General features: G+C 35.2%; 4 protein-coding genes and 1 non-coding gene across 7 annotated transcripts; 2 read left to right on the forward strand and 3 right to left on the reverse strand.

The window, feature by feature from the left end:
* Positions 1-15,232: 15,232 nt before the first annotated feature.
* On the reverse strand, positions 15,233-15,782 carry LOC145955900 (uncharacterized). Its single transcript, XM_083071302.1, has 2 exons — positions 15,749-15,782; positions 15,233-15,675 (listed from the first exon to the last, which is right to left on the reverse strand). The coding sequence occupies exons 1-2, from the start codon at positions 15,780-15,782 to the stop codon at positions 15,233-15,235; spliced, it is 477 nt and encodes a 158-aa protein (XP_082927428.1).
* A 10,147-nt stretch (positions 15,783-25,929) lies between these two features.
* On the forward strand, positions 25,930-26,002 carry TRNAF-GAA (transfer RNA phenylalanine (anticodon GAA)). The gene has a single exon. It is a non-coding gene; the product is annotated as a tRNA-Phe (tRNA).
* A 1,020-nt stretch (positions 26,003-27,022) lies between these two features.
* Positions 27,023-30,183, reverse strand: LOC109803558 (glucan endo-1,3-beta-glucosidase 1). Of its 2 annotated transcripts, XM_020365182.3 has the most exons (3): positions 28,551-30,174; positions 27,555-27,582; positions 27,023-27,444 (listed from the first exon to the last, which is right to left on the reverse strand). In XM_020365182.3, the coding sequence occupies exons 1-3, from the start codon at positions 29,896-29,898 to the stop codon at positions 27,273-27,275; spliced, it is 1,548 nt and encodes a 515-aa protein (XP_020220771.2). In that variant the 5' UTR covers positions 29,899-30,174; the 3' UTR covers positions 27,023-27,272. The 2 variants fall into 2 exon arrangements, with proteins under 2 accessions (XP_020220771.2, XP_029128395.2); XM_029272562.2 differs by lacking the exon at positions 27,555-27,582 and having other exon boundaries at positions 27,232-27,444; positions 28,551-30,183.
* Positions 30,184-34,606: 4,423 nt separating this feature from the next.
* Positions 34,607-37,555, reverse strand: LOC109803660 (5'-adenylylsulfate reductase 2, chloroplastic). Its single transcript, XM_020365335.3, has 5 exons — positions 37,400-37,555; positions 37,158-37,313; positions 36,915-37,038; positions 35,298-36,093; positions 34,607-35,199 (listed from the first exon to the last, which is right to left on the reverse strand). Exons 1-5 carry the CDS (start codon positions 37,482-37,484, stop codon positions 34,969-34,971), a joined length of 1,392 nt encoding a protein of 463 aa, XP_020220924.1. The 5' UTR covers positions 37,485-37,555; the 3' UTR covers positions 34,607-34,968.
* An 18,881-nt stretch (positions 37,556-56,436) lies between these two features.
* On the forward strand, positions 56,437-60,736 carry LOC109804177 (lactoylglutathione lyase GLX1). 2 transcript variants are annotated; one of them, XM_020365963.3, is made up of 9 exons: positions 56,437-56,595; positions 57,095-57,226; positions 57,306-57,430; positions 57,594-57,658; positions 57,750-57,962; positions 59,007-59,054; positions 59,162-59,269; positions 59,371-59,523; positions 60,441-60,736. In XM_020365963.3, the coding sequence occupies exons 1-9, from the start codon at positions 56,468-56,470 to the stop codon at positions 60,480-60,482; spliced, it is 1,014 nt and encodes a 337-aa protein (XP_020221552.1). In that variant the 5' UTR covers positions 56,437-56,467; the 3' UTR covers positions 60,483-60,736. The 2 variants fall into 2 exon arrangements, with proteins under 2 accessions (XP_020221552.1, XP_020221553.1); XM_020365964.3 differs by having other exon boundaries at positions 56,461-56,595; positions 57,076-57,226.
* Positions 60,737-65,880: the final 5,144 nt, after the last annotated feature.

Consider the following 65,880-nt stretch of genomic DNA (forward strand, 5'->3'; position numbering starts at 1 on the left):
TTCAAAATGTGAATTTTATAAATTCAACCGTTAGATTGAAAGTTTTTTACTCTTAGATCATATATACAAAATTTTATATGAATTCAAGATGATTTGATACTTCATTTTTGTAAAATAAAATTGACGTAACATATACATTTCAAAATATAAAAATATGAGCACTTTGATTACCTTCAAGTTGTTGTTCAATTTTAACAAAACTTGATATAAACATATAAAGTGATATGAACTTTCAATTTAACGGTTGGATCAATTAAAAAATTCACATTTGATATAAAGTTATTGAACAATGTAACACTTAATAAAAGTTATAACAGTGTTATTATAACCCTTCTCATTTTAAAATATAAAAATTATTATTTTAAATTTTAAATTTATAATAGATAATTTAAATTGTATCATAATATTAATTTTAAATAGAAATAAGTAGATTGTTAATTATAAAAGTAAATATATATAAATAAAGATTAATTAAATATAATATAATTATTATTATTGGTAATATAATTATTAAATATATTATTACATTTTTATAACGGTTCGAATACACCGAAATGAGAGGGATTCAAAGATAGTATAAGTATGAGATTGTATATTTGAGGATGACTTAAATGAAATAATTTGTACTACCTATACTGACAATATGCATATGCCTTTCTGTAGCTTATCTCATAAGAACTCCACAGTTAAGCGTGCTTGACTTGAAGTAATATAGGGATGGGTGACCTTCTGGGAAGTTTTCCAAAAATTGTGTAATTAAGGACAAAACATGTTGAAAAGTGAAGTATTGTGAAATAGAATCCTTGAGAGGTCAAATATAAGTATTTCGTAGCGACCGAAATTGCAACGTCTATAAAATTTAATAAAATAAAAAATAAATCTTTAGCGACTGATTTATTCGGACACTAATTTGGTCCCCATACACATCAGCGACCAAAATCATTGCAACCATTTTGCGACCGAAATTTTCGGTCGCTAAACAACGACCAAAATTTGCGGTCGATAAACCAAAATTTTCGGTCGCTAAATAGCGATCGAAAATTTTTTGGTCGCTATATAGCTTTGCGACTAGGATTTTTGCGACTACTTAAATTTGGTCGCTGTTCTGGGGGGGAACACTCTTCTCGTTGTTCTTCCTTCTTGATCTTCTAAGTCTTTAGTCCCGACCGAACACTGTCTCCAAAGGGTGGGGAGGGTACCTGCAAAGGCACTCCAACGATCAAGTAAGTATTCGGTATGGAGCAATAAATGCCTTTATGTTGAATAGTAACGTACCTCATTTATGTCACATCACCTGTGTATTTATAGAGACACAATTGGGCCTGGTGGGCCTTCAGTCTTGGGAGATGGGTAACACTTGAATTAACCTTAATCTCTTCTTAATCAGGCATGGTAATTACTGTATAATAAGTGTCTAATTTTGTCACGTGTTGTTCGAGCTGGTCCTTGTTGAAGTCCTCGGCTAGGTACAAGGCCGAAAGGGTGTTTAGCCCACCCTAAGGCCGAGGAGGTGTTCGGTTTAAGTCAATGCCGAGGGTTTTGCCCCATGCTCTTCGTGAGCTGGTCTTTGTTGAAGTCCTCGGCCAGGTACAAGGCCGAGAGGGTGTTCGGCCTACCCTAAGGCCGAGGAGGTGTTCGGCCTATCCTAAGGCCGAGGGGGTGTAGTAGTGTGTTACATCGGTTCGGGTGCCCCTTTCGGCCTACTATTTGACCGAAGGGGTACCTACCTGTGGTCAGCGTCTTCATCGGTTCAGGCACCCCTATCGGCTTATTGTTTGGCAGAAAAGGTGCCTCCTAGTACACTACCCCCCCAAGCCCAAGGAATGAAAGACGAAGGGGTTTTGGGTGCTGAAACGTTTTGGTGGTTTTAGGGTTCAGGGTGTAGGAGTGACGTGGTTTTCGGGAGGTGTGACTTGATAATGACCGTTGCATGCTATAGCCGGCTTTGGGATGTGTGCCCTGGGGCTGTGTCCTTTCGTTGCAGAAGCATTTATGAGGGGCTTTTGGGTTGCCGTGGCCATTTCCTATAAATAAGGTATGTAGATGATAACTTGACTCGTGCCTTGTTGATAGCAAACACTGCCCCGACACCCGTATCTCTCTGAGCCGAATAGTTGCTAAGGTAGGCTACTTTAAGCTTTTCGTTGAGTATTTGTTGATGCGATGGCAGCCGAAGGTGTGACATTGTGATCAGGGTCTTCGGCCAGTGCTAGGGTTTCGGCACAAGATGCCGAGGCCGAGATGCTGGCCTTCAATACCGAGGTGGAAGTAGTCGAGGGTCTTAGGGAATCATCATCCGACGGTAATGGAGAGTCTGGTGGTGTTTCGTCCGGTTCGGATTTACCCGATGCTGAGATGAGCCCTGGGGATTACAGGCAAAAGTACCCCCCTGTGAAATTCCGGGGTACGAGTGGGTTGATGGGGAGGTGGCGGCATATTTCTCTCGTTTTTATGAGAGGGCTGCCGTGATACGGCTCCTTAGTCTGTGCACGTTGGGCCGATGGGATGGTTGGGAGCCGTATCCTATCATGTTACGTCGGTGCTGGGCCGAAGGCCCTGGGGGGCTAGACCTGGTTTTTCTTGCAAAGCAGGAGGGTCAGGGAGACTTCTTCTACATGTACGAGTGTTTCTTTCGAGAACTCGGCATGTCGCCCCCGTTTGACGATTTTTAGATGGGGGTTCTGCGTGTGTTGAACGTGGCGCCGACGCAGTTGCACCCAATCGCGTGGGCTTATATGCAAGCATTTAGGGTACTTTGTAAATACCATTATATAGAGCCGACCGTAGGATTATTTTTACATTTTTTCTGTACTCGTCCGTCTAATAAGACTGTGAAGTGGCTCTCGGTGATTCGGAACGTCGACCGACCGCTATTGACGCCCTTCACGTCGTCCTTCAAGGGTTTTAAATCAGGGTTTGTGAAAGTAATCATAGACCCTGTTGCCGGACGGAATTATTTTTATGATGCCGAGCAGAAACCCCTTTTTCCTTTTTATTGGACCCGGCAGCCTCAGAAATACGATGACTTTCCCGAGGACATGATGACCGACGCCGAGTTGTCGGCTTTAGACATTCTCAAAGGATTGCCAAAATGCATCCCTTCTCGGTTTCTGGTGCTGCTGCCGAAGTCGTCTCGGCCTCGATTTGATTTAGAGGGTATGTTTTGTTACTTCGTATTGATTGTGCTTGTTGAGTTGATGTGTGACTTGTTTGATTTTTGCAGGTTGGATGGCGCAACAAGGATTGGGACTGTCGTACCGGCAATTGATGAGGAGCAAAGCCCCGGCCGGGACCTCTGCCGAAGATCATCGTAGCGTGAAGGGTTGAGGGTCCTTCCACAGATTTGGCCGTACCTTCGGCCATCGTCGCTAAGGACTTCTTATCGGAGGAGATCAGGCCGGCCCGAATGATGTCTTCTAATCTGCTATCGGCCCAAGGGAATATTATGCTTGATGCGGCCACTCCTTCGGCTCGGTGGGCGATGGCATGCGAGTTGCACATGAGGGCCACCGCCATATTTCGGAAGATGGCCTTAGAACCGATAGGAGACTTGCATAATCTCCAAAAGAGCCTGAAAGATACTAAATCGGCTCTGCAACAATCCCTCTCGGTGCAAGAGGCTTTAACTGGTGAGAAAGCGGCGTTGGAGGCCGAGGTGGCCCACTGGAAGGAGGCCTATGAAGGGATGGAAGGTCGAGTTCAGGCAGCGGAAGATGCCGAGCGGATGCGGGTTGAAGAGGTGAAGGAACTCCAGGCTGAAGTGGAACGGCCGAAGGCCGAAGGCGATGCGGCCATGGCGACCTTCCGGGCTGAATGCGAAGGCAAAATTATGAAGGAGCACGAGGAAGGGTTTTGGCACGCCGTTCGGCAAGCCAATCATTTCGGCACTTTCCCCCTGGACTTCTCTTTCGAGCTGAGTAAGGACTTCTTTCAGGGGGATTTTATGGATTTCGCTGCTGCGCCGGATGACATGGAGCCGGATGACGTGGCGCCGCCTCGATCAGCCCCCGCGGAGGATCCGGGGACGACCGTGAATGAAGATGAAGAGACCGAGGAGACCACCCACGCGGATTGAAGGGTGTTGGTGTTTCATTTTTTATTATACATCTGTTTTGTTAATGATGTATATAGGTATAGCGGTCTTTGCTTTTTGATTCTTTTTGGGCCGTTTGAGCCACATTTGGTTGTACCCTTCGGCCGATAGTGCCGTTTTGACAGTTCTAATGAATTTGTTTTTCACTTCCATTCGTATAATTGTGAAGGAGCACGAGGAAGGGTTTTGGCACGCCGTTCGGCAAGCCAATCATTTCGGCACTTTCCCCCCGGACTTCTCTTTCGAGCTGAGTAAGGACTTCTTTAAGGGGGATTTTATGGATTTCGCTGCTGCGCCGGATGACATGGAGCCGGATGACGTGGCGCCGCCTCGATCAGCCCCCGCGGAGGATCCGGGGACGACCGTGAATGAAGATGAAGAGACCGAGGAGACCACCCACGCGGATTGAAGGGTGTTGGTGTTTCATTTTTTATTATACATCTGTTTTGTTAATGATGTATATAGGTATAGCGGTCTTTGCTTTTTGATTCTTTTTGGGCCGTTTGAGCCACATTTGGTTGTACCCTTCGGCCGATAGTGCCGTTTTGACAGTTCTAATGAATTTGTTTTTCACTTCCATTCGTATGAATTTGTGACCGATTCGACTTTAAAGACTGATTCTGACAGAGTCCTAAGTTTTTTCCAAGTTTTTCTTTGGCCGATAGGGTTGGTACTTCGTTATTGGTGGGCATAAATAACTGTTTAATGTTGGTGTGGTAATGGTTGTTTGGTCGGGAGGGAATTTCGGTTTCGACCTTGGCCGAACGAGGGTGCTCGGGAGGGAAAGTGTTCGTCCTTGGCCGAGTAGTTAAACTCGGGAGGGAATTATCAACCTTGGCCGAGCGAGTGTGCTCGGGAAGGATTCATTTATTCATCCTTGACCAAGCGAGGGTGCTCGGGAGGGAAAATATTCGTCCTTGGCCGAGTAGTTAAACTCGGGAGGGAATTGTTATCAACCTTGGCCGAGCGAGTGTCCAGAGCACCGAGGTATGCACAAGCCTGGAGAGGCAATACTCAGCTACCCAGATGTCCAGAGCACCGAGGTATGCACAAGCCTGGAGAGGCAATACTCAGCTACCCAGATGTCCAGAGCACCGAGGTATGCAATGAGCCTGGAGAGGCGACGACTAATACTCACCCTGGAGAGGGCAAACTCAACCTGGAGAGGCTACTCAACAATTTTCCACCGGAAGACGCTACAAGTCAGAAGGTTGGCACATCACCCGGACAATTGGGTCAACTCCTTTACTTGTCAGCCGGTACACCAAAAGGCCGTCCGACTAAGTAAAGGGGGGGCAGCTGTAGACCCCTAAAATTGTCCGGGTCGGAAATAAGACTCGAAGACTCTCGAAGACCGAAGGAAAGTCAGCCGGAAGGACTCCTGGAAGACCCTGGAAGACCCTAGGATGACAATCTGTAGGTTTAGAGGTCTTAGAGTAGCAAAAAATAAGAAAGTGGAGGGAATGAAGCCCAATACGGCCTCCCAAAAGTTCAGTACGGCCGTATTGAACATTTTGAACTACAATACGGCCGCACTGAACTCAATACGGCCGTATTGAAGTTCAAAACTTCAATACGGGCCGTATTGATTCCAGGGACCGTATTGCGCCTGTTCCCTATAAATAAGACGTCATTTGGACGTCATTTGACACTTTTGGACTGAGTTTTGACTCCCTCCTTGAGCATTCTAGGGTTTTTGAGCAGTGTTCTGCCCTAGAAATCTCTCTGGGAGTCGATCCGACGAAGTTCTGGAATTCCGAGCATTTAGCTTGGAGATTCGAACTTAGTCGAAGGGAAATCCTCCGGATTTCCATAGTTAAAATTTTTTAGGAAGGAGTGAGCGGGCTTGTAGAGCGAGGGAACGCCAAAAAGCTTCCCAGTTTTACTTGATATATAAAAAGCACGCTTCAAGAGGTCTTTTCTAAAAATCCCTTCTTTTACTGCTTTCTGATTGTACATATTTAAACTGACATCATGTAGATAGTTAATTTATTATTGCTTAGAATAAATAGGGGTAATTTAGTAATTTCGCACTATAATTGTTAAATAATCTGTCATAGGGAACCCGAAAGGGGCGCTGTGGGGTGCTAACACCTTCCCCACGCGTAACCGACTCCCTTACCCGACTCTGGTTGTAATGGCCGAAGTCGATTTTTGAATCGATTGCCTTAAACTTCTTTTTCCAATGTTTTGAGTAAAACATTGGTGGCGACTCCATGAACCCTTTTACTACGAAAACCACTAATCCATGGAGGGTCCCGCTTGGGATTAACATGGATTGGTGAGACATTTAATAAATAAATTGGATAAGATCGACAAGGTCTCAGTTTGAGAACAAGTCGTTCTAATAATCCAATACATTTTCAAAACTAAAATAAAAGCGAGCTCGACCGTCTTCGCGATCGCCGAGGCCCGTTTGGGCCGGTGGCGACAGATGGCGACTCCACTGGGGAAGCCTCGAGAGTCAGTCCCATTTAGTGACAGATTATTTTTAACAAATAAAAGTTAAAATTACTTCATTACCCCTTGCTTGTATGATAACATGTTTATCTATTTGGCTTTAATAACTGTTGTATGTTTAAATTCTCGCAATTGTTTGAAATATAAATTGCACACAAACATTTGCACACAACAGTTCCCTCTATACCCGGGGGCATGAGTGGTAAGCCATAGGGAGTGGATGTTAGTACGGCCGGTTGTCGAATGGGTCTATAGGTGCCCGTAGACCGTTGTCGGAAAGCATCACTCAAGGTGATAACCATGAACTCGAGTCCGACAGTGCGTTGGAGCTTTCCATCGGCTTACGACGAGAGGAATTGGGTCCCTATAATGGGGGCACCTTGGGGGCCTCAGACCGGTGAGAACAGTTAGATCCACCTTGAATATGCACTTTTCTGCAGGATACCCCTACCTCGTGATTCGCTCGTGACTGTTCGTGGATGAGTGAATTGTTTGTGCATTGTTTATGTGAAATTGTTTGAGCATACATTGCATTTCTTTAAACATACAATATTCCTATTCTTTTAAAATAAAAATAAATAGGAATAAGAATCTTCCATTGCATGGTGTTAACATCTACCTTCATCACATTCATGTAGGTAGTTTCCCTTTTCACCCAAAAAAAAATACAAAAAACAAAATACCCAAAAAAAGGAAAAAAGGGTTATTTATCCAAACCAAGCAATATCATGCATCATCTTAGGGACATCCTAAAAACATGATAATGCTTAGTTGAATAAACACAATGCATGCATATTCATCGTCATCATCTCATATCATGCATATAGATCATGGAGGGATCTAGGAGTCATTCATTTCGTACATCCCTCCTAGTAATTCATTAATAAACATTAATAAAAAGAAAGAAATAATCGATGCGTATGTTCAAGATGGATCGCACGCCATTTGTTATTAAGTGTAAGCCAACAACCGCGCCAAGCGAGCGCACATCAACTCCGTTGTTGGTAATCAAGACAGAAAAAGGGGAAGGTCCCACGCCGTTAAGGATTGTCGCTCCAAGACCTTTCCCTTACGAATCGAATAAGGCTGTGCCATGGATATACGACATCCATACTTCTGCCGACAGTGATATCTCCAATATCGCTGGACTTGGGGGCATGACTAGGAGTGGCAGGATCTACACTCCCGAAGATCTTCATGATAAAGCTCCCAAGAATAAAGAAAAAGGAAAAGATAAAACCGAGGAAAAAGAATCCGAGGAGGAGACTGATGAGCTGTTAAAATTCATCAGACAGAGCGAGTACTCCATTGTGGATCAACTTCACAAGACACCAGTGAAGATCACTTTGTTGTCGTTGATCCTAAGCTCCGAACCGCATCGGCAAGCTCTGTTGAAAGTCTTGAACGAGGCGTATGTATCACACACCATATCCCAAGACAAATTTGAGGGGATTGTTAGTCACATCACGGCTAATGATCACCTCACCTTCACAGATGAAGAGATCCCCACCGAGGGACCGCACCATAACAAGCCCTTGCACATCTCTGTAAAGTGCAAGGAGTATCACATCGCGAAGGTCTTGGTGGATAATGGATCTTCCTTGAACGTGATGCCAAAAAGAACGTTCGATCAGATGGCAATCAAGGGAGTCCAAATGCGCCCAAGCAACATGATCGTTCGAGCTTTCGACGGCTCTAAAAGAGAAGTGGTGGGAGAAGTCAGTCTTCCAATCCAAATCGGACCCACTATCTTTAACGTCGAATTTCAAATAATGGACATTACTCCTGCATACAGCTGTCTCCTCGGCCGACCTTGGATTCATGATGCGAAAGCTGTACCCTCTACGCTCCACCAGAAAGTCAAGTTCATAGTGGGTGACAAACTGGTGACTGTTCAAGCTGAAGATGACATACTCATCAGCAAGCCATCCAACATACCTTATGTGGATGCAGCAGAGGAAGCTTTGGAAACCGCCTTCCAAGCATTGGAAATTGCCAATGTTGAGACGTTTCCCCGAGAAATGAAGAAGGTAGCCCACATGCTCACGAAGCACGGATACTTGCCTGGACAAGGACTTGGCAAGGATTCCCAAGGAATTCCCGAGCTACCCATCATTAAGGAGAACTCGGGGAAACAAGGGTTAGGATACAACCCCGTTAAAGATCAAAGAACGAAGAGGAATCAAGATCCTCCTCGACGTTCTTTAAGCCAGATCTTTAGGAAGGCTGGTTCACAAATATCAAGGCCGGCTGTCGTCATCAAGTGTTTTTCTTCTTCCGATAGGGATGTATAAACTCGATGACTGTTAGAGATTACTCCTCGGGGACAGCCCGACCCCCGAGCCTCGATAGGGCACATGTTTCCACTATGATTATAATAAAATCATTCTTCATTATTTCTTATTGCTTCTTTTCTTGCTTACAATAAAATTCTAAACCGCAATATTTAACCCTGTTTGAATAAACATAAATGAGGTTAAAATCGTCTTAATAAAAATAAACCCGCATCTTTTTTATGTGGAAGTGTGTGACAACTTGGAGCACCTTTCCTTGGCCTCAATAAGTGCCATCATGGATAAAAAGAAATCCATTCAGGACAAAAATCCTAAAAAACAAAAAGCTCGGCAGGAAACCCAAAAAGGGGACTGCGCAAAAATAAGAGCAAAAGACCCGCTAGGAATCCCACAAAAGGGTGACCTAGGCAAAAATTAGGGTTACAAAATAATGAACAAAAACAAAAGCCCGCTAAAACTCCACAAATGAGTGTTTTAGGCAAAAGTTAGGGCAATCGAAAAACAGAATAAATCCATGATGGTACCACCAACTGAATTCAACAAAGGGGCTCAAGAAAAGCTATCCAAGTTGTCAAATCACAAATGTTAATAACCAAGACGTGCTTAACTTCATAAGTGTTTAATCAAACAAGCCTAAACACTTAAGCCTACCACTGGCCAAGCCATTCTTACAAAATCCATTTTTCAAAAAATAAATAATCCCCTCTAAAACACAAACTTTCGAAGAAAAAAAAATATATCCTTTCCTTCTTTTCTCTCTTGTCCCAAACGATTTTTGAATAATCTAGTGAAAACATGGAGATATAGTAGTCAATAGGAGGGTTGACACATCTTCTAAAGGAAAGGAAAATCATTTGGTTGATGACACCAAATCTCAATATAACATGCATCATTCCTCGGTTACAGAAATCGGCAGCGCACAGTCCGTCTGGAGGAATGGCAAAATCCAAGCAAAAAACGCATCGGTTAATTCTTTTGAAAAATGAATCAAATAGAATTACGTGCATCATACTGCATACATGCATACAGATGATAGGTGTAATGGAAGATCACTTATTCTCTGTTTATTGAAAAAAAACAAAAAATATAAACTTCAGAAAAACAATGCGCCCGTACCATGTTCAGTACACCCGTACTAAAAATAGGGTTATGAACAAATTTTCAACTCAATACGGGCGTACTGAAATGGATATGGCCGTATTGGCCACAAAGAAATTTTCAAAGACCTCTTCATGAGGCAATTGCATAAAATAGAAAAAATAGAAAATTGCTTGTGTATGACAGCAGTCAACAAAAGCCGAAAACGAAAAAAGGCAAGGATACAAACAATACTCCTCAGTTTGTACAGAATAATTGAGCCTGGAGAGGCTTGCTGAAAAAATACTTCCTCAGAATAATTAAGCCTGGAGAGGCTTGCCGAAATAATACTCTCTCAGAATAACTGAGCCTGGAGAGGCTTGCTGAAATAATACTCTCGCAGAATAACTGAGCCTGGAGAGGCTCGCCGAAATAATACTCTCTCAGAATAATTGAGCCTGGAGAGGCTCGCCGAAATAATACTCTCTCAGAATAACTGAGCCTGAAGAGGCTTGCCAAAATAATACTCCTCAGAGACATTTCTGTACAGAAAAAGCCAAAATCAACAAAAAAGGCAAAAACACAGAAAAAGCCAAAATCAACAAAAAGGCAAAATACAGAAAATCCAACAAATTATACAGAATAACTAAGCCTGGAGAGGCTTGCCGAAATAATACTCTCCAAAAGACGTCTCAGCTCGCATTCTCGGGCTGAACAAAAAACAATACTCATGCAGAATAACTGAGCCTGGAGAGGCTTGCTGAAACAATACTCCCACAGAATAATTGAGCCTGGAGAGGCTTGCCGAAATAATACTCGTACAGAATAATTGAGCCTGGAGAGGCTCGTAGAAATAATACTCCCCAGAGAAACCCCAACTCAAGCTCACGGAACAAATCCCCAGCGAGAGCTATCAAAGCAAGATCGACAAAATTCCCAATGGAAGCACGATCGCCCAAGCAGTATATCTAGTCAAAGGACTTAAAACTTCCTCAGTGGAAGATAGCTCTCCAACTCAGGCATTGAGTGAGTCTAAGCCTGTAGAGGCTTCCTAAATAATACTCTGGGATACATAAGATCCCCAAATCCCCAGTCGCCTACTCAAGAGGCATTCCTACAAAAAGGAAAAAATCAAAGGATCAATAATCATTCCCCAAGTGGAATCCGGCTCTTGGCCAAACATCAAGCGTCAAGATGATCTGCCTAACAGAAGAGGCTAATCACAATCAATGACAAAATCCCCCAGCGGATAACAGCCTACACAGAGGCGACAAAACCAGAAAAACAAAAAGAGTCACCCGAATAAGGATAACCGGGATACTCCACCAACGTCGAAAGGACGTCAGCCAATCATAAGGCACCGCTCATCTCAGAAAGAGCATCTTCGTGTCTACACCCCAGGGAAACAGAAATTCCTCAATGGGCACCAACTATGCAAAGGAAAGTTGGGACACAAGAACCTATGAGTAACTGCACATCCCCTAGACGGATCCCTGCGTTATCCAGCCCTCAGTGGCACAAAAATCAAAAACAATCGTCAAAGCAGCATCGTGGACTGTGGAGACAAAATCAAAATCAACATCCAGAACCCTCAGTGGATAATAGCCTACACAGAGGCTACAAAATCAGAAAATCAAAGAGAGACACCCGAATAAGGACAACCGGGATACTCCACCTACGTCAAAAGGACGTCAGCCAAACATAAGGCATCGCTCAACTCAGAGAGAGAGCATCTGTGTCTACACCCCAAGGAGTCAGAAATTCCCCATGGGTACCAACAATGCAATGCAAGTTGGGGCACAGGAACCTATGAATGACTGCACATCCCCTAGACGGATCCCTGCGTTATCCAGCCCTCAGCGGCACAAAATCAGAAAAACCGTCGAAGCAGCATCGTGGACTGTGGAGACAAAACTATCACAAATGCCTGGAGAGGCAATACTTAGCTACCCAGATGTCCAGAGCACCGAGGTATGCACAAGCCTGGAGAGGCAATACTCAGCTACCCAGATGTCCAGAGCACCGAGGTATGCACAAGCCTGGAGAGGCAATACTCAGCTACCCAGATGTCCAGAGCACCGAGGTATGCACAAGCCTGGAGAGGAAATACTCAGCTACCCAGATGTCCAGAGCACCGAGGTATGCACAAGCCTGGAGAGGCAATACTCAGCTACCCAGATGTCCAGAGCACCGAGGTATGCACAAGCCTGGAGAGGCAATACTCAGCTACCCAGATGTCCAGAGCACCGAGGTATGCACAAGCCTGGAGAGGCAATACTCAGCTACCCAGATGTCCAGAGCACCGAGGTATGCACAAGCCTGGAGAGGCAATACTCAGCTACCCAGATGTCCAGAGCACCGAGGTATGCACAAGCCTGGAGAGGCAATACTCAGCTACCCAGATGTCCAGAGCACCGAGGTATGCAATGAGCCTGGAGAGGCGACGACTAATACTCACCCTGGAGAGGGCAAACTCAACCTGGAGAGGCTACTCAACAATTTTCCACCGGAAGACGCTACAAGTCAGAAGGTTGGCACATCACCCGGACAATTGGGTCAACTCCTTTACTTGTCAGCCGGTACACCAAAAGGCCGTCCGACTAAGTAAAGGGGGGGCAGCTGTAGACCCCTAAAATTGTCCGGGTCGGAAATAAGACTCGAAGACTCTCGAAGACCGAAGGAAAGTCAGCCGAAAGGACTCCTGGAAGACCCTGGAAGACCCTAGGATGACAATCTGTAGGTTTAGAGGTCTTAGAGTAGCAAAAAATAAGAAAGTGGAGGGAATGAAGCCCAATACGGCCTCCCAAAAGTTCAGTACGGCCGTATTGAACATTTTGAACTACAATACGGCCGCACTGAACTCAATACGGCCGTATTGAAGTTTCTGAACTTCAATACGGCCGCACTGAACTCAATACGGCCGTATTGAAGTTCAAAACTTCAATACGGGCCGTATTGATTCCAGGGACCGTATTGCGCCTGTTCCCTATAAATAAGACGTCATTTGGACGTCATTTGACACTTTTGGACTGAGTTTTGACTCCCTCCTTGAGCATTCTAGGGTTTTTGAGCAGTGTTCTACCCTAGAAATCTCTCTGGGAGTCGATCCGACGAAGTTCTGGAATTCCGAGCATTTAGCTTGGAGATTCGAACTTAGTCGAAGGGAAATCCTCCGGATTTCCATAGTTAAAATTTTTTAGGAAGGAGTGAGCGGGCTTGTAGAGCGAGGGAACGCCAAAAAGCTTCCCAGTTTTACTTGATATATAAAAAGCACGCTTCAAGAGGTCTTTTCTAAAAATCCCTTCTTTTACTGCTTTCTGATTGTACATATTTAAACTGTCATCATGTAGATAGTTAATTTATTATTGCTTAGAATAAATAGGGGTAATTTAGTAATTTCGCACTATAATTGTTAAATAATCTGTCATAGGGAACCCGAAAGGGGCGCTGTGGGGTGCTAACACCTTCCCCACGCGTAACCGACTCCCTTACCCGACTCTGGTTGTAATGGCCGAAGTCGATTTTTGAATCGATTGCCTTAAACTTCTTTTTCCAATGTTTTGAGTAAAACATTGGTGGCGACTCCATGAACCCTTTTACTACGAAAACCACTAATCCATGGAGGGTCCCGCTTGGGATTAACATGGATTGGTGAGACATTTAATAAATAAATTGGATAAGATCGACAAGGTCTCAGTTTGAGAACAAGTCGTTCTAATAATCCAATACATTTTCAAAACTAAAATAAAAGCGAGCTCGACCGTCTTCGCGATCGCCGAGGCCCGTTTGGGCCGGTGGCGACAGGGAGGGATTCACTTATTCATCCTTGACCGAGCGAGGGTGCTCGGGAGGGATTCACTTATTCATCATTGACCGAGCGAGGGTGCTCAGGAGGGAAAATATTCGTCCTTGGCCGAGTAGTTAAACTCGGGAAGGACTTGTTATCAACCTTGGCCGAGCGAGTGTGCTCGGGAGGGATTCACTTATTCATCCTTGACCGAGCGAGGGTGCTCGGGAGGGAAAATATTCGTCCTTGGCCGAGTAGTTAAACTCGGGAGGGAATTGTTATCAACCTTGGCCGAGCGAGTGTGCTCGGGAGGGATTCACTTATTCATCCTTGACCGAGCGAGGGTGCTCGGGAGGGAAAATGTTCGTCCTTGATCGAGCGAGTGTATCGGGATGGAATTTAGTTTTCAATGAGCAGATAAAAGATTCACAAGTTTGTTTCATTAACATGGTGCCTCGTTAAAAACCTTCTCTCGGGAAAACCTCTTCACATTTTCTTTTTAAGAGGAGAAAACCCGAGGAGAGGAAAAGAGTGCACCAAAACAATTACATTGCGTTCGTTAACTAAAATAGTGCTTTAAATGTGTCGCGTTCCATGTCCGAGGGATGGCTTTTCCTGTGAGTTCTTCCAGCTTGTACGCTCCGTTCTACAAGTTGTGCATTATACGGTAGGGGCCATCCCAGTTGGGTGCCAACTTCCCTTGAACCTTGTCCCTTCGTGCTTCTCCCGTGACTCGCCAGACCAGGTCACCGGGTTGGAAATCTCGCGGCTTGACCTTCGATTGATGCTTTCGGATTAATCGGGTTCGGCAAGCCTCCATGTTGATAAGGGCTTGGTCACGCGCTTCATGAATCAAATCCGATTCGACGCTTAGTGCTTCATCATTGGTTTGTTCATTGAATAGTGTTCGCCTCAAGGAAGGCTCTCCTACCTCCACCGGAATCATGGCATCTGTGCCATAAGTTAGCCGAAAAGGGGTCTCTCTGGTTGAACTTTGCAGAGTGCAACGGTAAGCCCATAAGATTTCTGGCAAATGCTCGGGCCATGTCCCTTTAGCTTTCCCGAGGCGTCGCTTCAGCTCTTTAAGGATGACCTTGTTTGCCGCTTCGGCTTGCCCATTGGTTTGGGGGTGCTCTACCGAGGTCATTTTGTGTTTAATCCCTAGCCCGGCTAAAAACTCGTTGAAACGGCGGTCAGTGAATTGCAAACCATTATCCGTTATCAAAGCATACGGGATTCCGAAACGGGTAATAACATTCTTCCAAAAGAATTTCTGAACGTGGTTAGCCGTGATTGTAGCCACTGCCTCTGCCTCGATCCATTTGGTGAAATGGTCAACGACCACAAGAAGAAACTTGACTTGGCCTTTTGCTAGCGGGAAAGGTCCCAAAATGTCCATACCCCAGATAGAGAATGGCTAGGGGGCGGCAATGGAGTGTAGCCCCTCGGGGGGTTGGTGCATCAACAGTCCGTGTTGCTGACAGGGCTTGCATTGTTGAACGAACTTTGAGCAATCCGCCACTAGAGTTGGCCAATAATATCCTGCCCGGACGACTTTGAGCAATCCGCCACTAGAGTTCCGCATATGCCTTCATGTATTTCCCAGATTACATATTGTGCTTGATCCGGCGCCAAACATTTCAACAAAGGTGATGAGAACCCCCTTTTGTACAATTCTCCCGCGATCAGGGTGTATCGAGCCGCCATGGTTCTCATCTTTTTCGCCTCCAATGGATCAATAGGCAATGATCCGGTTACTAAGTACTCTATTATTCCGGTCATCCAATTGGGTGTTTCTTGCTGAACTTGCAAGCATTCGGTCTGTGTGATACTTGGCTTTGGCAATTCTTGTTGTATCATGTTGCGCAAATGGCTAACCTTCTTGCTACTAGCTAGCCTGGCCAACTGATCGGCTCTCATATTGATTTCTCGAGGCGTGTGTTTGACTTGTATATCTTCGAAACCTGCTTTCAGTTTATTAAACGCATGAAAGTATAGTAACAACGTTGGTTCTTTAATTTGGAAGGTGTCGTTGACCTGTCCTGTTACCACCTACGAGTCGCTCCAGCATTGTACTCTGGGGATGCCTAAGTCTTTTGCCAACCTTAGGCCTGCCAGAAAGGCCTCATATTCGGCTTGATTATTGGATGCCTTGAAACCGAAGCGGAGTGACTGTTCGATTACTACCTTATCGGGACCTTCTAAAATAATGCTGGCACCACTGCCTTGTTGGTTTGACGACCCGTCTACATGCAGGGTCTAGGGATGGCAAATAAACCCGTACCCGTGGGTAATACCCGAACCCGTCCCGACTTTGACGGGGAATACCCGGTTTGACCGGGTACGGGTACGGGTACGGGTATGACATCATACCCGTACCCGTACCCGTACCCGATTTAATTATATTAAAAAAATTTAACATTTTATTATATGTAATTATTTATTATAATGTGAAATATTTATAGTTGTATAATTATTAAGAAATCTCTTGATTAAAATATGAGATAAAGAAATAATCTAATTATAACTATAATATAATAGAAAAATAATTTAAAAATATTATTATTTTTTTTTTGCAAAAAAAAAAATAATTTTTTACGGGTACGGGTACGGGTACGGGTATACCCGATACCCGACGGGGACGGGGATGGGGATAAAAATCACATACCCGACGGGTACGGGTACGGGTACGGGGATGAGTTTATGTCGCGGGGACGGGGACGGGTATCATAAAACCCGTACCCAACCCGCCCCGTTGCCATCCCTAGCAGGGTCCAAAGATGGGAAACGGGGAGCACTTGGGGTGTGAATTCATTCAAGAAGTCGGCCAAGCTTTGTGCCTTGATGGGTCCTCTAGGCTCGAAGCGAATATCAAACTGGGACAATTCTACGGACCAAGCAACCATTCGTCCCGCCAATTCCGGCTTTCGCAGTGTGTACAAGGGCTAGGACTGTCTTTTCCATATGCTGGTATCTCGTCTCGACGTCTTGTAGGACTCGGCTGATGAAATACACCGGCATTTGCTCTGTCGTTTCTTGCACCAGTACAGCGCTGATAGCCTTGTCCGACACCGATATGTAGACTATCATGTCTAAACAAGGGTCTGGCTTGCTTAACAGCGGTGGAGTTATGAGCGTCGTCTTGAAGCTCTGAAAAGCCGTCTCGCATTCCTCGTTCCATTGAAATTTGGTAGCTTTTTTCAGTAGCGACATTATAGGTCTTGACTTCTCAGCCATGCAAGGGAGAAAACGGGTCAGAGAGGCTATGCGTCCGGCCAGGCGCTGTACTTCCTTTACATTGCAAGGACTTTGCATGTTGATAATTGCTTGACACTTATCGGGGTTGGCTTCTATGCCTCTCTTCGACAACATGAAGCCCAGAAATTTCCCACCGGCTACTCCGAAGGTGCATTTAGCCGAGTTCAATCGCATGCTGTGTTGCCTCACCTCGTTAAAAATCGAGTGGAGGTCTTTCAAATGGTTGGCAACGGAGTTGGACTTGATCACCATATCGTCCACATAGACCTCCAGGCAGGTTCCTATTTGATGCCGGAAAATCTTGTCCATGAGTCTTTGGTAAGTGGCACCAGCATTTCTCAAGCCGAAAGGCATGACCTTGTAACAGAAATTGGCTGAGTCAGTGATGAATGCAGTCTTTTCTTCATCCGGCGGGTACATGGGTATTTGATTATACCCCGAGTACGCGTCAAGAAAGCTTAGTCTTTGATGACCCGCCGCTCTGTCCACCAGTGCGTCGATGTGAGGTAGCGGGTAAGCGTCCTTCGGGCATGCCTTGTTCAAATCTGTGTAATCGGTGCACATCCTCCACTTGCCGTTCGATTTCTTGACCATAACCACGTTGGCCAGCCACGTGGAATATTTCACCTCTCTTATGAATCCTGCCTGAAGTAGCTTCGTCGTTTCTTCCTTCACGGCCCGGGCTCTCTCTCCACCCATTTTCCTTTTCTTCTAGGCAACTGGTTTGGCGTCGCGGCACACCGAGAGTCGATGACAGTGAAAATTCGGATCGATGTCTGGCATATCCGCTATCCGCTGCCGTCCAAGCAAATAAATCCGAATATTCCCGTAGGACTTGCTTGATGTCTTTAGCCTCTATTTCGGATAGTTGAGAACTCAAAAAGGTAACCTGCTCTTCATTCTTTCCGAGTTGGAAAGGAACTGTTGTCTCAATAGGTTCGACCCTATCTTCATCTTCCAGCCTCGGATCAAGTTCAAGGCTTTCCATTGATTTCTGCTTGCCAACGTCGCCGATGACGTTCACGTCCCGTCTGGGCTTCGGAGTTGGTTCTACTTTTAAGCTGGCGAAGTAACATTCGCGCGCTGTTTTCTGGTCAGCATGCACAGTGATGACGACCCTCTCTTCACTTGGGAACTTCATAGCCAAGTGTGGGGTGGAGACGATGGCTCGGAGCTTGTTCAAGGAGGGTCTTCCCAACAGAATGTTGTACGAGGTGTTGGCATGTACCACCACGTAACGAACCTTGATCCGCCTGCGCTGGTCATCCCCGAAGTAGGTGTACAAGTCTATGGTTCCGCGGGTGTCCACCCATTCGCCCGAGAACCCAACCAAAGGCTCGTCATAGGGTGTCAACTCTTGTTCCGGGATGCCTAACTGTTCAAAAGTCTTCCAGTATAAGATATCGGCCGAACTTCCCTGATCGACCAGCGTTTTTTTCACGATGCAGTTGTTGATCTCCACACTGATGACCATTGGGTCGTCTTGCACTGGGTCAATGCCGTGAAAGTCTCGGTCAGTGAACGTAATAGGGGGCATACGAATGGGAGATGCTCGCCCTATGGCGTTGACCGACTTGATAGCCCTTAAGTGTCTTTTCCGTGCTGAAGACGAGCCTCCGCCTCCTGCGAAGCCCCCGGCAATGGTGTTTATGACTCGCCTGGGCTGATTGCGGTCTCGTTGATCGTTTCTTTCTTGAGACCTACTACGCTCGGGAGATCGATTTCGGGGGGGTGCTCGATCTCGGTTATCCCTTTTATGCTCCCCTCTTCCGGGGCGGTGGTCGTTTCTTGGGTTATCTGTCATCCGGACGAAGTTTTGGAGGTGGCCGGCCTTAATGAGATCTTCGATGCGATCCCGAAGGGCGGAGCATTCCTCCGTAGTGTGTCCTCTGTTCCGATGGAATTGACACGCTTTAGTCTTGTCAGTGTGAGGAGGGGTCATAGCTCTTCGAGGAACAGCCAAAACTTCCTTGGCTAGAGCTTGCTCCAACACCCTGGCCCTGCTGGTGTTGAGCGGCGTATATTGCACATACCTTGGACCTCTGTTATTGCTCTTCTCACGATCGGTTGTTTCTCGAGGACGAGATCGTGGATGTTCCTTGTCATTTTCTCTCTTAGCGAGGGATAGGTCAGGTCAGTTTTGGTTGCGGAACTCGGCCAGCTCCTCCATCTGCATGTATTTAGTGGCCCTCTACCGCAGGTCGTCCAGGTCATGGGGTGGTTTCTTGCACAAACTATTGACAAAAGGACCTGGCCTCAGCGCCGTGGTGAGATGGTGCATTGCCACCGCGGGATCTAGATTTCTGATGGCCAAGGTCATTTTCCCGAACCTCTCCATGAATGTTCTGAGGGATTCATTCTTTTCTTGATGGATGTTAACTAACGCGATCGAGGTTAGTTGGTGAGGGCGGCTTGTGGCGAATTGTATTACGAAATGGGATGACAAGGTCGTGAACGAATCAACCGATCCGGGAGGGAGCCGCGTGAACCAATTGAGTGCTGGTCCTTTCAACGAAGTAGGAAAGACTTTGCACATGATCGCATCGTCATCCGTGTACAGACCGACCTGTGTGACGAACGCGTCGAGGTGTTCTTCAGGGTCGGACGTTCTGTCATACTTCTCCAGGGTTAAGTTTTTCCAGTTGTCGGGCAAACGAGCCCCGGCAATATCTGGTGTGAATGACGTCCTTCCCTGTCGTCGTTGCTGGTCTTGTGTCGTTGTCGTTGGCCCACCTGATGGCCGAGGGACGTTGACTTCCTTGTACCATCCAGATGATTCACCTTGGTCCCGGGTCGACTGATTACGGGTATCATGTGACGAGTGCCATGTCCGATTATCGCTCCTGAGCTCGGCATTTTCTCTTCTCAGGGCCGATAATTCGTGAGCATCCTTTTCTCGAAGCCTTCTGAGTTCCATCATTTAGGCCTTCAGTTGCTCAATGGCCGACGACAGATTAGGCTGTTGAGATCGATCGACATACGACTCCTCCATTCCATCCTCGTTCTGGTTAGTTCGTTGCCTAGGATTGTCCCGGGGCATCCCGTAAGGGTACTCGGTGGCTACGTTCTCCTGCTGACTTCTTGTGAGTACCATCTTGCTTCGGGGTCGAGAACCGTTCCGGCTCGGCCCCACGGTGGGCGCCAAAATGTTCTGGGGGGGAACACTCTTCTCGTCGTTCTTCCTTCTTGATCTTCTAAGTCTTTAGTCCCGACCGAACACTGTCTCCAAAGGGTGGGGAGGGTACCTGCAAAGGCACTCCAACGATCAAGTAAGTATTCGGTATGGAGCAATAAATGCCTTTATGTTGAATAGTAACGTACCTCATTTATGTCACATCACCTGTGTATTTATAGAGACACAATTGGGCATGGTGGGCCTTCAGTCTTGGGAGATGGGTAACACTTGAATTAACCTTAATCTCTTCTTAATCAGGCATGGTAATTACTGTATAATAAGTGTCTAATTTTGTCACGTGTTGTTCGAGCTGGTCCTTGTTGAAGTCCTCGGCTAGGTACAAGGCCGAAAGGGTGTTCGGCCCACCCTAAGGCCGAGGAGGTGTTCGGTTTAAGTCAATGCCGAGGGTTTTGCCCCATGCTCTTCGTGAGCTGGTCTTTGTTGAAGTCATCGGCCAGGTACAAGGCCGAGAGGGTGTTCGGCCTACCCTAAGGCCGAGGAGGTGTTCGGCCTATCCTAAGGCCGAGGGGGTGTAGTAGTGTGTTACATCGGTTCGGGTGCCCCTTTCGGCCTACTATCTGACCGAAGGGGTACCTACCTGTGGTCAGCGTCTTCATCGGTTCGGGCACCCCTATCGGCTTATTATTTGGCCGAAAAGGTGCCTCCTAGTACAGTCGCTAATGCGGTCGCTAAGGCAAATAACGACCGATTTTAGCAATTTAACGACCGATTTTGGTGGTCGCTAAATCCAATTTTTTTTATAGTGAAAGTTCAAGCAATTCTTTGAGGGGTTGTGACCAAGAGGAGGCAAAACATTGTTTTAAGGGTAAAAACAATACCTGGACGGAGGTTGAGAATGAAATAGATGAAACTGCGAAATTTGTTACAGGTTTATTGATGTGTTTTAAAGTACTTTATATGTCGATTGTTGTTTAAAGTTTTTAACTGATATAAAACGTATTTTTATATTAATTATTTGTCTAACCGATCGATATAGAAAATATTTTTTTATATGTCGACTAAAACACAATTGTCATAAAAAATTTAACATTCTTTAAAAAAAATACCCGTATTATATATATATATATATATATATATATATATATATATATATATATATATATATATATATATATATATATATATCAGTTGCAGAATAACTAACCCAAAATCTTATCATAATTTTTTTTTTACAGATGCGTGTTTGTTTTAATGATAAATTTTATACATATCGCCTACTTCTTTGGTAAATATGTAAGTTCATCCTTGAGAGTAACATGTATCGATTTGATTCCTATATATCTTTTTACTGGTATACAAGTTACTCCTCAAATCCATCAATTTTATGATAATTTTATAGTCATTTTATTTCAATTTAGTCCTAAAATATTTCAAACTCATAATGGTTAAATATTTATAAATATGTCAATTTTGTGTCAAATTTGATCGATTTCACAAAGAAATAATTAATTTGTCAGAGTTAAGGAATTTAAAAATTAAATTTTTATACACTTGCAAATCTAGGGATCAAATTAACGCAAGTTACCACTTATATATGAGAATAAAATTGTATATCTATCTATATACAGGGACTGATGCACTCATGCAAGTGTGGGGAAATTGCCCCACTATCTTTTTAGTTTTACTTAATATAATATATAAGTATAATTAAAAAATATTTTATGATTTAATATATAATAAAAATAATTTATAATTTGAATATTGCCCTTGCAAATTTATATAATTTTATTCTCTTCACTTTTTTATTAGATATTTTGTTGTTATTGTAATTTATAGTTATACTTTATGCATTATTGTAATAATGGTAAAAAAAGAAAATCTCTCTCAAATTATACTTCTTTTATCTTTTTATGTAAATTTTTTTTTATCGTGTATCTCTTTCTCTACACCATCTTTTATTATTATCATCAAATTTTAATTTTTTTTAAAATTAGGAATAGTTAAAAATACTTTTATATTATAATTTAAGTTTTTGGTCATAAAGTTAAAATTTATATACTTAATTAAATATATTTATTTATTATGAAATTAGTAATAGTATAAGTTAATTCAGAAATATTATAGTGTAAGTGGTATATTAATTTTTATTTATATATAATTGAAATTTTAATTATATAAAATAAAAAAGTATAATGTACAGTAAACAAGTATATATATATATATATATATATATTCCCACTACTTAAAATATCTGCATCTGTTACAGTCTATATATGTTACACATAATTAGCCGAAAAATTAGCTAAAAGTCCAAAACTATTAACAGCTAAAAAGTTAGGAGTTATAAATTACAAATTAGATTTATTTGTGTATAATTATTTTTATTAGACAAAGTATATGTCATAAAAGTTAAAAGAATGGAATTACTACATGCTATTCTGAAAATTAAGAAGAAAAACTATATTTGCTTCTAGTTTAACTTATAACTAGTTGATAATTTTTTTTTTTGGAATAAACTATCAATGTTTGATAAATGAATTTATGATCTTGTAACTTCTAAAACAAATTACACACTAAAATAATGTTTAATCTTATAGCTTTTTTTCCTTCTATATATTTTTATTACCTTTAATAATTCCTTATTTATTGCTTTCTTTGATATTACACAATTATACTAATTAATAAAATCCTCTCTTTAATATATTGGACATGTTACTTAAATTATTATTCTACCAATTAGCTATTTTTAAATTTAATAAATATTAAAAAATAAAAAGAGTTGAAAAATAACTTAAAAACTCTAAATTATAATTATCCATAAATATTTGTTTAATAAAAATAAAAATATATAAACATGTTTTATGCAATTTTACATTTATATATATTAACTAGTTTAACAATTAATCAAATACATTTAATTTATTATGATAACTTAATTAAGCTTTAATTTAACTAATTCTAACTGTTTTTTTTAACTTCCAACCATTTTTTGCATTTTAACTTAGTAATTAATTTTGTTAAACAAAGACATAGCTAGTTTATTGAAAATAAAGGTATTGATTAAGGAAGAGATGTAACGACCCGGCTGGCCACTACTTCCACAACCATAACACACCAAAAACACTTGACAGAATAAAACAAGTATATAAATATAGAGTCTAGAATATAAGTATATACAAATGTCCCGAGTCTGACTAGAGTTAGGGCGTACGATACAAGGTTTACATCAAAAGTCACTATGGCAAGTGACTAAAACAAACAAAACACCAGAAGGAGTCAGCTCCACTAACCAGCTACAGATGCACCACCTATCCCTGCTCTGCTCCCATACATAGTATAATCATTGCAGTCCAACTACATGGAAACAACAAAAAGGGTAAGCTAGCATATAAAGAACAACATATAAGGAAATTTTAAGCGATAACAACAATTACAATCATCCACAATTCACCAATAAACATCCTGTCGGTTTTACAACACGAATCATCAATACACACAATGCGTCGTCACGCATATCACCTCGGAGATCTCCTACCACAACTCAGTCTTTCGGCCTACACACCTCAGCCTTTCGGCCTACAACATCTCAGCCTTGCAGCCTACATCATCCAATATCATCACACATTTCATCATAACTGTACAACTCAACATATCGACTTTCAACAACGCACCACTAATACAACTCAACATATCAACTTTCAATTAAAATACAACTAATGCAACTCAACATCAACAGCAATATTATTTACTCATCAACACACCATATTCATCCATTCTAATTCAACTCGGTACATAATGAATTACCATCTATGCGCTCGGCGCACTCAGAGTTACGCCCAGCGTAGTTCAACAAAAAAGGGCACCAAGGGCCAGAGCGCCCGGCGCAAGTATGCCCGCACCCGGCAGAACTCAACCAGAGAGCCCAACTCTCTTATGCGCTTGGCGCAATAAATAATTGCGCCCAGCGCAGGCCAGACAGAGACTCGTGCCCGGCGTGCCCAACTCACGCCCAGCATGGGAGAGGTAGAGACCTCCCTTGGTCTCGCGCCCAGCGCAATTCTAAATTGCGCCCGCGTCTCCCCTGGCAGAGACTCCAAGGAACCCTCCACGCCCGGCGCGGCCAAAATCGCGCTCAGCGCCAAGCCAGAAACTCAAAATCAAGTTACAACTGACATCGCGCCCAGCGCAATTCAATCCTCGCCTAGCGTGGGCCATCCAAAGGCAAATATTTTCAAGCACGCCCGGGGCACACATCTTTGCGCCCGGCAGCTTGCCTAAATACTGCTCTCAGGTGGCCACGCGCCCGGCGCGAAGAACTACGCCCAGCGCGAATTCAACAGCAAACTCATACTTTCAAAAATCTCCTCAAAAACTTGTAAAATAACCAGAAAACTCCACATGCAATCGGTTCAACTTATCACATTTTCATCCAATAGTCCAAAAATACCACCTTTACACACATGCAACAACAAAATAAGTAGATCCCCAAAATTTTCTCCAAGCTCCGAAAAACCCCAAAATTTCATTTCTCAGCCACCTCTACTCAGAACCAACAATCATTCAACAGAAAAACCAATTATACACACTCAGTCCTAGCTAAACGAAGTAAAATCACTAGCTTCCCTTACCTCGGGCAAAAATTTGAGTTTCCGGGAAGAGAAGCGGAGAAGAAGGAATGAAGAAGAGAGAGCTTGAGGAAGAAGAGGGCTCCACACGAATCAGCTAGCCCCTCAAAACTTAGTCAGTACCTACACACCAGAGAATCCAGAGAAAGTTTGAGACCAACAGCCAGCAAAGAGAAGAGAGAAAATGAGAGTGATGGTTCTTGAGTTTTTGGAAAAGGAAATAGAAAAGAGAGTGGGTCTCACAAGAGAAGGGTCATATATATAGCTAGGGACCACAATAGGACATGGCAGGAACACATGAAAATTAAACTCAAAATAATGATGCAATAGGTGAATTTCCATCTTTAAGTTATTTGGCAACATGCCTTGATATTCAACAGTGAAAGTGGTTCCATTCCAATCACAAATTTATGACCATCATCTAGGATTTGATTCAGTCTCTATAACAACAGATCGAAAAGAAACAACGGGAAGAATAAAAGGGAACATGAAGAGACCATAAGTTTGTTCAGGCATAAAAGAAAAAGAGAATGCATTTGTTTCCCAAGAGAGATCAAACTCTCACGAAAGTTTAAGGAAACAAGAAAGGTAGTTTTCAATTTGTATCAAGTAAAAGATGCATAAAGGAAAAAAGAAAAAAGAAAGAAAAAAAAACTTGTTGTTTAACACCAAGAGGGTGAATGTTACCAAGTTACCATAGGTCGAGTGAAGAATCTATATGGGTTTTCACAGTTCTGGTACAAAGGAATGTAACTGCAAGAACAAGAGAAGAAAGAGCTTTGCGTAGTGTCATTGTGAGTACATTTTCTCCTTCCCACCAGCAACGAACTTGTTAAAATTAAAGACAATGTCGTTGATTATGAAAGTTAAGTTTCGATCTGTTGTTAAACAAAGATTTATTGCCAACTGATAAGAGAACTGTAACTACAAGGTCTCACTCTCATTATTCTTGTGTAACGAAACGACTAACGTGAGAGCAAAGAAAGTTGGAATGAGTGAGAGTTTGTAACAAAATCGGTACACACATATAGATAAAGGATATTTTGTCTCTAGCTCACTCAAATTCGTGTACTCCGTTGCTGAACCTAATAGAACTGCATCCAATTTTAAGCAGTTAATGTAGAAGTAATAAAGGTGATTTAAAGAAGGTATGTATAGCACATTGTTGATTATTCTAAATAGTTTCCAGAAGTCAACATGCGGGGATAGCTCAGTTGGGAGAGCGTCAGACTGAAGATCTGAAGGTCGCGTGTTCGATCCACGCTCACCGCATTTTAATTTTATTACACGCCTTTTACGTTGCCAATGCTCCGTAGATAAGCCCAGCCTTTTTAATGCTCATACATAAGCCAAGCCAAAAAACCACTGCCTATGCAAAATGGACCAACTTATAATTTTATTTGTTTTTTTAAATTGAAGACATCTTATTTAAGATAAAGTATTGAATAGATATTGGTATTTAGAATTGGGCTCGCATAAGTTCTATTTACTATTTAGCCCGACAAATTAAGTATGTTAGAACTTACAATTAACTAAAATGTTAATTTATTTAGTTTAGTTTGTTTAAATTGAGAGTTATATGGGTTGGGATCTATGAGTTGTTGAGTCATCTACCAAGCTAAATACTTTATATATATTAACTATTTTTTATATTTTATTGTTTAATATCCTTAAAGTGATATTGTTTTTACTTTTTAGTCACAAGTTATTTATTAAATTTTAGTTGAAGTATGGAATAATAATAATAATAATAATAAAGAACTTTTAGTTGGTGTATTTTTATTTCATAAACCTTAATTGACACTGTAAGAATAGAGTACAAAAATACATCTAAATTTTTTTTTAGGCATAATGATCACAGACACTATTTGACCAAATTCAAAAGCTGACAGTTTTTAATTTTTAATATATCTTAAAGATTTTGCTATTATAAATTTTTTCCATATTTTTCTGGATTTAGTCAATCAATAATTGCAGCCCCAGGCTATTCCCCCTCCCTCTCGCACTCAGCCTCAACTCTAAATTTACTTGGAAGCTGACTTGATTAGGATCTTTCTTCTTAGAAAATGTAAGGAGAAAGTGACGCAGTGAACAATAAGCAAAATTGAAAGAAAAAAAATGCCCTCCCCCAACTTAACGAGTCACGTTAATATTCCCGTTATATTGGCTAATAGATCTTTTCATGTGCAAGAGATATAAACAAAGACCCTAAACAAGCGGGGTTATTAAAATTTGTAAGCCCTCAGCCCTCTTTATGATCATTGTGCATATCTCTCTCCTCACACGACCATGTCATATAAAATATTCACTTGAGAATATTCATTTCTTTTATGTTCATATACTACAAATATAATTCAAGATACATATTTAATTACAAGAACCCCCCACGCCTCTCTTACTTTCTTGAAAGGAAGCACCTATCTTAAGCACTAAGTTTAGAACAGCAAGTCATCCAGAAATTCTTTGCTCTAAGAAATACAAAATAATCCTACATATCCTCCCCCGCCCCTCAAAAAATGAACTAAAAATAATTATTTGCACCTCACAAAAGGAATAACAACAAAACGGGGAAAGCAGCAACCAAGTAATTGTGCCAAATGATGTTGATTGCACTTATTTTGATGCTTCTAAAGGTTCTGAACCTTAAATTATCCCCTGCGTTGCTTGATTCAGTAGTGTTTACCACTTGCTTTGTCTTGTTGCTTAAATTCTTACTGCATCAACAGAAAGAGAACACACTTAAGTAAAGCAGTTGAATTTTGGGGGGTTAGATCCAGAAAACAGTGAAAAATAACTGGTCAACTAAGCAGACAAATTTTCTTACTTTCCAGGAAATATACATCTGCCGTGACCTGCAAATTATTCCCCACAAGAGTGGTAAAAAAGAAAAACGAATTAATCACAATTGTTACACTTAAACCTGGAGTAGGCAACAACGATAAAGACATACAAAATGGTAGAGCCTATTTGTTTTTTACCAAATGCAATGTCTACATATAAAGAAAGTATATTTGCATTGTATACTTGACATAATTGGGTTTTGGGTTAGCAAGCCGGAAAATTGTATACTGAAACAACAAGAAAGTGAATACTATAATCCAGAAACATGAAACAGAATCTCTGCAATTGTCAGGGTAAACAGCCAAACAGGCCTCAGACAGACCAGCATCCTATTAACACCCCGTTTGTTTCGACAATAGAGAACTAATTTTCTCACTTTCTAATGAAAAACACGTTTCAATGTAATTTGTTTCTAAACCTTTTCAAAATCCATTTTATCTAACTTGATCCCAATCCTAAACCAAACGACACAATCATTGCGGGTTCATGGTTCCCCTGTTCGACAATGAACTACAATCTCAAGTCCCCTCCTTTTAATTGAAAACTTTCACGTAAAAGTAGAGACAAGTCAAAGAGCATTTGCAATTGCATTACGTGGGGTACCACGCACAATTGCTTTTCATATCAGAAATCGTTGCCTCGCCACAGTCCCAATTCCCCCCTTTTCCAATCGTTAGTAGAAATCCTCATAATTCACAAGGCTTCTTTTCACCTTAGACCGCAGATTCTCCCCCAACATCATAAAACAATCTAACCAGGTAAAATAAGAAGGATTTTAAACCCGTAATAACCAGATGCTTCACTCTCAAGAATCCAACCAAATCTAATGTCATATACACAATACACTCAATAAAACCCCAGTAAGCAGTAGCAACCAACACATTATAACAACTAGGCGAGGCTATATAGATGACACAAGGTTATTCCTAACATAAACAAATTGAATAGAAAAAGACTAGAGATTTGAGTGAACACTTACTGGGGTCACTCGTTGTGATCATAGCCACCCCTTTGAAGTCACAAGACCCGGGAGACTTGCCCTGAGTCTGGTAATAGCTATCAAAAGCATAAGAAGCATGATTCCTAACATTATTAGGCTGATAACAAGTCTCCCCAGGTTGAATATCGGAACAATTAGCCCTGCCCACACCACACGCCCAATCCAACGCAGCCTGCAAAGTCTTAGAATCAACCCCATCAGCAGCAACACAATAAGTCTGGTTAGCATCATCACTAGCCAGAAAACCCCCAACCCCGGAAACACGAAGCAAGTAAGCCGGCGTGGCATTCCCATAAAACAAGCCCCAATTAGCCTCAGACAGCGGCGGGGACCTCAAATCCTCGTTGAAAAGCTCATATATATAAACAGAGGAAGTGGTTGCGGGGTGCAAAGGGGTGCCACTGCGATCGAAAACATGCTTAATGAGGTTAGAATTATAGGTGATAGCATTGGAAGGTGTGGCGTAGGGTTCCTTGGAGTCCCCCTTGGAAGGCCAGCCGGTTTCGGTGACGAGAACGAGGACGTCGGTGACGTTGAGGTTCTTCATGGAGAAGTAGGCGGCGTCGATCATGGCGTCGAGGAGGTTGGTGTAGTGGAGAAGAGTGTTGGGGTCGACCATGTGGTTGGAGGGAGAGAGGGGTTTGAAGAGGGAATTGTCGAGAGGGATGAGGTTTTTGTTTTGCATGAAGACGTAGTAAGGGTAGAGGTTGAGCATTAAGGGGGAATTGGTTTGGGAGAGGAAGCGGAGGAGAGGGAGGAGGAAGGGTTCTAGGGTTTGGTTGAAGAAGGATTGGGAGGGAGGGAAAGAGTTGAGGATTATGGAGAAGGAGTGAGGGGTGGAAACCACCACCTGCTTCTGGAGATTGGAGGCCACCAGGGCGCCGTGGAGAGACTCAATTGCGGGGAGGAGGAGGGGCGCCGAGGAGGGGACGCTGCTCAGGACCTCGTCGCCCACCGAGATGCCGGTGATGCGGGTGCCGGGGAGGCGGGCGGCCACGTTTTTGCGGATCCAGTTGGAGGCGGTGGCGTTGGAGGAGGCGATGGCCAGGAGCTGGTTGTTGGGGACGGAGATGGTCACCGAGATGCCGGTGCCGGAGAGGGCGCCGAGGAGGTCCGGGTTGGCGTCGTAGAGGCGGACGTGGGTTATCTTTTGGCGGTTCAGGAAGTTGACGAGGGCGGCTGGGGGGAGGAGGGTGGAGACGTCGGTGCCAATGTTGACGCCCACGAAGGGGGCGGAGGTGGTGGTGGCGGCGTGGTCAGTGAAGGCCAAGAGGAGGAGGAGGAGGAGTGAGAGTGAGAGGGAGAGGGTGAGATTTGAGGTTGTCATTGGAAATTCTAGTTCCAATTCCAATTCAGTTGTCGTTAGTCAACTTGCATTGTCATTGGGATTCACTTGAGATTCACCAGCCTCGTCGCTTTTCATCTTCCATCCTTCCATCACTTCCGGTGATCGCAAACGCAGACACAATTTTAAAGCCTTCTCTATCACTTGTTTAACAACTAATGCTTGTGTCTCTTTATGTTTGACTAGTTTTACTTTTTTATCACTTCGCTATTTCAATTTCTTTTTTCCCACTGGAACAGGTTATGTATTGTTTGTTGTGTTTAAATGTTTGAATAAAACAACCCATATATCAAGGATTTTTTTATATTAATTTACCCCCAAATATTTGAACAATAGATAAAAAAAAAACAAATTTAGTTTATTTATAAAGTTAATATTACCTTTGTGTCTATGTATCCAAAACTCTTCTTGTTTTAATTGTTTCTCCTATATAAATTTTTTTAATTTATATTTTATTAATTTTCTAAAACACCTATAATTGATTAAAAAGTATAAGATTATTAATCATAATGTAAAGATTAACAGAGTAAAATTTAATTTGTTTTTGGTGCTTCGGAAAATCTCCGTGTAATAAATCTTTCAAAAAGACGGAGCTCCCTCAGTTGTAATTCATTTTTAATGTTGTTAGAATTGATTGATTACGTTTTCATTTTTAGTATTTTAATGATATTTTTTTTATTACAATCATAAAAGAAATTGGTTTATAATTAACTGACCACACTCAAGAAGATTATTACAATCATAACTTAAAATATTTATCAACAATATATATTAAAAGCAAATAAGCAATTTCATATACAATAAAAAGAAATATGATCTTAAATCATTCATTTTTGCACAAAAATATATATAAATGAAGAATTAATAACAATATATATATATATAACATATCTGTGGGAGATATTTTGATGTCATTTTTTTATAAATAATTCATTATGAAATCAGTGGGAGAAAACAAAAACATTTCACTGGACTTGAACTTGGTGAAGGAATTTGACTTTCATGGTCGTAATTTAGGGAGAAGAGAAAAATAAAGAAAATGGTGGACGACAATGGCTTTTTACTTTCTTTTAACAAATTATGTTGTGAGTTGTGACACACTTAAAGATGATTCTTAAATTTCAACAGGACAGCCTGGCTTGTGCACAGAGACGTTGCTTTGCTTGTTCACCGATGCATCCAAAAAGCTTCTCATGCTTTGAACCTCTACCACGTTCTCAAAACAGATACAAAGTTGATAAAGAGATTTGAATATTACTATATGGTAATTGTATAATACACAATACTTAGCTAATTGAAAAACTTGTTCATACTATTTCTCCCTAAAGAAACCCAACTTTATGACTGAAAAGCATTTGAGCATTTACCAGTTGAACACCTCTCAGGTGTGTGCCTTTGAAAAAGTTCTCTAAAATATACATTTTCCCTTACTTTGGACTTTTAGGATATACATTCAAAATATGTTAATAAAAAACACAACTATGTTGATCACAATATTAGCTAGAACGATCATGAGGCTGATAATTAAGCATAGGATGGAAACACAAATTACCGTGGCACACCACATTATTGAATATCGGACTGTAGTAAGTTTCAAATCATCCTTTCAGTGTTTCACCATTGTCACATATTTGAATAGCCAATCATCGATTGCTTATTTGATCCCATAAAAGTAAACTTGGGTTACCAACTTTACCACCGTGTATTTGACATTTGGAAGCTTTTATATTTCAATGACAATAGCAATAATTAGCTAAAGAATAACAATCATTATGTTTGCTTAGATAACAGAGTTAAGAGCAATGAAAAGAAAGTGGTGGATATTGAAATGTACCAACTCATACCCACTAAGATACTCTCTTTTTTATAGATTGGAAAAGCGTGAGGAGAATGTTGAACCATCACAGATGAGGTTGTTCAACTGCAAACCGGCAAGTGTTCAAAATCCTATGATAAAGTTAAGGAAAAAAATAAAACTTTACCAGGAAAAGAGACAAAAAAAGACAGACCTTAAATTGACATAAATAATGATTATATATCAATTGAGTAAAAGGTTCTTGCAATGTTTTTGTTTGGACATCAATAAGCTGGTTAATGAAGAAATAGAATATTCTTTGAAAAGGGTTCAATAGTCCAGCCATCTGAAATGGGAATCCAAAGAAATGAAGGCGGGAAAGTAGTCTGCATTATGTAAATCACACAAACCAGAAGTAGCACTTTGTACTAGAGTAAATATTAATTTGGGTCCCATAACCCACGAGTAATGTTGGACAATGTAATAACTAATAATGTGCATAGTTTTATGTTCCCGGTAACTGGGCCAGCATTTGATAGATAGCTTCATTCTTGTCCCATGTCCATCATGTACATGCTTAATTCTACTTTCTCAATTTTCTATTATAAATTAAAAATATATATTTTTAAATATCAGTAAATTTTTATTATTTGAATTATAATTTATTTAATGATATCTCTTTAAAATATTTTTCTTTTAATGCATAATTTTTCAATGCAATACTCTTTTTTTTACATTTATAACAAGGATAAATTTTTTTAAAAATATTATAAAATTAGTAAAATTCAATACAGATAATTATTATTTTTTAATATGCATAAAATTAATTCTTTTTTTACTTAAAATAATAGATAATGGAGGGAGTGCATTTTTTTAAAAAATGGTAACCCGATGTATAACAGACTATCAAAGCACCAGTGCTATTAGAGCACCAATGTATCATTTAGTATTTTTTTTTTTTTCAATTCCTAACATGTAGAGTGAGATTCACCATAATCACACTTGATCTATTTCTCAAAAATAATGCTCGAGTCAGGTTTCGTTTTTCATAACATATGACTTTTTGAAGGACTAACTTAATCTTCTAACAAGGTTCTCTTCAAAAATTTAATTTAAAACCAATTTTTTAGTAAAACCTTTTAAATAGATTCACACATGTATAACTTCAACATGTTTTAATAATAATATATAAAAAAACTAATTACAATATAAGTCAACTTATTTGATTTATTAAAAACATTTTGAATCATCTAAATCTTAGAATTTATAAAATTTAGAAAGGTAACATGGAACTTTGACAATTTAAAAAAAATAATTAAAAAAATTAGAAAAATATAAAATGAGATTTGAAAGAAAACGTGGCACGTGTAATTTTAGCCATAATCGTTCCTCAAAATTGGCATTTTCTTTTTAAAAAAAAACCATTAACCTGTCTAAATTAATAAATAGGTGTAACTGTAAGTCAAATCAGGCCCAAAAGCAAGCCAAGTGATATGCATCTAGGAGATTAGTTGACTTACTTCCATTCTTAATTAATTATTTTTTAAATAATAAAAACATATAAAATCTTCTCTTTTTTTTACAAAAACATATAAAATGTTAAGATGTGGTACAATATTCCATAGAAAACGAATTAATTTAGTGGTGAAGAGTTAGCGTGGTATGCAAAGAAATCCTTTAAAGAATAAAACTTAACCAAATTTTAATGAAATAAGAGAAGGAATTTGAAGAAAAAGCAAAATCAAATTCAATCGAATTAATGCAAATTGAATTGAACTAAGAAAAATCTAAATCCAAAGTGAATAATGTGGATTCACTTTATTGGTTTGGACAATTTATTTTCCATTTCTAAACTTATAATAAGTAATTAATGCAAATAAATTTAAGATCATAAAATACGGTAAGTCGTTTTGTAGAATTACATCTCATTTTAATTATCATTTCTTATCATTTATTAATGATTTATAAATTATTTCCTCATTATTTTTATAAAAAATAAATTTTCTTTCCTCTATGTTTTACTACCAGTGTGGGTTATCCGTGCTATGAATTAAATTTATAATTCACAATTTTTTGTATTATTATGGTAAATTTATTTGTCAATTTTTTTTATAAACATGTGTCACTATATATGTTTAAACATATATATATATATTAGTAAATATAATTATATATTACATGTTTTATATCATTTTATTTATATAAAAGCCTAATTTAAAAATATCATTATAAATATTTTGTGAATTGATCCCAATTTACTTTCATATTTATCCTTTCAACACCAACAAAGTCTTTGGTAATTGTTTATTTTTTGTGATTTATAAAAAAATATTTAAAAAAAGTTTAAAAAAAAAAGGAATTACAAGTTTGGTGAAGCCAGCTAAATGTAAGATTTTTTTTTAATTCTGAAATTATTAATAATTTTTACATTTTACATCATTTTCATGAGGGAAAAAAGGTATTTTTCTTTTCAAAAATAATAACTTATCTTAATTGCGTTCTCTTTCAAAACGGTTGTGTTTTTGTATTTTAGTATTTTGCTCCCTTTATCTTACAGTCTTACATGTACGGTAAGAACTTGAAATTATTTATTTATGAATTTACATTAATTGTAATTATAATTTTAAATATTTCTTTAAAACTAATTTTAAAAGTTAACCTGAACTAAAATAACATTAGTATCCCTTTTCAGAAATAAAAAATATCAGTAACGAGTAATTCATTCAATCGAACGAGTCTTGTATGTGAAATATATCTCACTAACTTGGGATATCTGAAATAATATTTGCACTAATACTCAATAGACATGCCATAACATGCTCGGAGCAGAGCAAGAAAATAAGAAAGCAGTGATCAAATCCAAATTGGTTTTGGATCCAGTTGGCTAAAACAATATAAGAACATAAGCCCAGCTTTCACAGTCTATTATTATTCGGCATTCATTCTAGGAAATTTGGCAAATCTATAAAACTGATTCTTATAGTGAAGAAACAACATAATTCAACCATAAATCTACCCTCTAAGAAAACAGAAAATCAAATTCCCCCTCACAAAATGAGTACTACAATAACCATAAGAATTATACTTGTGAGGAAAGCGTATCTAAGACTATACAGGATACTAGATGAGAATCTTCGTTTTGCTATCAAAACTGTCATTCCCATTTTCAGTTAATCGCCAAAATCTGTGAAGAAATTTTATTGCCGGTATTGCACGTATTGTACGACGGAACATTGAGCACGATACTCAATTGACCATCACCTTAATACATTCACGAATGCCATCAAAGAATCAACATCTCTCTTTTCCGAAGGGTACTTAATTGGTCGAGAAGAGTGTTTGGGGAAGAGAAGTATTGTGGGGAAGCTTCCCAACCCCAGTTCAGTCTTTGCATACTCTTTCTGTTCTCCATCCGCTCTGAATTTTGCAACCTTCACTCCTGACCCTGCTAACTTCTCCGCCAAATCAACATATGATTCCTCCATAGCCTGTTAGAATCCAAACCAAACATCTTGTTAGAGAATGAAAATTTTCAAACCATACGAACCTTAAGTGACATAACCTTAACAGTATATTGTTGTTTTACCTGACAGAAGCGGCACCATGGTGCATAGAGCACAACCAGCCAGGGTTCTTTTCGGCTCTCCAGGTTTGCCAAATTCTCAATTCCAGTCCTGCTCAAGCTGATCACATTCTGGGAGTTGAAAATGTCAGTGACAACGGCAGAGCCATTTCCATTTCCATTAACCGTGGCAGCATCTTCCTGTTTTAAATTACCCTTGTGAAGACCACACTCCTTAGCTTTGGCATCCTCCCACCACCACCTCCCTTCTCTTTCATGTTGTCCAGGTAAAACCGGCCTTGTGCACGGCTCACATCCGATTGAAACGTATCCTTGGGAATGCAATGAATTCACAGGCACATCCATTGTCCTAAGGAAGTTCCATATGTCTAGACCGTTAACATTCGCAACCGGGTTCCACTTCACCAGGCTGCCAATTCCACCATCCATTCCTTCAAAAACAGGATCAACCTGTACAACAGGGATTTCAGACCTAGTACCAGGAGACTGGTCCTTTCTCTGTCCAGTGATCCATGCCCTGAGACCCTTAAGAGCTCTCCTCAATGGCCTCACCTTCCTTACCCTGCAGCACTCTTGGTGCCCATCCTCGTAAAACGAGAAGAGCCCCTTGGTTCTTACTAATGCTTGAACCTCAATCGAATCAGGGAACATGTACTCAATGTGAATTCCATAATGCTTCTCAACCTCGTTAAAAAATTTGTATGTTTCTGGATTCAATCTCCCAGTGTCCAAGCTGAAAACTCTGTAGGGACGACCCGTTAAATGGGCATACTCAATTAAAGCAACATCTTCAGCACCACTGCAAAGAAAAAACTACTCATTAAAACCCAAATCCAGATATCTAGCACTTACTAACAGATACCCACTACAGGCATAGAAATGTGGCACAACATTTACACAAAGATACTTTGCAACAACTTGCGAGCGACAAAACTCAAGTACCAACCTTTCAAACACAATTAACAACTAAACGTATTTATGAAAAATACCCACATGCAGAACAAATGAGTCACACAACATAATACAAAAGGAACAAAACTTAATTGTCGGCTACATTTCAATTTAATGGATCTTTTAGATAACAATAGATCTATTTTACTTATGTCCTGTCTTCATATCGATTCTGCAAATTGCATGTTGGTTTTGTTTTTCCAATGAGTAACACATGAAAACATTTAACAATTTATTTAAAAAAAATACATTTTCCAATAGAACAATTCTTAATCCTCTTTTATATCATTATCCTATTAATCTTCCTACTTGCTTCGTAATCGTAATATTTTCACATATTTTTATCAAGTTAAAAGTATTTATTTTTCATTTAATACTTTATTTATAAAATATTAGAAAGGCATGCAATAATATATATATCGCTACTCTCTCCAATAGCAAGTTAGAAATCATGTCTCATGTTTGCCTACGTTACCCTCTACTAGAAGCTATGAACGTGACATTAGTTATGGGAAACTCCTGCGGTACATTTAAAATTTTCACCTCACCAATAATCTGGACAATAAGACAAAGCTTGTTGGAATAAATAATTCACGAGAAATACTCATATGCTCAAGCAAATCCAATCCGACACAAACAAAAAATCAAAACGTAAAACTAAGAATCTACCTGAAGGCAATAGCGATGTCGCTCCCAAATTTCTCCAGGGCCTTATCCATTATTTCAAGAGGAGAAGCATTTTCAAGACCTTTCGCTAATTGCTCATAATCTTCCTCAGCATTCTCAGCCACCTCTGCAAATCACACACCACAACATCAGAACACGCTCGATTTACCCCCATTTAGAAGGGATGAAAAAAAAAAGCTTTAACAGAGAAAGATACATGAAACCAAGGGAATGTATTAGACGTACCAGGAGCAACGATAGTTGCTGCAAAAGGAACGATAGAATCGTGGCGTTGAGGCTCGGCGTTGAGTGGCGTCACCGAGGAGCGTCGCTGAGTTAAATTAACAACACCAGACGAAACATGGGACCTCTCCGAAAACCTAAACGAAGCGATTTGCGGAGCTGAAAAGAGAAACAGAGAGGAATGTTAATAAAAAGCGAGAAATTGAGATGTTAATTGAAATGAGGAAAGGGGATTAGCGTAGCACCATTTGCGTCGGAGGAAGATCCTGGACGCGAGAAGAAGGAAGTGGATGCTGAAGAGGAAGAAGTGGTAGTAACGGCGAGAGCCATTGGAAGGAATCTAATTCTAATCTAAGCGTAGAATGTGTTGGTTTTCCTCAGGAAGAAGGAGGAGAATGAAGGTTTCATTATAAAGGGAAGTGGGATTGAACCTGGACGCTATTCAAGCTCCCTTCGTTATGCTTACGTGGCGATCACCTATTGGGTCAATGGAAACCCGTGGCGCGTGCCTTCTGTGCGGTCGCGCGGCCAACTTAGACTCGCGTGTCTCTTTTAGGCTTTCCTTGTCTTCCCCGATTCTTCTTCTTTTACTTTTTACTACTTCTATATTCTTATATTTTCTATTACATTCTCTCTGCATTTTTTTTTTAGTTATAACAATAAAAAAAAATACTCGATTATATAAGAAATTCATTCAATAAATATGAAATTAATCAAATTCTATAAATTTTAATTGATAAAAATATGTTGGAAAAAAAGTGTTCTTAACGTTTACCATATTATAAATAAGTTTGTTATCTCTTTAATTTTTTAAAATAATACACAAATATATAAAAATATCATTTAAAATATTATCTTAATTGAATAAAGAATATTTTAGAGATTATATTATTAAATAAAATTTTAAAAAAATTTAATTTATTTATATCTAAATTCACAATTTATGAAGAAAAAAAATGGCTTATATTTTACTATAAGTGGAGTATGTGATTAGGATTATCTTTTTATTAATAATAATTTACGCGCACTATTTAATTAATTAAGTTAAACTCCTTATTAGTTATTATTAATTTTTTAAAGAAATTAGCAATATATAATTAGTCTAACAAAATCTATGTTGTCTTTTGATGTTTATTAATTAATATGTTATTATCTTTTGATCTTTTTAAAGAAAATGTAATTTTTTTTATCATCTTTATTCATTTATATGTTATCTTTTGATCTTTATTAATTAATATGTATGTCTTGATATGTTATTTTTTTATCTTTATCAATTAATTAATATTTTAATTCATCTAACATATAAACTAAATATTTATTATATATTGTTAAAATTTATAATAAATTATGTATATAAATAAATATTATATATGAATATATATGTATATTTTAGTCTTTTAAATTTAAAATAAATTTATTTTTAGTCCTTTAAATTTAAAATTATACTTTTAGTTCATGTAAATTTTTAAAATTTTGTTTTAGTCTTCAAGTCTTTTATAACATATTTAAAAGTAATAGATTGAAATAATTATAAAATATCAATTGTATTTAATATTTTTTTTTACTAACAGTGGTATTGTTGGATAAATTTTATGCGGTGAAATTTGACAAATTTCTTAATTAAATTTGAGTAAAAAAATTAAAATAAGATTTTTAAAAATTACAGAAAATTATATATGAATATTAGTTTTAAATTTAAATGATTAAAAATAAATTTACTTTTTAAAGAATAAAAACATATCTAAGCTTAAAATTTAAATAAATAAATATTTTTAACATTTAAATTATATTTTATATTTATGATAAATAAAATCAAGTTATATGTTAAGTTAGAAAAATTTCTAAGGGGAGTGTATTGGTTTAGGATTTCGTAGGATTTTAAAAGACTTTTTTTGAGTAAAAAAGTCCATTGGTATTCAATCAGGATTTTTTGTCACTTAAAAACAATCCAGTGGTATTCAATCTGGATTTTCAAGATTTTTTAAAGAGTCCATTAAAATCCACTGGTATTCATTTGAGATTTTTTACAACTTAAAAATAATCTATTGGTATTCAAAAATATAAGGATTTTAAAGGATTGTTGTGTGAGAGGGATTTTGAAGGACTTTCTAGTATTATCTATAAATATCAGATTCATAAAACAATTCCATCCAAACTCAACGGATTTTGAAGGATTGTTTGAAGTGATTTTTCTATTGTTCATTGCTCATACATAATATTGTAGTACTGTTCTCATCTCATTCTCCTATTTTATGAAACTCTGATATGTAAATGATAGTGTCATTGACTTGCTCTATTTTTCTGTTCGTTCTCTTTAATTGATTTGCTTTATTTTATTCTATGTAGTTGAATTTGTATCTTTATATAACAAAAAAAATGCTTGAAATTTCAAGTTTTAAGTGATAATTTTTTTATAACACACGTCAAGAAAAGAAAAAGGTGAAAGATGAAATTGATATCATAATCTCTAAATATATATATATATATATATATATATATATATATATATATAAGATGAATTTGTTAGGGTTTCTGTGAGTAGAATGAGATGAAAATGGATCTTAGTTGGGGGAAGAACCCTCTCAGCATAAAAACTGCGAACTCTCTCATTCCCTTGAATTTGTTACTCTTATCCCTCCTTTTATGACTCAACAATTATTTTATTTTTTTTACTATGAATTTTTCTTTTTATTTTTATATTGTAAAATTAAGATTTTTTTTATATTTTTAAAAAAGAAAATTAACATAAGACATTGTAGTATCTAATTTTTTAGGGTTTAGGATTTATGCCTTCATTAGCTTATTTTTTTAAAAATAAAATATTGTTAAAATATTTGTTAGAATAATTTACATTTATAAATATCGTTAAAAATTATCATATAATATATAACTAAAATTAATATATATATATATATATATAGATATATTCTCTATATCTAAATACTTCCGTTTATATAAAAAGATTATATATCTAAATATTTTCTCAGTATCGAATATACTAATTTTTTTTATATAAAAAATTATCTTTTGTTTCTATATTTTTGTTTTTATATTTTTTTTATAATGATTGAGATATTTGATTCATTTGGATAGCCAATATATATTCGATCTTGTATAATTGGTGTGCTTCTAAAAATAATAATATAATTTTATTGATTTTGTCTCTTATCCATAATTATTTATATAACTAGTTTTCAACATATATTGTTTTAGTAATTCAAATGGGAGATTCACATGGAAATAATAAAGAAAAAGGAAAAGAGAAAGAAAACTATGAAGCTTGGACCAAGGAGGATTCCAATGAATTGTTACAATTGATAGTGGATGCTATAAAAAGATGATAGAATATTATGGAGAATTATTATTATTATTTATCTAGACATTGTTGTTTTTTTAATTATTTTTATCTTTGACTCTTTTTAAATTTGAATGTATGAATTTTTTTTTAAATCTTATCAAATGTCAAAACTCCATAAAATCCCACAAAATCCATTAAAATCTTGATTTAAAAGTCTTATAGAATCCATTAAAATTCTGATTTTAAATCTTGTAGAATCCTGCAAAATCTTAAAAGTCATGAAAATTCTGCAAAGTCTTTTAAAATTGGCAGGATTTTTTTTACTAAAAAAGTCCTTTAAAATCCTAATCCAATACACCCCCCTAAAAATATTCTCATCAAAGAAAAGTTCATAAAACCACTTTTGTACAAAATAATTGTTCATGTTTAACATATAGGAGTTGATATGTTATCTTTGAATCTTTATTATGCACATGAACCACAAATAACATATTATGCTAGCTTGAGGTTGATTTAGATGGGTTTGAATTTTGAAATTAAACTTGGTATATTTTTAAGATGAGTTTGAGCTATGTTCTAGGTTGTCTAACTGACTCAATCTAGATTAATAATTTTTTCATGAATATAGTTTACACAATGTCTTAAAATTGACTAATCTTAGAGCCGTCAAAATGAGTTGTGGCTTGTGGGCCAACCCGGCCCACCTTGAAAATGGGTTGGTCCGAGCCAAAAAAATTGAAGTTTTATAATAAATGGGTATATCTAAACCCAGCCCTCCTGGGCTGAACCCGTGGTGGGTCGGACATCCCACCAGCCCACCAATTTTTTTTGCAATGGAAATTTGATTATGATTTATAGTTAATTTTGTATGATGAGATATTAAAAAAAAAATATTTTGAACTTTTATCATGATTTGTATTTAATTTTGTATGATGAGTTATGACTTATGACTATTATTGATGCTAATTTTATGACTATTATGTTAATTTATAATTAATTTAAAATTTTGAATTTCGTTGATATATTTTTTTTAATTTTTGGTGGGTGGTGAGCTGACTTGTATGACCCACCAACCCGTGGTGAGCTGGACCGGGCCAGAAAAATTTTGAGAAAATTAAAAATGGATCAAGTTAGGTAGGCCCATTTTTAAAATAGGTCAAGGTAAGTTGGTCCATATGGACCAGACTAACCTATTTTGACAGCTCTAACTAATCTATGTTTGCAAGACATAACTTCCAATGACCAAAGACTATTTTAACAAATGTGGGAATCAAACTTGATATTAACATTTTTATAACTTAATATTATATTTATAATAAAATTATTTATTTTAAAACATATTGTAAAATATAATTAATGTAAGTTTTGCACTTCTTTTATCTTACGATTAAACTATACATAATTAAAAATAATACAGTGTAACAAAATTGGATTGACTCAACTTTATTCTCATTTTTTTTTAGACTTTGGTTGATCGGGGTTGGGTTTATGTTTTAAAAAACAATCTAGCAAAAACAAGGACCAAATTTAAACAAAGACAAATCACTTAACTCATGATAAACCTTATTTCCTAGCATAATACTTTAAATCTATTTTGAATTAAAAAAAAAAGGTATTCCTCGTAGATCCTTAAATATTAAACATGAAGTTATTATCTTGCATAATAATATTTTTAAGATTTTTTTTCGACAAAAATGTTTGTAGAAATTTCTTTAACTTTTTATCAAATTCAATTTTTATTTATTAAAAATATTTATGAATCAAATATCCATATTTTAAAATAAAAAATTATGTTACAATATAAACTATTTATCATAAATCTAAATATAATTTATATATTTAAAAAATATCAGTTTATAAAATTTTTAAATATTATTTATGTATCAAAATTTAATATTTGTTTTTATATATAATTTATTATAAACCTTAGTTATATATAATAAGTATGTATGTGCATTGTATGGATTAAAATATTAGTAGATAAGTTTGAAAATAAATAGATAAATTAAAATTCTAAGAAAACGTTAATTGCTTTACTTAATTAAAAAAGAAAACATCTCTCAAAAAAATTAAAAAGAAAATAATTTGTGAAAAATCATTAAAAATAAGATAAAAACGCCTTTTGGAAATCTTTTTAACCGCACCTTATTGATATATATATATATATATATATATATATATATATATATATATTGTCAACCTCTGTTATTCTTTTTGTTTTATTCCCCTCTTTTGCCAGTATTTGTATTGGGTGCTCTATCTGGTTTTATTCCAATTTGGTTCTAATTCTCCAAACTTCAAAACTCGTCAGCATGTGCCCATTGGGTCTCAATTTTGTATGTTCTCCTATGAGATTAAACGTTGCTCTAATTCATCCATCCCTCACCACTTGTCCCTTTTCATTATTTTTTAATCACGGATATTTTTTTGTGTTCGTTACTTTTTGAAGAAAAAAAAAAGTTTATGTGATTATCACTTGAGCATAGTGGATTCAACCAAGCCACTGGTTAGCTAGGGAAAAGATGCTATAATCAATTTTCAATGCCAGGCTGCGGTACAAAGGGGGCAATAATGAAGTTGCAAAATTACGGGTGATGGTCATTTCACAATCCAGCACAGAATCCATCATCCAAACATGCCATTTTTTTTTATTTTTTTTTTCATCCTAGAGTATCCACCGCCGATAGCGGTGACTAATCTTCTCGTTAGGTTGGAGGCACCTCAAAGGATGAGATAAGCTAATCCCAAGATTTAACAGTATACACAAGACAGGATTCGAACCCCTGACCTTATTTAAGCGTGGATCAACTCCTACCACTGTACCACACGCTTGGGATTGGTTCTCCTCTTTATTTATTTAAGTGATGTATACATTACACTGCTAGTGTAATGTTGTATTTTCACAAATCATCCTCCTATTTTATAAATAAATGTTTGATGTCTTACAAATTTAAAACACGTTCAATATAAAATAATAGTGTAAAACAATGATTTAAAATTATTTGCACAGGTAAAAAGGTGCAATGATATTTACTAAAACAACTAAAAAATAGTCTCCAATTAAAGAAGACCTCACTTAGAGTGAATGATTGACTGAAGATTGGAGAAGTCGGTAGTACTTTAAGAGTAGGTCTAAAATAAATTTAAACGAGTCTTAAACTTTTTTGTCTGTTTCCTCTTCAGATCAAGAGCTTCAGACGGTGGATTTTTACTCTATAAGGTGTATCTTTTGCATAACTGGACACCTTAACTTAATGTAAGAAATACACAAAAGAGAAATAGTGTTTAACTTATTTTAATTTTTTTATCATTCAAGTGTTTTGTGTGTAAATATAAGTCATACTAAAAGTGTGGAATATTGAAAAAGAGAGACACTAATGGAAAGTATAAACAAGTGGATGTGAGTGCAGAATAGGAGGACCATTCAAATCCTAACCCTTGGAGATCCGAAAGGATTTATTTGGTTAGAATTATGCGATGGGAGGTAGAGTCCCCACCCAACTCAACTCAAGCCCACAGCCACCACTGATTTATTTATTTATTGACAAAAAGACGATTGCAAAGGCGAATTCCATGTTGTTTTCCACTTTTCTGAATAGTAAAAGAATAAGTTGCATGGGTCAATACCAAGATTGATTTTAAAAAAGCGGTTTCCATTTGTTTATTTGTCAATCATGCAATAATACTTCCAACTCCCACCCTCCAGCTTCGTATCTTGTTGGAATCTTAAAAAAAGAAAAAGGAAAATAGATACCTATTATATCAGTTTTATAAACTTATTTTAAATTAATATAACATTTTTATATAAATATATTTAAAATCAGTTTCACAAATTTGTTCAAACTGGTGACAAGAGGACCACTAGTATGTGGTGTTTCGAGACAAATTGACACAACCTTGCTTTTTCACATTAAAACACTTCAACACTTAAAGTCACTCCTCATATTTTATATACCTTAAATAAAATAATAATTGTAAGTCTTTATTTTTTATAATTATATTATTGACATAAAATTTACTATCCGTTTCATTGAGAATTAACTTTTATTAGAGAATTTGATTAGTTACCTCAATAACTTATGCAAGAAGATAGAGTTCTTTACAACTTAAACTAACAATTTGTTAATATGAATTTTTATATATAAATATTTTTAAATATAAATATTTATCACATAAAATTAGACGCATGATTTAATAAAAAAAATAACATATTTTATTACATTAAATAAATAATATAATGAATTAACAAATCTAAAAAAATATATTATATTTTTTATTTATTTTATTTTTATACTAACGGGTCAGGTGGGTGTGGGTTTCAATATCCCTCATATCATATACTCATTCTCATCATCATATTTGGAAGGTATAAAATTTGTGTCTTACCCTCATCTCCATCATGTATCAAATATATCTATATTTGCTCAAAAATTAAATAATTAAAAAAAAACAAGAATTCCAATGTAGAGTATAAGTTAAAAGAAATATATATTTAATTTTATTTGGCATAAATTTAAATTAGAGTAAGAATTACATAAATTTCAAGTAAATTCTAAAAAAATATTTTTCTAAAAATTTAAAAACAAATATGAATGCAAGGTGAGTAAGTATATACACATCCTCATCCCCATATCTGATTTAATAAATTGAGCATTACTAATACGCGCACTCATACTCAATTAAATCGGGTGATCCAACATAGTAAAAAATATATTTTCTTTTACTATATTGGATCACCCGATTTGAAATGAAGTGTTGTATATAAATATTAATGAGGAACACAAGAAAAGGAAAGTTGTTATTAATAAAGTTTTGTTACAAAGTATGTAATGTCATATACAAGTGGTTATGTATATCATGACAAAATCAATTTACATGTAAAATGATTTACTAAATTCTAAAAAATATATTTATCTATAAATTTAAAAGCAAGTATGAATGCAAGGCGAGTAAGTATATACACATCCTCGTCCCCATATCTGATTTAATAAATTGAGCATTACTCATACCTGTACTCGTACTCAATCAAATTGGGTGATCCAACACAGCAAAAGAAAATATTTTCTTTTAATATATTGGATCACTCGATTTGAAATGAAGTGTTGTATATAAATATTAATGAGGAACACAAGAAAAGGAAAGTTGTTGTTATTAATAAAGTTTTATTACAAAGCAAGTAATGTCATATACAATTGGTTATGTATATCATGACAAAATCAATTTACATATGACCATGTCAATTTATAACTTGCATTGTCCAACTCTCCAACTGACCAAGCTGGCCAGTTTGAGACTCTTCAAGCTCTTAATGCTTGAACTTGGAGGTCTATGTATCCTCCAAATTTTCAGTTGACCGCATTGATTGAGTAAAGACTTTTTATACCATTAACGATTAAGCATAATGTCACATATCCTCCAACTTCCATCCGATCGAGCAGGCAAAATTCAGGGTCACACACGGGTTTCTTAGCGAGTTGGTTTTCTAAAACTAATTAAAGTAGTAATTTTCATTATTTTTGCACATATTTAATTATGATTATAAATGTGATTTATATGCTCATTATATGAAATAAAATCAAGGCATATTTCAAGGGATTGATATTGAAGAAAAAAAATTGTATCCTTAATATGACATCGATATGTATATATATATATATATATATATATATATAAAGGGAAAAAAGGGCTTTATAAAAAGTAAGTTACACTTATCGAATATTATAGGTTAGGACGACGACTAAATCCTCTTAGAGTTTGTATCACTAGAGATTCTCCAACTACTATCCTTTTATCGAAACATAACAGGTGAAATCAATATGAATTTGCTTGAGATGACCTAATTATGGGTAAGTCGAATTTTGTTTTTACTATGCTTAGATTTATCTAGTGTCAACATTCAACACCATTATCTAACAGGTTTAGATCATAAGTGCCTCTAGAAATAATTATTTTATAATATCCATGTATTACAATTTTTTTTTATAAAATATATTTGAAATGGTTATATATGTTAAATATTTTGTAATTAGCAAAAATTATATTCATGAAATTTCAATTTGAAATCAATGAATTGGCATTAGATTAAATTAGTACCACTTTTCGTTCTTATTATAGAATTTAAATTTTAAAATTGGTTTAACTATTTTTATAAGATTTAATTTATTATGTCTCAAATATTACTTTTTTACAAAAATGTTTTTATTAAATATATTTATTGAGTTTAATAAGCAAGTGAAGTTTATGACAAACTTCGGACCAACAACTCTTTGAGTGTGATAATTGGGCCGAGCCTGCTAAGCGTAGCTGACACATTGTTCTGTTTGTTATGATAGATCCCATTTTAAGAACCTTGGCCTATCAACTTCTGAAAACCGTGTTGGGCCAACCTTGTTTTTGCTTAGATTCATGATATATACACCTCCTTTTTTTTTTTTTTTTATAAGTACACCTGCTTTTAAAAAAATTATTATTATTTTTCTTTTAAAATTATTTTTGTATTTTTGTATTTTTTATTTTTTAATTTTACATCCACAATATTTAATTTAATACTTTTTTTTCACACATTTTTTTTTTTTTTCAATTTTTACATGCACCCCTTTACCTTTCTTTCACCTCACTTATTTTGGTAGCATGTGAAAATTAAAAGAAAAAAAGTGTGTGAGAAAGAAGAAGAAAGTAGTAAATTAAAAGTTAAAAGTGTAAAATTAGAAAATTAAAAAAAAACTACAATATTTTATAATTTTTTTAAAAATAATAAAGGAGGTGTACTTATAAATAAAAAAAAAGAAAAAAAAGGAGGTGTGCTGTATTCCTTTTTGTCTAGTTTGGGCTTTGCTGTTTCCGTGCTACATCAAGCAGGCTCTTCTGGACCAAAATCACAAAATAGTGATGATTACACTTTGGAGCTCAGCCAAAGTCCAAAGAGCTTCGACCCATTGCGTTGCGTCGTGTCATGCTTCATGTACGTGATTTAGAGCGCTAAATTCAAAGTTATCTCTCTATCTGCATTTCATTTTAACGTACCTTTTTCATGGACTCAGGAATCAGGATATGGACTACGAATTGTCACACCCTTTGATTGTGATGCCCAAAATAAAAACATAAAAATACTTTTTATATATTGGATAAATTATATTTTGGTAGCAGTATTTTTAAATAGTTTAATTTCAAATTCTAATTTTTAAAAAAATATTTAATGTTGTCCTTTAAAAAAAAGACATTTGAACGCTGACTTTTTTTTTTTTATGAGAAGACAATATTTAACATTTTTTTAAAATTAGATAATCAAATCAATTCATTGAAATCAAATTGAAGATTCTAAAAATAGTGGAAATAAATTGAATAATAATATCTAACTTTTTTTTAGATAAATTTGATTTTTTTTATCAAACAATTCCTTCTTCATTTTGTAATTTTTTTTTAATTTTAAATACCCAATTTGTTATTTATTTATGATCTTATTAAGGTAATTAACTTTTTTTTTGATAAATTATTTTCAATTTTAAATTTTGATTTAAAATTTGGATTGGATCACCTAGTTCAATTAGTCTCATACATTGGTCCATTAACCTAATTTTTTATATTATAACTAGCAGGTCAACCAATCTAAAACTACTAAAAAAACTAAAAATAATAAATATATAATTAATATTTATTTATTTATTATTTTAATTCAATATAAAATAATTTTTAGGCATGAATAAAATATTTTAAAGAGAAATAAAATAATTATTTTAATATGTTTTGACTTATAAACATGATCAATGTACTATTTTAAAAATGACAATCGAGAATTAATATACTCTTATATTAAAATAATATTTGACCAACACAAATTTTATTATTAAAATATTCAATTTGGTCTCATTTATTTTAAAATGTTTAGTTTGGCCATCGAGTTTTAAAGAAAAAATAATTTTCTTTCATCTAATTTTATTAACACAATTACTGTTAATTTGGACAAAATAACAATAATTAATATTTTTTTAAAAATTTAGAGAATCATATAGAACCATTTTAAAATAGTGAGAATAAATTAAATCGTAAAAATAAACTTAGAAAAAAAATAATTTATCCTTGTAAATTTTGCTTTGAATGTTGAAAACCAACGGGAGGTGAATTGGTTCCCTGAATTCAACAACAGAAAACTATAAAATTAAAAAAGAATAATGAAAGAAGAAGTACTATGAATATATAAAATAATAGAGGATAGTGAGAGAGAGAATTTGTGCGAACAGTTTATTCTGATTCAACGTTTAACGGATGTTTAGTTCTCAAGCAATTGCTTGAAAATTTCTTCATTTCACTTAAATTTAATCTGACAAACTTTCCTTTCCCTTAATCAAAGTAATGTACAGTGTGTTTTTTTCTTCCCCTAAATGCACCACAAAAATGGAGGGTGATAAGCAAGGTGAAATTTTATTCTTAATTTTATCATAGCAATTTACTCAATGACGGCACATTTTTCATGCTTAATCGATAACATACATGTCCTACTACAGTTCTTGCCTTCTTGGGCATGTAGAAACTCTGTTAGAGTTAGATACATAATTATGGTATTATTGGATATACTCAATAAATGGGGTGAAGTGCAGAGGTCTCAAGCTATTCCATTTATTACTTTTGTATATGACATTATCCTTGTAGGAGAGAGGAATCATCCCCACAACTTTATATTACTGTTGTTAGAACAAATTACATAGAATTTTTATGAGATTTCGCCTACACATACCTTATTTATTCATTTTTTTTTTAAATAAGAAAGCATTGTAATTTTATGAGAGTGGCTTTAGCTCAGTCTTCCCTTGTGAGCCTGCCAGCATGTCTAATGCAAATGTTTCTCCTTCTTCGGTGTGTGTACTGAAATAGAAAAATTATGTATGCAATGTCAATTTTTTTTTTTTTTTACTTTTTGAAAAATTAAATACGTTTACCTTAATGATAAGGGTGATCAACGAAAATAGGCTTTTTGACCATAGTGGGACTGTTTCAAAACTATTTTACGCAAATGGGGCTGTTTTGTAACTAATTACACCTTTGGGACTGTTTACAACGGTGTCGCTATGGCCCATAGCGACACCCATGACACGTAACATTTTTTATTTTTGGTTTAGGTTGGGCTGGAATGAGCCACATCAGTGTCGCTATAGGCTGGGCCAGCACCATTGATGGACTAACAAAAACAATGTAATCCATAACGACACTGTGTAAGAAAAAAATAAAAAATAAAAACGAAAATAATAGAAATGTTAACTAAAAATAATAAACTGAGTTATTTATTATATATTTATAAAAATAAAATTAAGTTTTTAAAAAATGTAATTTTAAATTAAATTATATGAATTTTTTTAAAAAGGCGCTATGGCTCATAGCGACTTGGTGTCGCTATGGGTCATAACGACTTGGTGTCGCTATAGGCTATAGCGCCAAACATTTTGTATTATGAATTTAATTTAATTTAAATCTATATATATATAAATCTTTTCTGTAATTTCTTTATTTTATATATTTTTTTTTCCTTTATAAGTATTTAAATATTTATGAAAGTGGCGCTATGGCCATAGCGCCACTTGTACAAATTCGTTTTTTTTTAAACTATTTACTTATATTTTAAAAAAAATTATATTAAAAATGTGACGTTGTAGGCTATAGCGACTTCATTGAAGCCGTTTTGTGTCGCTATAGACTGTAGCGACTTTATAAATATGGCTTTCATGGTTTTCTTGGAGTTCAAAAATTCCATGTGTCACTGGTGTCGCAATAGCCCATAGCGACACCGTTAAAAACTACTCCAAAGATGTACATTGTTTAAAAACAGTCCCATTTACATAAATAACTTGATAAAGTGCCCCACTATATTCAATCAGCCACGAAAATATGTTATCACAACTATAAATTAATTTTTAATTATCAGTTTTTGAAACTTTGTGTAGATTATGTCCCATAAGAAAAGAAGAAAAAGTTGGCCTGGGCTTTGAAATATGAGGATGGAAATTTTTGCTGTACGAAAAGTGGTTGTGGGCCTGAGTGCTTTGTTTAAATATAAATAAATGCGGTAACATGGACTATTGGCTCTACCAAAGACTACGCCTTTCACCTGGCTTAAGCCCCACAAGATTTCGTTCTATAGAATGATTTTGTAATTTTATTTGTTGGGATGATTGTCCATTTTTATAAACAAGAAGAAATAGAATTTCATGTTTCTCAAGTTTACATCAAATTGACCGACACTAGTGGTTCCATATAATCACTTGTATTCTCTAATTAAATATTCCAGTTAAATTCTCGTGACAAAGTAATCATTGAAAATATATTTTATAGGATGATTTAGTAGAAGAAATTAGTTAAATATCAAATAAAAGTGTGGGATGTCTCTTGATTAATAAAAAAAAAAGTTACATACTATGAGTTCAATAATACTCAATATTCATGTATTAGCTATCGATTCATAGATTGTCCATCTAAAAAATTATTCTACTAATATTATATCAAAATGATTCTCAAATAATTCAGTCTTTCGGGTAGAACGAATAAAATGAATCAAGTTTATCGAGATAATTCTAACTTGATCAACAAAACAATCATAGGATTTGAACTTTAAATTCCAAGTTCAAATCAAATGTAGATCTTTAAAATTTAGTCTAATAAATTCTGTCAATTTTTATTTTGGATCAGATTAAACTGATCAGATTAGGAACCATATGCATTTTTATTTAATTTTGTCAAGTGACTAATAAAATTTAATGAGTATTTAATAAAACTGATATTTTAATCTATGAAATATACAAACATGTTTATTATATAATTAAATTTTATAATAAATTGTATATATAAATTATATTTTTTTTTACTAATATATAAATTATATTTAAAAAATTTATGAATAGATATTATTAAATATATAAATTATATATATATATATATATATATGATTCATAATAAATAATTTAGATCATATTACAAAATTATTTTTATTTATTGATAATTTATTTTGAAATGTCATGCTCAATGTTAATTCTCTAGAGACACATCTAATTCTCAAGCTAAGTGTAAAAAATCATGCTTAACCTTGATCTTTTAGAGACATTTTCTAATTTTCACACTCAGTGTAAAAACTCATACTTAGTCTCCAAAATCAAGAAACTTCTACATCAATGAAAAACATATTAACAACTATGAACACCGCTAAAATTTCAAAATCCTCTCTACTTATACAATAATCCATGCATACAACCTTGAAATCTTCCAATTATAACAACATGCAACATAGAAATCAAAGGAAAAAAAAACATATCTCAACAACAACTTAAGGAAGTCATCAACTTCTTAAATTTTCATCAAAAATACCAAAATCCCAATTTCAACATGCAACCTGTTTTAAATCAATCACCACAACTACAAATGTCAGAGATTCTATAAACATTAAGTTCACAATTCATTCAACAGCTCAACATTTCAACTTTTCTTACCCTGACTTCGAGCCAAACCGAGAAGGAAAAGAGAAAAAGAAGAAACAGGTTCCAAGCTCCAACAACACGAGCTTCACACCTACACCATATAATTCTCAACTCCAAATTGCTCTGAATCACCACTAGCTACAAAACCCTATCTCTAAAGCCCCCAAAAATCTAAGAAAAGAAGGAAATAGAATCTCCAAGGTGGAAAAAAGAAATTAAGCTCCAAAAATTAAAAAAATATTCAACCTCTAGAATTGTGACTCTATGACTAATTGGAACCTAAGAGGAGAAATAAAAATATTTCAGCACCTTTTCATCACACCTCAAGTCCTTCAATATAAATCAAGTCAATAAGAAACGTGGCTTAACAAGTATAATGTTACAATTAATAAGGATCATTCCTTGTTAGTAAGATACACCACAAGTACTCCATATTGGAGATGCTCTAAGACTCAACTTATAACAATTTATTGTTCATTTATATAAAACTTAATGCATATTATCTCGTATATTAATTATTTTTAAATTAAAATATCCTTCTTAATTAAAATATGTTATCTTAATTTGGTAAAACATATTAATTATAAACTCTTTAAAAAAATATACACTCTAAATTGTTAAGAGAAAGGTGAGTATCATTCAAGAGAGAAAAATAATGGATGACATATACTTTAATTGGTTAAAACATATATGAATATTAATTAAGAAATAAGAGTAATATGTAAGTAATTTTTTTAAAAAAATATATAAAAATAAGTAATCGAGTCTTATATATAGAAACAAATAAAAGTTATTCATTTTTATTATTTATATTTATATCATTAAACTATCAATAAATAATAAAATTAATGTTTTATTATATTTTTTTACATTATTTATAGGTTTATAATTTCAATTTTCCATAATTAAATTTTTTAAGTCAATTTCTATTATAATTTCTTATATGCGATATATTCTTTTCCTGAATGTTGTGAAATAAAATTTTGACATACTTTTTCTTATTTATTTTACATCATAATTTTTTTTAATGTAGATTGATGTTGCAATTTTCTATACATGAAATATTTTTTCCGAGGATTTTGTGAAAGAAATTTTAGCATAATTTTATTATTTATATTCATTTTAAAATTGTTTATAACAAATAATTAATAATTAGTATAACTAATAGTTAATATAATTAATGATTTATTATGTCATTACAATTTCAATTTTCTACAATTATTTTTTTTTTTGTGAAAAATCACATGGAGAAAGATTATTATAAAGAAAAGTTATTGCATGCAAATAATATAAAAAAAAGAAAAATTATTGCATATAGAATATATGACGAAGTTGTTCGCTTTGATATAAGTAAGACAAAATTAAGTAAAATAAGATAATATTGCAACTTTATAAACTTATCAGGTTTGTTTCCCGTGCAATGCACAATATATTTTTTAATCAACTCATAATATTATTAAGGTAAGATTAATATGAGATTTAAAATAAAATAAATAAATAAATAAATAAATATATATATATATATATATATATATATATATAAATGCCATATAATGTATCAATAATGTTAAATTATCATATGACAAGAAATAAACTTTCATTTTTGATCTACCAAAAATACAATGACAACAATATAGTTTGAATTTGAGATTAAGTACATACTACTTCAACTTTCTACCACAGTCCATAAATAATGAACTTAATTCACTACCAAAGAAAAGGAGAAAAAATACTTATAATAAAGAAGATGAATTAACTTAAAATCAAATATTTTTGAAAAAAGATGAAATAAAAGAAAAATAATAAAAATGAAATTCCAAATAAAAAAATTTAAAAAAACAATGAGTAAAAAAATAAGCTTCAAATTTACTTTTGTCGAAAAGAATAATACATTGGGGAGATCATATAAACCTAGTGATAAAAATGAGCAAAAGAAAATCGAAAAAAAATGTACGAAAATTTGTTAGCACAAACCCAAAATCTAAAGGAAATATATTGAATAATTGGAGGAATAAAATAAGTTTCCTAGTAATGTATTAATGTAAGGAGAAAATATAGAAAGAAAAGGATATCTATAAATTTTGTTACACACGTTTCTTTAAGACATTATTACATTTTATAATTACCAATCCACCATCACCAAATAAAATAATTTAAGGGAGGTGTATTGGATTAAGATTTTAAAGGACTTTTTTAGTTAAAAAAAATCATGCGGATTTTAAAAGACTTTGCAGGATTTTTATGACTTTTAAGATTTTGCAGGATTCTACAAGACTTAAAATCAGGATTTTAATGGATTCTGCAAGACTTTTAAATCAGAATTTTAATGGATTCTGTGGGATTTTGTAGAATTTTCGTGGACTTTTGACATTTGATAAGATTTCAAAAAAAATTTCATACATTCAAATTTAAAAAGAGTCAAAGACAAAAATAATAAAAAATAATAATGTCTAGATAAATAATAATAATAATAATTCTTCATAATATCTTATCCTCTTAAATAACATTCACCCACATATCCATAACTATATTAGTCCTCAAAGCATTAGCGTCTTTTCGCTCTTACTTCTGGGTTTGAATAATAGGTTCAAAAGTATGATCTTCATTAACTGGTAATGTTGAAGATGAAGGTTCATCCCCACTTCAATTGGAAATTCATCGGAACGACATTCTTTACGTAGAAAGTTATGTAGTGCTACACATACTAACACAAGTTCTACTTGTGTCTTAAATAAAAATGGAGGTGCTGACTTAAAAATTGTGAACCTTGATTTAAAAATACCAAATATTTTATCGATCACATTACGCATGACGAAGATTGAACAATTCTTTCTCATTTTCAAGGTCATTACCCTGACCTGCAAAATCTTGTAGATGATATCTTACACCTCAAAATGGAGCTAAAAATTAGCGTCGATTAGGAAATCCACAATCCACCAAAAAAATTACCTAATTACATATGCAATATATATAATATTATTTTAGTTATATATTATATGATAATTTTTAACGATATTTATAAATGTAAATTATTCTAACAAATATTTTAACAATATTTCCTCTTTTAAAAAAATAAGCTAATGAAGACATAAATCCTAAATCCTAAAAAATTAGATATTGCAATGTCTTATATTAATTTTCTTTTTTTAAAATATAAAAAAGTCCTAATTTCACAATATAAAAAAAAAATTCATAGTAAAAAAAATAAAATAATTGTTGAGTCGTAAAAGGAGGGGATAAGAGTAACAAACTTAAGGAAGGAGAGAAATCGCAGTTTTTATGCTGAGAGTGTTCTTCCCCAACTAAGATCCATTTTCATCTCATTTTACTCACATAAACCCTAACAAATTCATCTTATATATATATATATATATATATATATATATATATATATATATTGTAGAGATTATGATATCAATTTCATCTTTCACCTTTTTCTTTTATTGACGTGTGTTATAAAAAAAATTACCAATTAAAAGTTGAAATTTCAAGCATTTTTTTGTGTTATATAAAAGAACAAATTCAACTACATTGAATAAAATAAAGTAAGTCAATTAAAGAGAACGAACAAAAAAATAGAGCAAATCAATGACACTATCATTTACATATCGGAGTTTCACAAAATAGGGGAATGAGATGAGAACAGTACTACAATATTATATATGAGCAATGAACAATAGTGCAGTATTATTAGCATAGAAAAAATGGAGAAGACAGGAGCATAGAAAAAAAATAAATGAAAAACTCACTTGAAAATTCTTGAAAGGTCACTTCAAACAATTCTTCAAAATCCAATGGGTTTGGATGAGATTGTTTTATGAATTTGGTATTTATAGATAACACTAGAAAGTCTTTCAAAATCTCTCTCACACAACAATCCTTTAAAATCCTTATATTTTTCAATACCAATGGATTGCTTTTAAGTTGTAAAAAATCTCAAATGAATACTAATGGATTTTAATGGACTTTTTAAAAAATCTTGAAAATTCAGATTGAATACCACTAGATTGTTTTTAAGTGACATAAAATCTTGATTGAATACCAATGAATTTTTTTACTCAAAAAAAGTCTTTTAAAATCTTACGAAATCCTAAACCAATACACCCCCTAAATATTCTAGAGAGATTTAAATTTCACATAGAGATAGATACCAAAGAAATAAGAGAAAAAGTGATGAGTAATTTGACGATGAAAAAAAGAAATGAAATAAATCAAATTTAATTTTTGAAATGATCCTAAAAATTCATATATACATTAATAACATAGGAAGTCTTAAGCATTTATATGCATTATATAAGAAGAGTTATTTGTGATTAGACTATAGGAGGATATCGATAAGACATTTCTTACCAATGAACCATGATTGTTGAGGTAATTTAATTGATGAGAAAAATGTGGCAACGGTAGGTTGTGAACGGTGAATCCGTGATGATGAATGAATGCTTCACAATAGCCGGAACTCCGTCTCTATACATTAACTAATAACCGGTGGCCACGTAGGCAATCGAAGTGACCGAGTGTAAGATTATGATTTATGAGTGACTCCGTGGCTCACTCAGATGATTAAATTAATGTCATCTTATAAACGAACACGTCCTCCGCATTGGAGATTGTTCCCCTTTGTCGTACTGTCTCTTGCACTCCTCACTATTCTCACCGGTTCCCTCTCCTCTCTCTTTCGCTCCAAGTCAGTTTTCTCTCTCTTTCATTGCTTCATCTCTTCAATTTCATACACATTTTATCATTATCTACCGTCAGATTTTGCATCTCGTTAAATCGTTAAACAACCCATTTTATTTATTTATATTTCGTTTGCTTCTAACACTTACTGTAATCTGATTTCATATACTCAATTCGCCTTTTACATAAATTATGAAATCAAATGTGTGTTATGTATGTTTCTGTATAATTTTAAATCCATTTTGCAATTGGCATGGGTTATAATTTATGAGTTTATAACCTCTTCTCTTTTTTCATTCCAAACCTGTAAAGGCTCAAGGCTCTGTTTGTTTGTTACTTTGTTAACTATGGATGTAGTTTATGTTAACGAGTTGATTTAAAAAAAAAAAAAAAAAAAAAACTAGATCGGCCTTAATTTTTTATTTTTTTTTTCTTTTTTCCGGCCACTACTTGGTGTTATTTGAATTTAACGATATGTTAAATACAGCTTTTGATTGGTGTTGCAGAGCACTTGCATCCACATTGAATATGGCTGAGGGTACACAATCTAATGCTGAGTTGTTTGAGTGGCCGAAGAAAGATAAGCGCCGCTTCCTGCATGCTGTGTACCGTGTTGGTGATCTTGATCGCACCATCAAGTAGGATATTCTTGATTTGGGTTGTTGAAATGCACTTTGGTGTGTTTGGATGCTCATAGTTTCTTAACTGTTCTATCAGGTTTTATACTGAATGTTTCGGGATGAAGCTTTTGAGGAAAAGAGATATTCCAGAAGAGAAATATTCCAATGCTTTTCTTGGATTTGGCCCTGAACAATCCCATTTTGTTGTGGAATTAACTTACAGTATGTTGCTCTGTCAACCTTTTGTATTCATGACTGCTGTGGTTCTTGTGTATATGTAGCTTCTCTTGTGATTCTCTGATTGTATGTACCTTTTGACTACCATCCGTTATGTGTTGGATTGAATTGGACATGATTTTTCTCCACATATGATGTTTTTGGTCAGATTATGGGGTGAGCTCATATGATATTGGAACTGGCTTTGGACATTTTGCTATTTCAACTCCAGATGTAAGCCAGAGTCTTATCTTCACCACAGCTTGACCATTTATTTTTTGATCTTTTGTACTGAAATTGAATTGTATACTTCTTACACTTTTAGGTTTACAAATTGGTTGAAAACATCCGGGCTAAGGGTGGAAACGTCACTAGGGAGCCTGCTCCAGTTAAAGGCGGGACATCTATTATTGCCTTTGTGAAGGATCCTGATGGTTATGCTTTTGAGCTCATCCAAAGAGCTTCAACCCCTGAGCCATTGTGCCAAGTAATGCTCCGTGTTGGTGATTTAGAGCGCTCAATTAAGTTTTATGAAAAGGTAACAGCCCAAGTCAAGTTTTTCTTTTCATGAGCACGTGTTTTAATATAAATAAACCACTTCCATTTCCATCAAAATTGTTTCAGGTCATTTTCTTATAACACAATTGCATAAATACTCATGTCTGCCAACTTAAATTTTTAAAATTTTTCATGTTTTTATTGTATCATTTGCTTATCGATGATAGAACTTCTCTGTATCACCTCCCTCAGATCAAAATAAAAAGAATAATGTCCATCCAATGATCTCCTACCTTGATTTTACTCCACTGGGAAATTGACAACTCAATTCTAGGCATGTGGGATGAATAGTGGAAATATCTAGAGAGGATTTTCGTTTACACTGTTCCGTACATTCAGTCACACTATAAGTAAATCTTTCTTATTAATATAAAAAACACTTTCAGTTATGGCTTGAATTTGCCCAAAAGCTTAAGCTATTAAGTGAATGCTCATGAATGGTTTTTAGTTTTAACATCTAACATTCCCCCTTGCACAATAACCTATTAGGCTTGAAATGTGGACCATACATAGACGCAGTTACCATGTGCTGAAATTCTAAGTTTATTTAGAAAAATGAGTAACAAGGATCCAATTCTAGAATTAGATAATTTGGTCATAGAGGCTCTAATATCATGTCACTAACCAACTATCCCAAAAAGATTAATTATTGCAAGAACGTTCATGAATGAACTCTACTTGTCCATTCTTCTTTTCTCTCTTTAGGAGAGGGTCAGAGTTGGATGAGGATTTAGTGCTCATGTAGTCATGTTGATAATTGAGAAATCGACTTATTGATTGTTTTCGAACTTCCAATGCTAGAAGCAGAGCAACTGCATTGTTGTGGTTTACTATTTGTTTGGGCCACCACAAAATGTGTGGTATTGAGGATGGGGTTGGAAATTATGAGTTTTTGCTTATGATTGACATAAAAATTCATAACACTGCATTTGATGTATTATTTTTTAAGTTTTGTTTCTTAATTCAACTAATTTTTATTAACCAAGGATCATGTTTGGTTCTTAATTGGATCATATTTGTGCAGGCTTTGGGTTTGAGGTTGGTAAGGAAGGTTGATAGACCTGAATACAAGGTGAGTTTCCTTCTTGATCTTAGCAATCCACTTAAGCCAGGACATATGTCATACCCAAGCTATGACTTACTAATGATTTTTCCTGGATTATGTTGCATATCTTACAGTACACTTTAGCCATGCTTGGGTATGCAGAGGAGCATGAGACAATTGTGTTGGAGCTGACATATAACTATGGTGTCACTGAATACACCAAGGGAAATGCTTATGCACAGGTATTTTAATACTTGTTAGGTTATATTTCCTTCTGGAAGCCTAAACCAGTATTTTCTGTAGGTAACCTTTGATGATCCAATTCGTGCGTTGTATGTAACAGGTTGCTATTGGTACTGATGATGTATACAAGAGTGCTGAGGTTGTCAACTTAGTCACACAAGAGCTTGGAGGGAAGATTACTCGGCAACCAGGGCCAATTCCTGGCCTTAACACAAAGATCACTGCTTTCTTAGATCCTGATGGATGGAAAACTGTAAGTATTTTCTTTTGTTTAAATTTTTATGTTGAGGTGAAATAATAGGTTAATTCTTAAAGGTTGATTATTACGTAGAATGCATGCATATGTGCTTACCCTCGGGCAACAATTACTGCTGTAATTTGATGATAGTATAGCCGTATACTGATCTAGATTCCAGTGTCATAAACTTTGAAATAGAGTATGCAAAAGCTGTAGGAGGTTGCTTTGATTGAACTTGCAAAACTTTTTCTTTTAACAACAAAACCTTTTATGTAGTTGAGGCAAATAATGAGCTAAACAATTGTTTATAAAGAGCTGGTTTTAAATTGATCATGAATTTGAAATGTTGAGCAGAAAGTTTCTCATGTATAGAGAACGATGTTTAACCAGAAAATAAAAAAAAGAATGTCATCTTACCACTTGAGTGACTTATTTTCATGGAATTCCTTCTGACCAGCGACTTAAACTGATCAATTGATCATATGCTGTATTTGGAGAGTCTATCATGGTTTGCTAAATATTATTTGACTTGCTAATAAAAAGATCTCGTGTCCCAACTTTTACGTATCTAGTTATCAACCCTTTTGCCATTCATGTCTAATATTTAGTATCTATGATGGAAATTGTACTTTAGCATATGAAAGCACAGTTGAGGGAGACAAATATTAATAACATCGTCTTACTTTTAATTAATAGTTAGTACCTATGCATTTATTTTTCTTAAAAAAATAATATTTCCCTTCTCTTCGTCAATGATGTTATTTCTTCTCAATCTGTTGGCACGGAATTGAAGTGCAATAGTGCATTGCTTTGAGCGTGTGGATATTTCTTGTCTTGCTTGTGTTAAATTTTTGCCTTTTTTTCGGTAGCGAAATTTTTGCGTTTATCAATGGTAAGTATGTGGTATGATTCATTTTGTATGAATTTTGTAGGTCTTGGTCGACAATCAAGATTTTCTGAAGGAACTTGAGTGAAGAGTGCTGTCTTTTCACAAAATATGAAGTACTAGTGCTATTGTATGAATAAGTGATCAACTTGTGTGTTTATCTGTGTAGTACTCTTCAGTATGGTTTCTCTGTTGTGGCTTTGTAATTTACTGAAGACCTAGTTAAAACTTCCATTTGCTGTTTATACTTATGAAGTGTTTCCTGTTTGGTTGAGATTTAAGACAGTTAAGAGTAACATACAATAGTATTTCAATATATTTAGAGCAGAAGTTGGAGAATAATTCTGAAGTTTTACTGCAGATCCTAAATAGATTCCAGCTAAGTATGACCCTGGACTTACTGGTCCAATAAAATTAATTCAATCTACGTCAAATATGAGCTTGCCATCTTAATACCATTCATTTTATTTTTTCGGTTGAACATTTATTTAATTGAATTCACAACGACTATATATTGTAATAATATTTTATATACTCAATAGTCGGCAACACATAACTAGTTTGTGAGGAAAGATCTTGGTTTGATAATCACATAATACATCATTGGAGGGGGACAGGGTTCTTTTAAGTTTGACTAAGCTCTGAACCGAAAATTAAGGAGTCAAAATTAAATATGATTTTTTTCTCTCCAAATATTACAAAAGGACTCGTATAATCATAAAGAATAAACTTGTATTTTTAGTTTTAAAATATAATCACTAAAAAATTAATCTTATTTATGTTTGCGACTGTTCTGTTGTTAAAATAAATTTCTAAATTTTATTGATATATTTTTTTTCTCAGATATATCTTCTTTTGAGATAATATTGCGAATCCTATAAAATTGAAGTATTACAATCATAAAACTAAAAATTAAGAGCTTAAAATTAGTATATGACATATTAAATATTATTAGAGATGTATGCATTAAAAAATATTATAAGAGATGTAAAGACATTACCCATGGATGGTAAACCGTGCCTATAAATAAGCAATTGGATCAACGTTGTAAGCTAGCTTTTTGCAAAAGGCAAATCTTATATCAGTTTATGATAGTGCTACAAAAGCTCAAAGATTAACAAGCTCCAGCATTTCTCTTCATCCATTTTAAAATTAAACTTCTACTGATTTTCTATTGAAAAATAACTTCAATAGCAAAAGAGTTACGTTCGGTTATATTAAACAACTGTTTCAAAAGATTTTAATATATTTTACACTATTCCTAAAATTTTCTTAATCTGTGATTAATACCATTCAACCGTTATATATATTTGTGTTCCTATCTTGTTTAAAGAAAATCATGATTTTTGAAGCATAAAAATGAAGATATCTTTTTTACTTTCTAGATTTATGAGATATATAGAAAATTCATTCATAATAATTTACCGATGATAACTCTTATCCTAGTTTAGAAGAAAAGAATTAAAGAAAAAATAAGCACGACTCAAAAGTAGTACCTTCCATCTTTTTTATAGTAAAACAAATGATAATATATTTTACACAGCAACTTGTTTCTTATAAAAAAAGACTAGATGAAGTATTATTTATTTTGTAATAAGTAGTAGTTGGTATAATATATTCAAGAATTTGTTTGGTCCTAACCCTAATATTTCTAGTCCACTAAGAAATTAATCTCATTTTTTTAGTATTGTGACTATTGATAATTAGTTAGAAGGTTCTCACATATAATTGTAATTGAATATGAAGTTCTTCGCTAAATAAAGTCTCTATATGTTAGTACACAATAGCTAACATCTACGTCAAAATATTGGTTTTATATATTCAAAAATTACTTGGCATCAGAATTGCTAAAGTTATATCGACTAAAACGAAACATTAATTTGCTCTAATAGTTTGCATTGATACAGTAACAACTTTAATAGCTCTTGAAGTTCAAAAAGGTTGAGTATTTTTCAGTTAGACACCAATCTACCTTCCTTAATAGGGTACTACAAGATAGATTTCCCGATTGACTACTAGCAATTGATAACATAACAGGGAACAAATACCACCCCAGAACCATTTCATTTAATTTTTATATGTAACTAAAATTCAATCCATGAACCACCAATGTTGACAAGAATTTTTAAACTACAAGACTGTAATTACACGATTTCCAAATTTCATTAGTTGAAAGAGTTAGCTGCATGGGTGGGTGACAATTGTCTTTTCAGAAGTAGGCATTTTTTAGTAGAAGGTCCTCAATTCTTATCATTTTCTAACGAAGCCAATCCATCGATATTGGCATTTAAAATATGGATCTATAGACTATTGACCGGTTGTAACTTTAAAAAATGAACTAAAAAGTCATTTTTGTGGTGACTTGGTGGAGTCGTTCATGGAAGACGAAAATATGAGGCGGTTTGGTAATGGTCATTTATTTATTTGCCATAATGGAGTAACTGTTTACATATACTTTGTTAATTTACTATTTATAAACGGGTCCAAACTCCAAAATATATATACCTATCTAATCTATATTCATGATAGAAAATACAGAAATGTTTGTATCAGCGTTCTCCCCATATGCCTATCTAATCCTTAGAAGATGTAGAGAGTTTTGGATGAGGTGAAAGAGAAAAAAGCTTTTAAAGGATATTATCTCCTCTTGTATCTGATTCAAGATGAACCTTGTGTATCAGTTTGTTAAGGCATTTTGACTTCTACAAATATTAATTATCCGCGGTAGCGGTGGGATAACAACCGAGAACACGAATAAATCTTGTATATTCCTGAAATGAAGGGGGAAAGAACAAACAATTAATGAGTTAATATTTAACTACTGCATTAAAATTCTTAAAAAGGGTTAATGCCAGCAAAGTGCTGGAACTTTTAAGAATATATCATGCACAGAAGTTGCACAGGAATTTTAAGAATGTAGCATGCATTATATTTGTCTAAATGAGATGCTTTTTCAATTCCTATCAAGTGAGCAACTACAAATTAAAACAACAAAAATTGAACCAAATTGAAAAATATGTTGCTTTCCTAGCCACATTAATTTTTGGGACATGCTGTTGGGTCAAGCAGGTAGAAACTGTACTAATCTATGGAACAGTACAACATTGGATTCTATACATCATCATTCAGTTAAGGAATCTGACCATCAATACAATATCGTTGGAATGCAAAACTAGTCTGAGGCTCTGAGCAAGTAAGAGAAAGCATCTGTGGGAGGTGGAATGAGTACTCAAATAATTAAAAACAAAAGGCAGGTTTAGAACATGAAAAGGCACTGTTTATGTATTCACATAAACTGTTCCATAGTGAGCAGGGACCATAAACAAATAAAATTCTAGATTGGGAGTAATGATTAGAAATGAATATGGTATTTTCATGATATGAGGGACTGACCTGCAAATTCTCTAAAGCATATTGTGCACGAGGATTTACAATAGAAGCTTCAAAATCAATGTAGAAAAGGTAGTCAAAGTACCTGCGACCAGAAAAGTTCATTCCTAAGTCACAGTTTCACAACACGCTTCCAACAGAATCATTAGAGCATACCATGGAATAAAAGTGTAGAAAACCAAACCTCAGTCCCTAAGGTTTTTTATTCCTATATTGAACCACAAAGTTGGAAAATGCTTTTCAGAGTAAAGTTACAATGTGTTTGATAATCTATTAATTAACTTGAGTGATTAAAGTGATTTCTACATATTATGAGCCATCTTTAAGCCCTCCAATTTTATTTATTTTTTGACTAGCTATGACCATTCAATCTATAGTTTACATACTTATATCATTGCAATTCTCAAAAGAGAAACAAAATCTATTAATTACTCACTTGGCACTCCCATCATGTGAATCATCAACAATCCTCAATGGACGCTGCTTCTGAGGGAGGCTCTCTATCTGAAATCACTCCAAAGAAATGAGGGCAATGAAGCACGGGTTTTAATTTCGAATTTCAATAGTTCCAATTATTATATTGTAGCACACCTTTGACAAATTGATGCCCCTCAGAGAAAACGCTCCCAGGGCTTTGAATAGTACACCAGGACCTTCATCCAGACTGAAAACAATGCTAGTCTGGGGGAAAAGTCATGCATTCATTACAATCATTAGCAAATTCATATAAATTATTTATAAATAAATAAGTTTTTCCTCTACCTTATAGGACCCGTCAGTTCCTGGAATTAAAGGATCCCTTTCAAGTATCAAAAAGCGAGTAACATTAACATCATCCTAACAAGAAGAAAATAAATCAGCTTTATTTTAATCTCGAGATAACCAACAATAACAGACATGTTTTTCAATTTTTTTTTTGTTTTCCGATAAAAGCTAAAAATGCTAGCAATAAAAGAATGAGCAGTAAGAAGTTCAATCATTCTTTGGATATCCATGCACGTATTTGCATGTGTCAGATTCTCAGGCATCCTTCAATAATGCACTTTCTTTTTACGTTAAAATGAGAGACAGACGTATAACAGAAACTCAATAACGACTGTCACATAAGACATTTCAATAACTGTAAGTATAAACTAACAACTGATTTTCACAAACAAGGTACAGGCCTTCCTTTCCATAAATAAGAAATGATAAATCATAGCTCAATTTAAAAAATTGGCATGAAAACTGAGAAAATAATAAATAACACCCTCCATCCTTGCTAAGAAAGGAAAACAATATTTTGCATGATGCTCATCAATGCATAAGCTCCCAACTCCAATGACCTCATATTTCTTATATTAAAAGATGTTGTGTGATAAGAGAAAACCAAACACTAAGACTAAATGTTGTAGCAGCTGATTCTTCCAAAACATGTAACTGAAGTCTTACCTGGATTCCTTCAGCTAGAATGTCAAGGCCATATATTGTTGCTGCCCTTGAACCTGCAATAGCTCCAATGTCCCTTTTCCCATTTAAGGCCACTTCCTGTCCATAATGTCCCAACCATTATATTAGGACATGCTACTCTACAACCTAATAATCAATATTGCTTGCTTTCAGTGGAGTATAGAAAAATTGTAATATATATACCTTAGCAGCTATAGCAGTATCATCTACACTAATTCTGGCAACACGTAAATCAGTAAGCATTGTCTTACACTGAACAAGAGCCTGCGTGCAAGAAGATCATTTTAAAAATTTAAGTTATACAACAGATGTGAGGTTTAAATCATGTTCATGTGCGAAAAAAGATGGAAAAGAATTATATATATCTAGTAGCCAACCTGATGATGACTCAGTACACTATTGATCTCCTCCTTTGTCGCACCAGCCACTCCTAAGAGGCAGTGGTTAATTTGCAACTGCACCTCACCAACAATGTGTAACTTGTGGCGAAGAAGTAATTCATAATTACGGTGGATGCTTCCAGCAATAGAACTTTCGATGGGTAGAACAGCTTTATCCACTGACCACGATTCAACAGCCTGCAGAAAATAGTATAAATAAATACATCACCGCAAAATCTATTAGTTAAGGCATCATATTGGGGGGGG

Source organism: Cajanus cajan, chromosome 1 (assembly GCF_000230855.2).
Source record: "Cajanus cajan strain Asha chromosome 1, NIPB_CcT2T_4, whole genome shotgun sequence".
NCBI classification, from domain to species: domain Eukaryota; kingdom Viridiplantae; phylum Streptophyta; class Magnoliopsida; order Fabales; family Fabaceae; genus Cajanus; species Cajanus cajan.

What these genes read in the sequence shown, in the direction of transcription:
- LOC109804177 (XM_020365963.3), top strand. Translation starts at nt 56,468, where the DNA reads ATGATTAAATTAATGTCATCTTATAAACGAACACGTCCTCCGCATTGG. An exon ending in GATCTTGATCGCACCATCAA is followed by an intron (nt 57,227 to 57,305) that starts GTAGGATATTCT and finishes CTGTTCTATCAG; the next exon opens with GTTTTATACTGAATGTTTCG. An exon ending in CAATTAAGTTTTATGAAAAG is followed by an intron (nt 57,963 to 59,006) that starts GTAACAGCCCAA and finishes ATATTTGTGCAG; the next exon opens with GCTTTGGGTTTGAGGTTGGT.
- LOC145955900 (XM_083071302.1), bottom strand. Translation starts at nt 15,782, where the DNA reads ATGCTGGAGCGACTCGTAGGTGGTAACAGGACAG. An exon ending in CGTAGGTGGTAACAGGACAG is followed by an intron (nt 15,676 to 15,748) that starts GTCAACGACACC and finishes AACTGAAAGCAG; the next exon opens with GTTTCGAAGATATACAAGTC.
- LOC109803558 (XM_020365182.3), bottom strand. Translation starts at nt 29,898, where the DNA reads ATGACAACCTCAAATCTCACCCTCTCCCTCTCACTCTCACTCCTCCTC. An exon ending in GATCACAACGAGTGACCCCA is followed by an intron (nt 27,583 to 28,550) that starts GTAAGTGTTCAC and finishes AATAATTTGCAG; the next exon opens with GTCACGGCAGATGTATATTT. An exon ending in AGATGTATATTTCCTGGAAA is followed by an intron (nt 27,445 to 27,554) that starts GTAAGAAAATTT and finishes CTGTTGATGCAG; the next exon opens with TAAGAATTTAAGCAACAAGA.
- LOC109803660 (XM_020365335.3), bottom strand. Translation starts at nt 37,484, where the DNA reads ATGGCTCTCGCCGTTACTACCACTTCTTCCTCTTCAGCATCCACTTCC. An exon ending in ATCTTCCTCCGACGCAAATG is followed by an intron (nt 37,314 to 37,399) that starts GTGCTACGCTAA and finishes TTCTCTTTTCAG; the next exon opens with CTCCGCAAATCGCTTCGTTT. An exon ending in AGCAACTATCGTTGCTCCTG is followed by an intron (nt 37,039 to 37,157) that starts GTACGTCTAATA and finishes TGTGATTTGCAG; the next exon opens with AGGTGGCTGAGAATGCTGAG.